Source organism: Crinia signifera, chromosome 4 (assembly GCF_055691185.1).
Source record: "Crinia signifera chromosome 4, ASM5569118v1, whole genome shotgun sequence".
NCBI classification, from domain to species: domain Eukaryota; kingdom Metazoa; phylum Chordata; class Amphibia; order Anura; family Myobatrachidae; genus Crinia; species Crinia signifera.
The window spans coordinates 233,205,083-233,260,451 of NC_139220.1; the positions used below are offsets into that span (position 1 = coordinate 233,205,083).

The 55,369-nt window shown below is 43.9% G+C and overlaps 1 protein-coding gene across 6 annotated transcripts; it reads left to right on the forward strand.

Annotated features, from left to right (window-relative positions):
- Window positions 1–10,856: 10,856 nt before the first annotated feature.
- On the forward strand, window positions 10,857–55,131 carry GABPB1 (GA binding protein transcription factor subunit beta 1). 6 transcript variants are annotated; one of them, XM_083183988.1, is made up of 12 exons: window positions 15,803–18,086; window positions 21,086–21,357; window positions 21,450–21,557; window positions 22,974–23,141; window positions 23,669–23,863; window positions 23,978–24,089; window positions 24,427–24,543; window positions 31,156–31,344; window positions 35,116–35,231; window positions 38,309–38,365; window positions 43,816–43,875; window positions 53,250–55,131. In XM_083183988.1, exons 3-12 carry the CDS (start codon window positions 21,450–21,452, stop codon window positions 53,400–53,402), a joined length of 1,275 nt encoding a protein of 424 aa, XP_083040114.1. In that variant the 5' UTR covers window positions 15,803–18,086; window positions 21,086–21,357; the 3' UTR covers window positions 53,403–55,131. The 6 variants fall into 6 exon arrangements, with proteins under 6 accessions (XP_083040112.1, XP_083040114.1, XP_083040110.1 ...); XM_083183986.1 differs by lacking the exons at window positions 15,803–18,086; window positions 21,086–21,357 and adding an exon at window positions 10,857–11,150; XM_083183984.1 differs by lacking the exon at window positions 21,086–21,357.
- Window positions 55,132–55,369: the final 238 nt, after the last annotated feature.

Below are 55,369 nucleotides of genomic sequence, written 5' to 3' on the forward strand. Positions count from 1 at the left end.
TGCTTAAGTTGGATACCAATTATATTGCTTATTTATAGAATATTTACGCATGCAGCTTTAAAACATTGTGGTAAAATCAATGTTGTAACAATTTGTATGCAGCAGTATCTACGTTCAATCAGCTGTCATTTTTCAAACACAGCCTGTAATGTGACCGTTAGGAGCTGGTTGGCTGGTAGTTTATCACTCTCCTTTTTATCACTTTTTGAAGCTGTCAGAACATTCTGACAGTCGGAATCCTGGCCTGTTTTCGCCAGGCACGAGCTTCTCGAAAGGCGAATCAACGTCCCGCCTGTTGAGTGGCGAAAACAGCCGTGGATAGTCTAGAAACGGCCGTGAATTCAACAATCTACAGCCATTATGCATTCAACACTGTCGGAAATGTCAGTATTTCATAGGCGGCGAGTGCTATTTCCCCTGACGGAAATAGCGCCCGGGATTGAATACTCTCCTGTGCCTGTGTTGTAAGAACAAATACACCAGTTAAAACAAGTGCAGTAAGTCATTTACAATATACTAAATAATTTTACACAGACTTTGTACAGAGTGCCTCTGTAGTAGGATTACCACCTAGTACAGGAACGCCAGCCCTCCAGGTGCCGGTCATAATTACAGGACTGTTTGGAGTAATCCTGCTACTCTGTAGCAACTGTGTGCTAAGCAAGTCTCCCTGCAAAGAATATGTGCTAAATAATGGGACAAGAAAAATAATTGTATTAAACACTTTCTTTCCAGGAATAAAAGTGAATTTACTTACTCATATACATGGTGCGGTAGACTAATACCCCTTTCAGACAGAAAAAAACACCCGGGAATTTCCCTGGTCCAGGAGGGTAGACCCGGGTTTTTTTTCTGTCTGTAAGGGTCAACCCGGGTCTAAAATGCCAGGACTTCAACCCAGGAATTTACCTGGGTTTTTCCCGGGTCTGTTTTCCAAAAACCCGGGTCGCCGGCTGTCTGAAAGGAAACGACCCGGGTTTTTGGGATTATTACACATTGTTAGGCACTGATTGGCTCTCCTGGTGGGGTGCTGGCTGATTGGTTGTGAGGATGGGCCTCTCTGTTTGGCTGGGAGGGCATGGCAATGGGGCTGGCCTCTGAGGTCATTAGGGAGCTGAAGAAAGGACAGCATGGCCCACTGGTAGAAGCAAGAAGTGAGAGCTGCTGGCAGTGAAAGGGGAGGAGGATATCGGCAGATGACTGGGACAGTCAAAGATGCCACAGTGTACTCAAACATTGCAAATATACTGACAGCCATGTGAGGTAACATGTACCTTCCAGTATATAAAAACAATAAAACATGTTTACAACATATCCTTGTGTCATGCCATGGTTAATGCAATGCAGTGAGCAGTCACCACCCACTTTTTATGACCTCATCTCTGTGTGCCTTTAAAACTGTCCTTTTCTTATGACACACAGAGTTTTGCAGGAAAAATCCAGCTTCTGTGTGAATGGGGTCGACACGGGAAATACCCGGGTTTTTGCTCCTGTGTGAAAGGGGATCAGCACCTTTTTGTATCCGGGAAATACCTGGGTTTTTGGGATTTTTCTGACTGAAAGGGGTATTACTATAGCTTCCTAGCAATCATTCTATAGGTGCGTACATACGTACAGATTTTTCGGTCTAATCTATCTGGTGGGAACAAAAACCTGGAAATGTATGGGAGAAAATGACAATAAAAAATTTCCACCCAAATGCAGGAAAACAGAAAAAAATGTTTTGATAAATTTGTTATACTGTATCAGAATGATTAACCCCTTCCCGCCCGCGGATGTACCGGTACGTCACGGCAGCGGGGTAGTTCGCGCACCTTGCCGTACCGGTACGTCCCCGCCGTGTCATGTCGCCTTGTCAAGTGACAAGGCGACATAGTATAGATGGCTGCTGTCATCAACAGCAGCCGATCGTGTCAGTGCGCCGGCGGACCAATCAGAGTGGTCCCGCCCCGCCGATCGCTGTGATTGGTCAGTCAGTCCTGACTAAACCAATCACAGCCTTTCTATTGAAAAAGGGATGTTTTGCTTCTCTTCCCGGGCTCTAACCCTCTCACTCGTGTTAGAGCCTTGGAAGGAGAAGCTGTGTCAGAGCTGTGTTAGAGTTTAGGCTGTTTAGGCTGTGTAAAATTGCACTGATCACCACAATACCCCTGCCTATATCACCCTCCCTGTGGTCATCTGTGCTGGGATCACCCTCCCTGTGGTCATCTGTGCTGTGATCACCCTCCCTGCGGTCATCTGTGCTGTGATCACCCTCCCTGTGGTCATCTGTGCTGGGATCACCCTCCCTGTGGTCATCTGTGCTGTGATCACCCTCCCTGTAGTCACCACCTAATTTTGTGTGTTGTGATCCGTATAATTTTTCTGTACCTTATCCGTACACCATAATTTTTCTGTGCGTTATTCGTACCCCATAATTTTTCGGTGCATTTGTACCCCATAATTTTTTCTGTGCGTTATTCGTACCCCATAATTTTCCGGTGCATTTGTACCCCATAATTTTTTCTGTGCGTTACTCGTACCCCATAATTTTTCGGTGCATTTGTACCCCATAATTTTTTCTGTGCGTTATTCGTACCCCATAATTTTTCGGTGCATTTGTACCCCATAATTTTTTCTGTGCGTTACTCGTACCCCATAATTTTTTGGTGCATTTGTACCCCATAATTTTTTCTGTGCGTTATTCGTACCCCATAATTTTTCGGTGCATTTTTACCCCATAATTTTTTCTGTGCGTTACTCGTACCCCATAATTTTTCGGTGCATTTGTACCCCATAATTTTTTCTGTGCGTTATTCGTACCCCATAATTTTTCGGTGCATTTGTACCCCATAATTTTTTCTGTGCGTTACTCGTACCCCATAATTTTTCGGTGCATTTGTACCCCATAATTTTTTCTGTGCGTTATTCGTACCCCATAATTTTTCGGTGCATTTGTACCCCATAATTTTTTCTGTGCGTTACTCGTACCCCATAATTTTTCGGTGCATTTGTACCCCATAATTTTTTCTGTGCGTTACTTGTACACCATAATTTTTCAGTGCATTTGTACCCCATAATTTTTTCTGTGCGTTACTTGTACACCATAATTTTTGCAGTGCATTTGCACATTGTCAGTGCTACAAAACCCCACACGTGTTGAAGCACCTCATAAATACATACACCAATAAAACTATGGCCCAACGAACATATACTGCCGAGGAGGCATACGCGTTTCTGGCCTCTGAAACTGAGTCTGCTAGCGAGGATGAGACAAATTTCCGTTTGTCATCCTCTTCATCATCTAGTGACTCTGATGAACCCCCGAGGAGGCAACGCAGGACTCCCACTGCAGTAGTCGAGTCCTCTGACCCCACATGGACAACCCCTGAAAACTACGTACCCCAGGTCCCTGAGTTCACAGGGAATCCAGGAATACAATTCAATTCAGCAGGGTTCAGAGAGCTGGACTTTTAAAAAAAAATTTTTAGTGATGATTTAGTTGATCTAATGGTCACCCAGACTAATGTTTATGCCCAACAATTTATTGAGCAAAACCCCACCTCTCATTATGCCCAGCCCCGCAAGTGGACCCCTGTACATAAAAATGAAATGGTTATACTCCAAGCTCTCCCAATTACAATACCCTCCTCCTTCTTCAAAGAATTACAAAGTATAGTAAGTAGATTTATCTGGATGAACCGTAGACCTAGAATCTCTCAAAGAGTTCTTTTTCAAAGTCGGGATAGGGGCGGTTTACAACTCCCCCACTTCCTCAGTTACTACCATTCCGTACACATAACCAGGATTGTGGAGATGTCTAGACCTGTACAATACAAACAATGGCCGGCTATCGAAGGTCACTCGGTGGGTGTTTCCCCCCGGGTCATTCCTTGGCTCCGGAGGATCCCTCGGGTACGGCACCCAACTCTGACCCCGACACTCTTGTGCTGGGGCAGGTACAGACGTCTCCACTATTTTAACCCAGGTACAACACTCCTTACTCCTCTAATCAATAATCCTGAATTCCCCCCGGGTCTCAACTTGCGTAACCTACCTAGTCGCTTCTCTGTGGACATATCATACCTGGGTCAGTTAGTGGATAGATCTGGTTTACGTACCTTTGAGGACTTACATAAGGATGCTGGTCTTCCGACGGGGCTTTTCTGGTTCTACCTCCAAATTAGACATTATGTATCCTCCCTTCCTAAACGAAACCACTGCTGGGAGCCGACCCCCTTTGAGACTATACTGCTCTCTCAGGAGCCTCCAAAGCACTTGATTTCTAAATTTTATCAAATATGCCTGAGTAACCTCCCTGATCAAACGCCTGCATATACAGTAGCTTGGCACAAAGAGCTTGGTCGGGACCTGTCGGAGGACCAGTGGAATCAAATATTTAAATATGCCTTTGCATCCTCCTCATCAATCCAAACACTTGAAACCCAGTACAAGATTCTATCGCGTTGGTATAGATGCCCATCCACACTACACAAAATGAATAACGCTATACCGGATCTCTGCTGGAGATGCAATCAGCACCCGGGTAACCCCCTACACATATGGTGGTCTTGCCCAATTATCCAAGAATACTGGAGTCAGATACATAAAATCTCAGAAAAAATTACTAACTCCGCTCTCCCCTTTGATCCGGAATTTTGGCTGCTCAATCTAATGGATATGCCCATATCCCGGTTTAAGAAATCTTTAATCAGACACCTAATGAACGCAGCTAGGGCGGTCATACCTTGCCACTGGAGAACCAATTTGGCCCCTCCAATTGCGCACTGGTTTCGCAGAATTGATCTATACATGTCCATGGAGGACCTGACTTCCTTCCTGAAAGAGACTCCCCAGACTTTCACTGCTACATGGTTAGGCTGGCTCACCTATAAAGAATCCCCAGACTATTCTCATTATAATACACCGGGCCAGGTTGTTGAGTTGTAGTGGTCCCCGGGCAAAACCCTTACCCCCCCTCCCCCATCTTACCCCCCCCCCATCCTCCTGATCCCCTCCACCCCTCTCTTCTTTACCATCTTTTCACTATACTTCAGCTTCTTTCAAAGATGGTACCTCTATTTTCCTCTTAAACGACGATCAGTCACATTATGCCAATGTTCTGTTTTATAAATATACCCACATCATATTCAGATACACAAAGACTGCACATAAGTCCGGTAAAAGTCTTTATTATTTTCTTACTCGACTGTACATCACATTGTTTCGTATCAATGATGTATTGTGACTTTCTTCAATAAAAATTGATTGCATAAAAAAAAAAAAAAAAAAAATGAAATGGTTATATTTTGGGGCCTTGTACTGTGCATGGGGCTAGTGAAGAAGCCCACGATTAGGTCCTACTGGAGCACAGACATCTTATACAATACACCAATGTTCCGTGTGGCTATGTCAAGGACCCGCTTAGAAGCGATCCTTAGGTTTCTCCATTATAGGGATAATGCACAGTGCCCACCCCGGGATGACCCCAATTATGACCGGTTATATAAACTTAGACCCCTAATAGACCATTTTAGTACCAAGTTTGCCCAGGCATACATGCCCGAGAAGCACATTTCAATAGATGAGTCCCTGGTACATTTCAAAGGGAGGCTCCAATTCCGCCAGTACCTGCCAAGTAAGAGGGCAAGGTATGGCGTGAAGATGTACAAGCTGTGTGAGAGTACATCAGGGTACACACACAAATTTAGGATATATGAAGGTAGAGACACAAAAATAGACCCCCCACAATGCCCCCCCTTACTCGGAATTAGTGGGAAGATAGTGTGGGATTTGGTGCACCCACTGCTGGACCAGGGATACCACCTGTACCTGGATAATTTCTATACCAGCGTCCCACTATTCAAAAGCCTCGCTTCCAGAAGTACTGTGGCATGCGGCACTGCACGTAAAAATAATAGAAGCCTCCCTAGGTCGCTGCTTGGGCAAACACTTAGAAGGGGCGAGAGCAGGGCATTATGCAGCGACAATGTACTGTGTGTCAAGTATAGGGACAAGAGAGATGTCCTTATCTTGACAACAGTGCATGGCCATAGCAGCACCCCTGTCCCAGTGCGGGGCACAAGTACCGAAACCCCAAAACCCAACTGCATTGTGGATTATAATAGGTACATGGGGGGGGTCGACCTGTCAGATCAAGTGCTGAAGCCTTACAGTGCCATGAGAAAAACAAGGTTCTGGTATAAAAAATTAGCTGTACACATAGTACAAATGGCGCTGTACAACGCATTTGTACTACACCAATGTGCAGGCCAAAGGGGGACATTCCTGGAGTACCAAGAGGCAGTAATAAAGGCCCTTATTTTTGGCAACCAGGAACAGGGGGGCCCAAGTACTTCTGGAAGCGAGGCCTCGCGAATTGTACCAGGGCAACATTTTCCGAGTGAAGTCCCCCACACTGGAAAGAAAGGAAGGTCCCAGAAACGATGTAGAGTATGCTACAAAAAGGGGATAAGAAAGGACACAACTTACCAATGTGAAACCTGCCCCACACAACCCGGCTTGTGTATCCAAGATTGTTTTAAGATATATCACACTTCCCTTGAATTTTAATGTACTCCACACAGCTTGTACAAAGAGCCGCATGCCATTACCTTCCCTTCTGAGTCTTGCCATGTGTCCAAACAGAAATTTACAAACACATATATGCTATTGCCATACTCAGGAGAAAAAGCACCCCATAATATGTTACACAATTTGACAAAACACCAGTGGGGTCAAATTGCTCACTACGGCCGTAAGTGAGTTCCATGAGGGGGGCTAGTAACAAAAAGGTATCACTTGCTTGGGATTTCCACTGCACAGGTACAATATGGGCTCTGCAAATGCAAGATGGCGCCCGAAAACCATTCCAGCAAACTCTGTGATAAAATGGCACTCCTTCCCTTCTGAAGCCTGCTGTCTGCCCAAATAGCGTTTTACAACCATATATGGGGTATTGCCATACTCAGGAGAAATTGTGTAACAAATTTTGGGGTGTTTTTTCTACTATTGCCCTTTGTGGAAGTATAAAATTATGGGGTGAATCTACAAATTAATGGAAAAAATGACATTTTTCATTTTCACGTATCGATGCCTAACAATTTGACAAAACACCAGTGGGGTCAAAGTACTCACTATACCCATAGATGAGTTCCTTGAGGGGTGTAGTTTACAAAATGGTATCACTTGTTGGGGTTTTTGACTGCTCTGATACAACAGGGGTTCTGCAAATGCAACATGGCGCATGAAAACCATTCCAGCAAAATCTGCGCCAAAAATGCCAAATGGTGCACCTTCCCTTCTGAAGCCTGCTGTCTGCCCAAATAGCGTTTTACAACCATATATGGGGTATTGCCATACTCAGGAGAAATTGTGTAACAAATTTTGGGGTGCTTTTTCTACTATTGCCCTTTGTGGAAGTATAAAATTATGGGGTGAATCTACAAATTAATGGAAAAAATGACATTTTTCATTTTCACGTATCGATGCCTAACAATTTGACAAAACACCAGTGGGGTCAAAGTACTCACTATACCCATAGATGAGTTCCTTGAGGGGTGTAGTTTAAAAAATGGTATCACTTGTTGGGGTTTTTGACTGCTCTGATACAACAGGGGTTCTGCAAATGCAACATGGCGCATGAAAACCATTCCAGCAAAATCTGCGCCAAAAATGCCAAATGGTGCACCTTCCCTTCTGAAGCCTGCTGTCTGCCCAAATAGCGTTTTACAACCATATATGGGGTATTGCCATACTCAGGAGAAATTGTGTAACAAATTTTGGGGTGCTTTTTCTACTATTGCCCTTTGTGGAAGTATAAAATTATGGAGTGAATCTACAAATTAATGGAAAAAATGACATTTTTCATTTTCACGTATCGATGCCTAACAATTTGACAAAACACCAGTGGGGTCAAAGTACTGACTATACCCATAGATGAATTCCCTGAGGGTTGTAGTTTGCAAAATGGGGTCACTTGTGGGGGGGTTCCACTGTATTGGTGCTTCGGGGGTCTTGCTAATGCGACATAGCACCCACCATTCATTCCACCAGAATCTGTGCTGCAAAATCCAAATATCACTCCTTCCCTTCTGAGTCCTGCCATGCACCCAAATGGTATTTTTGGTCACATATGAGGCATTGCCGTACTCGGGAGAAATTGCGGCACAGATTTTGGGGTGCTTTGTCTCCTTCATTCCTTGTGAAAATGAAAAATTTTGAGCCAGAACTGCATTTTTGTGTAAAAAAATGTAATTTTGCATTTTCACAGCCCAGTTGTACCAAAATTGGTGAAACCCCTGGGGGTTTGAAATGTACACTATACCCCTAGATAAATTCCCTGAGGGGTGTAGTTTGCAAAATGGGGTCACTTGTGGGGGAGGTTCCTAACTTTTAGCATCTTATGGTGCCTAGAAACCTACATGGTGCATAAAAAATAATCTCATAAAAAGGAGGCTCCAAAATCAAGTAGGTGCTCCTTCTATTATGAAGCCTCTGGTTTGGTCAACGTGCACACTAGGGCCACATATAGGATATTTATGAAAACAAAAGAATTGGGGGAATCAATTTTTAGTCACATTTCTCTAGTAAAATCTACTGTGTTCCTTAGAAAAATGTATTAAAATTGAAAATCTGCTAAAAAAATGAAATTTTGAAATTTCACCTACACTTTGTTTTAATTCCTGTGAAACACCTAAAGGGTTAACATACTTCCAAAATGCTGTTTTGAATACTGTGAGGGGTGCAGTTTTTGAAATGGCATCATTTATGGGGGTGTCTCACATACAAGTCCCTCAAAGTCACATCAGAACTGAACTGGTCCCTAAAAAAATCAGTGTTTGAAATTTTCTTGAAAATTTGAGAATTTGCTATTTATATTTTAAGCCTCCTAGTGTCCAAAAAAATTAAAAGGAGGTTGAAATAATGATGGCAACATAAAGTAGACATATGGGGTGAAATGTAATAGGATGAGAGATTCAGAAAGTGAGAGATTTGGTAAGAAATCTCCAGTTTTTTTAAAGTGGCAATCATTTACACAGCAAAACCAGTGTGATTTTGCTGTGTAAATGATTGCCACTTTAAAAAAACTGGAGATTTCTTACCAAATCTCTCACTTTCTGAATCTCTCATCCTATTACATTTCACCCATGGTCTTTGTTAGTTATTAACTATTTTGAGTGGTATGATTATTTGTCTCACAAGCAGAAAATTTAACATTTTGCAAAATTTTCAATTTTTTTTCCAAATTTTGGTATTTTTCACAAAAAAACACAGACTGTATCGACCAAAATTTGCCACTAACTTAAAGTACAATGTGTCACGAGAAAACAATCTCAAAATCAGTTGGATAAGTAAAAGCATTAGAAAGTTATTCCCACATAAATTGACACGTCTGCTTTGAAAAATAGGGCTGCGTCCTTTGGGCCCAAATAGGCCGCGTCCTTAAGGGGTTAAACAATTTGTCTGACTGATCACTGTTTTCAAGCGTTTGGGAACAATTTTTTGATTGTCATTTGCTCCCATACATTTCCAGGTTTTTGTTCCCTCCAGATAGACAGAAAAATCTGTACGTGTGTACGCACCTTAACACTTTTTAGAATGAAGAAAAGAAATGATAGCGAGTATCTGAATGGTTTCTATTGGCAACACTTTTTATTATTAGAAGCTTTATTAAAATATCCCCAAGTGCTAAAAGTGTTGTTATTCTCAAGGCTTTAATGGCTGCAGAGGAGATTTGCGACAACAGGCAGTGCTCACTATGGAAGGACTTTTTTTTTTTTTAACTCCTTTTTTTATTTTGGTCAGCCTTAAGTCTTCCAATGACGGCTTTGAAACTCACTCTAAAAAACAAAAATAAATGTTAGTTATTCACTAATATCATTTATTTATTAACAGTTTCTTATATGGCGCACACAGATTCCGCAGCGCTTTACAGAGTATAGTTGAGCATTCACATCAGTCCCTGCCCCAGTGGAGCTTACAATCTATATTCCCTACTGCACATATACACGCACACACAGAAATTCTAGGGTTCATTTGTTAGGAGCCAATTAGCCTACATATTTTTGGATTGTGGGAGGAAACTGGAGTACCCGGAGGAAACCCAGGCAAGTACGGGGAGAATATACAAACTCCGCACAGTTAGGGCCATGGTGGAAATCAAACCCATGACCTCAGTGCTATGAGGCAGTAATGCTAACCATTACACCATCCGTACTGCCCATTGATAGCATTGATGCAACAGGTTTTATATATACTAGAGATGAAGCATTCGCGAGCGAAGTGGATCTTTTTGGACGGATCCCTTAAGAGCGAGTGAGCCGCCGATCCCAAAAAAGTGACCCGTCATTCTTTTACTTTCCTGATTTTTGTGGTGGCTGCGTAGCAAGTCAAGTACAGGGGAAATCTCATATCACACTCCCTGCACAGCCGCCGGACCACACAGTCCGGCGATTTGTAAACTGCGGCAGCCGTCTCATCCCTGGTTTATGGCAATAAAACAAACTATGCTTCATTATCATCTATTTACCCCTTTTTTCAAAGTGAGTCAATGATCTGTCTATAAGATATGGATCTTGAGCACTCGATCCCAGCTCTTTTTAGTGACCCGTTTTTCTCAGCTCTATATATACACACAGAGAGATAGCTACAGATGTAACTAGACACACACACAGCCAGTCGGCCAGGAAAAGAGAGACCGAGTGCACCACACACAGTTCTCCTTCCATCCCATAACTCTACTATGCCTAAGTAAAACACTCCTACTGCGCATGCGGATAGCCATCAGCCGGCGCCTCCTTAGTCCTTACAACTGTATCCTTCCGCGGCTCCCCGTTTCTCCGCAATTTGTAAAATTGCGCCGGTGACTGGTTGCTGAGTAAACGCAGCGCTCGCCCGGTGCCACCTTTGGTAACAGTGCTCTGAATAAAGTGTAACAGCACCAACTGGTTCCCCCTAACACACCAATTCCGCATCCGCGACGTGTGCGGTGGTGATGCGCCCCCTACCCATAGTGCACATCCGCGCACAACGCGAGGGACTTTACTTCGGGGATTTTCGGCGCCGATGAGACGGCAATTGAAGTAAACCGGCTCGGTCCACTCGCAGGCCCCCCAGCTGGAAGCTGAGCAGCCGGGACCTGGGCGGGCGGCAAAGCCACGGCGGGCACGGTAGGCACAGTGGGCGCATTTCTGTCAGGTTACCGAATCTTTTCCAGGTCAGTGTTGGGTGTCGGGCCCTACCGGATGTGGAAGTTGATCTCTTCTGTGGTAAAAAATAATTCAACTTCCCCCGGAACCCAGATCATCCGAGCGATTTCCTGTTTATTGCGTTAAAGTCGGCAGGTTTCCGGGGACACGGTGCTGTGCCGGGCTCCGGGGAACGTGTGGCGGGAAGGGCCGAGCCGTGTGGTCGGTGGCGAGAATGGCGGCCTCCCCTCACCCGTGGTGCACGCTCGCTCATCGGGCGGGAAACTCCCTGGCCTGGTCCCCTGCCAGCGCACAACGGCTCCGTCCTCCTACCGTACACCACATAGACATAACCCCGGTCACTGCTCGGTAGCGGGGGGTTCTCTGCACGTACATACCCAGTGCCCCCCCTCCCCCGCACCGGCTGCTGCTGGCTAGTGCGCTGCAGTGTACATGTCGCACACACAGTATAGTGTATATACATGCGGATACTCTCTATAGGTTATTTTAGTGGACTGAGATTTTTACCTGGACATAAGGCAAATAGATTACAACTCACTGGCAGTGGAGTGTGCATGTAGGGACGTCCTTTTGTATCATCTGCCTACATTGAGGTCATACCCTGGGCCCTGAAGGATGGGCTTCTCTCTCTCTTTTTTTTTTAAATTATATAGATACATGCTGCTTTTGATTTATGTTTATATAACTTTATCTAATGGTCTTATGTAGTGTGGCTTGAATTCTTACATTTCTGGTAGTGAGTCTGTGCTATACATGCTTGAAACAAGTCTTGCATTAGGCCCATATTCAACTCTTTGTTTTTTACTGCCCGCTTTGTTGTAGAATACAGTGCACCAACATCGCCAGTTTTTATGTGCATCTCTATGGGACATTTGCCATTTTGGTAGTTGTGGTTTCAACCACACTGTTATGGTGTGTACACACGGTAGGATATGACGTGCTATGCGAGTCCCGATACGATCAGATCGTATTGGGACTCGCATAGCATGGCATGCAGGCAGTGCCACAATTTTGACTATGTAGTGCAGATCTGTACTATATAGTCAATGCAGCCTAGACTATCTGTCTTGCGATACGTGAATGCGCATCGAGATCGCAAGCAGATCGTAATGGTTAAAACCCTTACGATATGCTTGCAATCTGCATGCGATGCCGACAGGATGTTGACTGTATCATCAACATCAGAAGGCATATCTTACCGTGTGTACACATCATTAGTGTTCATTCGGTACTTGTGTATTATCACGGCGCCCGATGTTATATAAATCGCATACGATTTGCGGGTGATTCGATCCGCTTACAATTTTGCAGCCGATTTCCTGTGATTTCCTACCTATCCAAGTCAGCCCGAAGCATGGCGAGCAGAGGCAATACTTGTCCACCCGACCTGTTCATACCCCCACTATCCACATCGGCGTGGAGTTGATTTTATAAAGTGTGGCGAGCGGATGCGGAATACACATCAAGTAATCCGTGTCCCATTGCTGCGCTCGCCACGCTTTGGGATCGTTTTCCGCGTCCCCGCGCAGGGCTCGCTGCACTCGCCACGCAATGTAAAATCAACTCCACGTGGATAGTGGGGGTATGAACAGGTTGGGAGGACGCGTACCGCGTCGAATCCCGCTAAATCGCATCCGGTTTTTGCATGTGATTTGTGGCAGATTTCGTGGGCGCTGTGATAATACACAAGTACCGTTCATTCTAGCACCCGCTATCTTTGAAAACCCACGCAGTTCCTCTTCCTTGCCCGGGGTGTTGCTGTCTGCTGTGATATTTCTAGCACAGGTCTGGTTTGCATATCAGTGCTGATCTACAGACCACACTGTGTTAGAAGCACTACAGCAGACAGCGACACCCCAGGCAGGGAAGAGGAACTGCATGGGTTTTCAAAGATAGTGGGTGTTAGAATGAAACACTACACTGTGTATATCCCCTGCAATTGAGTAGTGTCTTGGTTATTCATGTAAAACTGGCACCCTCAGTTTCAGAAGTGTGCTGGATTATGGGTAGTATGCCCCCCCCGCAGCCATTTTACCCCACATCCGTAATGCAGCAGGGGTTGTATGCAGATTGTATGTACACAATCGCGCAATGCGTGGTCCTGCAGGTTGAATGGTTGGTCCCCTGATCAAATGTGCTGCATGTCTGATCAGTTGTGATTAGGACCAGATTGCATGTGCTTTTAAGCACATGCACTCAGTCGTTCGATGGGTCCGCTGCCTTCCCCCGCACTCCTCAGCCACCTCTAGTGTCTGGCGAGGAGCAAATCACTGTGTTCCCCGCACTTCCGGGTAATGCTGCATCACTGTTCTCCCTGTCACACACTAGGGATCAAATATGACCTCTAGTGTCTGTCTCCTCCGAGACCCTTTGGCAGTGAGCACTAGCCCGTGGTTGTATACAGCAGCTGGATTGTATGACAGATTGTGTGTACATTGTGTGTCCAAAAATGTGTCTGAATACTACTGTGCAGTGGATCAGGCATTGCCAAAAACCATCATAAAGTTTTGGTAGACCTGGCAATCCCAGGGCACTTCCTTTTGCCAGAATGGAGGCCTCTTTTAATCCTGTATGACCTTAATAAGCCATAAAAATTACACATGTATTGGGGAAACACCCGCTGAGCATTGTTATGGTAACAGTGACATGTTACTGTGTATAAATGAGGGTTGGCTAGTGGTTACCCACGGGCTATAGACTAGATGGGTGCTGAAGGCTTATTGGATATTCTTACTAAAATGATATACGTTTTTTTGTTTGGGTCCTGCACTGGATACTCCACTATTTATTGACTATTACCATCAATCTTATATTATTTAGAGTGGAGTGAGTAATTAAAGAGTGTCCAAATCCTGTTATGTTAGATTATTCAGAGGGCTCTCTTTAGAGGGAAGAAAACCCCTAGATTTAATCACTTTATAGGTTGGAGGGGCTCCCCAGAGTCAGAGATAAGTATACGTTACACTGGAGAAAAAGAAGACTCTTTGTGGGGGCGCACTCTTAGTGTATGTACATACAGTGGGGCAAAAAAGTATTTAGTCAGCCACCAATTGTGCAAGTTCTCCCACTTAAAAAGATGAGAGGCCTGTAATTTTCATCATAGGTATACCTCAACTATGAGAGACAAAATGAGGAAAAAAAATCCAGAAAATGACATTGTCTGATTTTTAAAGAATTTATTTGCAAATTATGGTGGAAAATAAGTATTTGGTCAATAACAAAAGTTCATCTCAGTACTTTGTTATATACCCTTTGTTGGCAATGACAGAGGTCAAACGTTTTCTGTAAGTCTTCACAAGGTTTTCACAAACTGTTGCTGGTATTTTGGCCCATTCCTCCATGCAGATCTCCTCTAGAGCAGTGAGGTTTTGGGGCTGTCGCTGGGCAACACAGACTTTCAACTCCCTCCAAAGATTTTCTATGGGGTTGAGATCTGGAGACTGGCTCGGCCACTCCAGGACCTTGAAATGCTTCTTACGAAGCAACTCCTTTGTTACCCGGGCAGTGTGTTTGGGATCGTTGTCATGCTGAAAGACCCAGCCACGTTTCATCTTCAATGCCCTTGCTGATGGAAGGAGGTTTTCACTCAAAATCTGACGATACATGGCCCCATTCATTCTTTCCTTTACACGGAGCAGTTGTCCTGGTCCCTTTGCAGAAAAACAGCCCCAAAGCATGATGTTTCCACCCCCATGCTTTACAGTAGGTATGGTGTTCTTTGGATGCAACTCAGCATTCTTTCTCCTCCAAACACGACGAGTAGAGTTGTTACCAAAAAGTTCGATTTTGGTTTCATCTGACCATATGACATTCTCCCAATCCTCTTCTGGATCATCCAAATGCTCTCTAGCAAACTTCAGACGGGCCTGCACATGTACTGCCTTTAGCAGGGGGACACGTCTGGCACTGCAGGATTTGAGTCCCTGGCGGCGTAGTGTGTTACTGATGGTAGCCTTTGTTACTTTGGTCCCAGCTCTCAGCAGGTCATTCACTAGGTCCCCCCGTGTGGTTCTGGGATTTTTGATCACCGTTCTTGTAATCATTTTGACCCCACGGGGTGAGATCTTGCGGGGAGCCCCAGATCGGGAGACTATCAGTGGTCTTGTATGCCTTCCATTTCCTAATAATTGCTCCCACAGTTGATTTCTTCACACCAAGCTGCTTACCTATTGCAGATTCAGTCTTCCCAGCCTGGTGCAGGTCTACAATTTTGTTTCTGGTGTCCTTTGACAGCTCTTTGCTCTTGGCCATAGTGGAGTTTGGAGTGTGACTGTTTGAAGTGTTGGACAGGTGTCTTTTATATAGATAAAGAGTTCAAACAGGTGTCATTAATACAGGTAACGAGTGGAGGACAGAGGAGCCTCTTACAGAAGAAGTTACAGGTCTGTGAGAGCAAGAAATCTTGCTTGTTTGTTTTTGACCAAATACTTATTTTCCACCATAATTTGCAAATAAATTCTTTAAAAATCAGACAATGTCATTTTCTGGATTTTTTTTCCTCATTTTGTCTCTCATAGTTGAGGTATACCTATGATGAAAATTACAGGCCTCTCTCATCTTTTTAAGTGGGAGAACTTGCACAATTGGTGGCTGACTAAATACTTTTTTGCCCAACTGTAAGTACATGCATGTATGAATACCTATTACCAGAGAATGTGGTGAGTGGTAATCAAAATGGTGATATTACTTAAAATTTAGCTTTTAATACTATAATTTTAATGGTAGGTAATTAACACAAAAAATATACAGTTAAATTACACATAATTCAAATCCACAAATAAAGTTAAAATATGCACCGCAACTCAGTTACGCCACTGTTTGTGAATAAAGGCTCGTCAATGGGTAGCCTTATGCGTCCTTGCGTTTAATTTTGATATCGGCTATATAGATTGGGAATTCCTATAAAAGGCAGTCACCGTATTTACTATTGTTACAGACCACAGATTAATGCCAGTTTATATTTCAAGTCTAAATGTGTGTATCAGTAATTGGCGGCTGTCAGAATGTGAGAAAAAAGACTTTGGGTCAAATAGAGAGCTAAAGTTGGAGAGTGGTCAAAGTTTGCTAGTGTCTATATCTCACCCAAAACCCACCTTCTTACCATCATGCGTTTAGAGAGTGGTAGGTGGGGGAGTCGGGGAGAGACTCCGCAAATGAAAAAAGTATAGTGGCCACAGTACCTTCTGCTGCTCATTTGGTCGGATCGCCCATCCAATGTTACTCTGTTGAGTATTGCAGTGTAAGGATCCAGCCGACTTTAGGAGTGAGAGAGGATTAGTTTTTCCTTTGATAGGGACAAGAGGTTATTCTAGAGGAAAGAGGTAAAGTGGGAAAGATCATTTTAGATCGCAGGTGTCTATATCTCACCCAATTTCTACTTTCCAACCATCATAGGTTAGAGGATGGTGGATGAGAGAATCAGGGAGAGACTCCGTTGATGAAAGAAGTAAAACAGATGGCCAAAGTACCTTCTGCTGCTCGTTTTGATCTGGCTGTGTAGTCACTGTTGCCCAGTTGGGTATTGCAGTGCAGCTCTGAGCATCTACCACTATCTGTATGTAAACTTTGCGCTATGTTGGCACATGTCTTGTCCAGGAGATGTCTATTAGCCTAAAATTGTATGAAGTTTACACCCACCTAGACTCTGGTAGTAGGGTGTGCATTATATAAAAAAATAGCACCCCTCAATATGCAGTGATATTTAGGAGAATACCAGGATAATATGCTCTGTTACTGTAAATGAGCTGATCAGGAGAGGGCTCCAGTAGTTAATTACATCAGAATTACATCACGCCCTAGACTGATCATTATACAGCTATTGTGGTCATCTTTATACATCTGAACTGACCAGAAGAGGGCGCCAACAGATTATATATTTCTGTTAAACAGGAATTGAAGCCTGTTACCAACTACAATACATTGTAACGTCCTGTGATCACTGAGCCCTGTGTCAGAGGTTAAACAGGCCGCAATATCAGTCTTTATTATAGAATACCATCAGTAGCAAACTCATTTTCCTTCAGGGCTACATAGAATGGACATTTCTCTTTCACAGACATCTGTGTAAATTTTAAAACACAATTATCTCTTTTTTTCTTCAAAAACACTATATGTATGTGTTGTATGTGATTTTAACCTCTATAAAATTTCAGCTGTTTATGTGAGTTCCCCTACTTTGATATAGGGAATGTTTAAATAAAAACCATTAAAAGTTATATTTAAAAAAAAAAAAAAATCAATAGAATAAATTATTTTGGGGTCTTTTTTCACCCTGTATGAATCAGGGATTTACCAATCTACAAGGTTGTGCGAACACTCACTACACTACTCACGGAGTAGAACCCTATGTGAACCCCTATGAAGGTGAAAGCACTTTTCAGTGAATTCGGGCCACCGTAAAGTGTGCCAGGTGTCGTGATGATTCACACCTGGCGAATCATCCGTGCACATCGGGGTTAATCGGATCGACCCCAGTGTCTCGTAGGTATATATGCCCCTCCATAATGCATCAAATGGATCCAAATCTCCCAAATTTTTTCTGGAGATGCAACCAGTCCCCGGGTACCCCAGTACACATCTGGTGGTCATGTCCAGTGCTCTCTGAGTACTGCTGTCAAATTTGCATTATTTCTGAGAAAATTATAAATTTCTCGCTCCCTTTCACCCCAAAATTTTGATTACTTAGTCTAACAGACATGCCCATCTTACAATTCATAAAATCTCTAACCAAGCACTTACTGAATGCAGCCAGAGAGATTATACAGTACCTTGCCACTGGAGATCTACTGCACCCTCTCCCAATGGTGCCGGAGAATCGACTTCTATATGTCCATGGAAGACCTCACATCTTTTCTGAGCTACTCCTCCCATGCTTTTAATGCCACATGGTATGGCATGGTATGTAACGACATTTTAAATTTTTCTTATTTAGCAAATGAGCGCAATCCTATTTACCTTCTGCTTAAACGTTGTGTACTGCCTATTTGAAAACCTTTGTGTGTATTAGAAGAACACTATTGTTATACTATATTGATGTTGTTCTGCACCTTTAATTTAATAAAAATTGATTGCAAAAAAAAAAGAAAAACCAGGTTGATTTTGCCATGTAAATGATTGCCACTTTAAAAAAATAAGAAAACTCTCCCAAAAACTCTCACTGTCTGATTCTCACACCATATTACATTTGGCCCACTGTGAGTATGTATAGCAGCAGGGGCATAACTAGAACTTTGTGGGCTCCATACCAAAGTCTTGAAAGGCCCTAGCCTTTGTCCCTACAATGCCAAGATATCTAGATGGGTGACATGCCTTATGGCACTACATAACAGGATATCCTTGACCGTAGAGCATGCCAGTGCCCACACCAGCACAGCTCCTTGCAAGGAAGTGAGACCCGCAGCATGGCTGGATGCATGTAATCCCCGGGACATCTCTGCACTGTGAGTCATTCCACCTCCTTCCCCCCTCAGCATCATGGCATCCCAAATATGGAGGAATTCACTCAATCATCACCTCAGTCAGTGGACAGGATACACTCCCCATCCTCAACAGAGCGCAGCTCCCCCATTGCCCATTTTCAGATTATCTGCCAGAAGAGGTTGTGATGGCTGATTCACTTAATATATTTAAGTAAGGGTTGGACCAATGTTTAGCGGAGAAAGGGATACAACCATGAATTCTAATGCATAGTGGGAGGTCCATTATGGTAAATATCAGCCAAGGGTTCAGGGAATGCTTAAGAAAGGATACTATAGTATAATTTTATAAATAGGTTAAACTTGATGAACTTAAGTGAGGTATCCAATCACCGGCGACCATCTCCTGAGGGGAAGATGGTCGCCGGTCCCTATTCAATGCTGTCTTCCCCGACAGCATTGAACAGGGGAGCTCGGCAGAAGGAGCCCGACTTCACAAGCAGTCGGGCTCGTTCTGCCGAGAACGGCCAGGAAGTGACGAGCTGCCGTCTGCAGCTCGCCTCCTCCCAGCAGCAACTTGCAGCCACGCCCCCTCTCATCCCACTGCAGGCAGGACATTGAATCCCGCCTGCATGTTCTTGGTCGAGCAGACCGAGAACGGAACAGGGTCATGGCTGTCAAGCAAGCTCAACAGCCGTGACCCCCAGATTGAATACCCCCCTTAGTCTTTTTCAACCTCACAAACTGTGTTACTACGATATTGAGTGTACACACTAGAAGATATAGGGGGAAATATGGTAAGATGGGAATTAAATTTCACATGTGATGTTGCTATGGGCAACCAATCAGAATCTACTTATTTATTTAGCGCCCTCTAGAAGATGATAGACAGGATCTGGTTGCCCATAGCAACATCACATGTGAAGTCTAATTCCCATCTTAGTAAATTTCCTCCATGGTGAACGATATCACTAAGAAAGGACTTTCACTGTATCCTCTAGTGCAGGCATGTCCAAAGTCAGGCCCGGGGGCCAATTGCGGACCGTGCTGTCATTTCAAGCGGCCTCCAGCTGGAAGCGGGCAGAGCATCAGATGTGGGAAGCACAGGACACTAAAGGTGGGGCCCCGGCGAGTGTGCCTTTACCTTGCTGTCTGCTGCAGTGAGAAGGTGCCAGCCGCCACAGTCAGATGTGTTTGGCGTCCTACCCCTACTGCTGCAATTGTATATCACCCTACTCCACAATCACAGTGACAGCAGTGTTTGGGGAGGGGGGAAGCTTGCTCCCATAACATGCAGAGGAGGGCAGCAGCGGGAGCCCAAGCATCTCCTATCCTTGCAGTGCCTGCTTTGCCTCTCCATACTCTGGCTCACACAAGAGGCTAGGAAACATACAGAGAAGGGAGGGGGCAGAGTGGGGGACATACAGTGAAGGAGGGTCAGGCTGGGGGACATACAGTGAATGGAGGCAGTGATGGCCATTCAGAGAAGGGAGCAGGGGCAGGCTGGGGGACATACAGTGAATGAAGGCAGAGTGGGGTACATAGTGAATGGGGGTCATACAGTGAAGGAGGGTCAGGCTTGGAAACATACAATGAATGGAGGCACTGATGGACATTAAGAGAAGGGGGCAGGCTGGGGGACAGAGTGAATGGGTGCAGAGTGGGGAACATACAGTGAATGTGGGACATACAGTGATGGGGGGGCAATCTAGGGAATATACAGTGAACGGGCAGGCATGGGGGCAGAGTGGGGGACCATTCTGATGTGATTCATGATTCAAAGAATGTCAGGGTGAATACACGCAGTGATGTCCCTGGGGCCCGCTAAACATGCAAGTCGTTCGGCTAGATAGCTAATTTGACTAGCATGTTCAGTAGACCTAAATCATTGTCAACGACGTACTGAAGCACACATCGTTAACGATATTGAGTATAAACACTAGAGCAGCAGTTCCCAACCTGGGGTATGCTCCGAACTGGTTGGGAGTACTTGAAAATAATATTGGTTATGGCGGAACATGTCTCCTGTTGCTGTGGAGATGAACTGCATTGCGTCATATCCGGTTTGGTCTGCAGTGTCATCAGCATTTTCTTGTGCTTTTGCATGACCAGCAATTCACTGGGAGCTACACGCATTCCCCTCAGATGGGTAAACCTGCGCTGTCCTCAACCGAATAAATGGTGGCCGACCAGTGGGAGCAGACTATAACATCAGCGTTCATTTGCCCCATGCTGACAAATGTGTGGCATAAGCACTGGTGTTAATGGGAACCCTGGAGACAGCACACAGCCAGCGGACCCAATGTCTGACCTCACTCTACTCTTCTGCTACTAGGCTTAAAATAGGAACCTCTGCACTAGAGTATATATTAAACAATATTGCTATTGAGCATGGTGATTTATTAAGACATTGTATATCTGTCACCAGAAGATTTTAGGAAAACTGAAAATTTTTGGTTCTCTGGTACTCTTTCAAAATAGGTTGGCCAGCATGGAAACAGAAAATGGCCAGATTGACCACTCTGGAGATCCAACATACTTAAACTGCAACATGAGAACCAGTATCCGGATAATAGGTTGAAATGTATTCGGTTAATGGACAATTTGTCGATATCATATGGCAGACAGGCAATAGGTGGACTCAAAAGTATACCGTACAAAAGTTTGACAGAATTGGTCAACAAAAGTTTTTTATTTTTTATATTTCATCCTTTACCATAACCGTGGAGTACAATTGAGAATAGCCATGAAAGGTACACTAATTTTAAATGCGTTGGCTCTGTAAAGTATAATACAATTGTTACTGAAAACTCATTAATGTCTTACTTTTTTTTTTTTTTTTTAGATGTCCTTAGTTGATCTGGGAAAGAAACTTTTAGATGCTGCTCGAGCTGGTCAAGATGATGAAGTCCGCATTTTAATGGCAAATGGAGCTCCTTTTACAACAGACTGGGTAATTTTTGTTGAGGGTGTGTCTTTGATGTTTTAATTACATTAACAAAATCCTTTCATACATTCGCAAACAATGGTAAGCATGATATTTTTCTATTTACTATCAGGCAAATTCTGAGTGCCAGCATACAGAGGCTAATTTAGAGTTGCACTGAAGTCTGGTTTGTGGACAAAATTCACTAGTGGGTTACACTCTCAGTTGTTCTCTCTTCACAATGAATTGACAGAACTTGGTGTCAATGGGTGATTGCACATTAAGCGAGCCTGTGGGAACATAATTACAGGTTACACAAGCTTGCAGAGATCCATCTGTTTACATGGTTCTTTCGCACAAAGGCCCCAGCACAGAGGAGACAGTAGTACTACAGGTAGACAGTTAGACTGTTCTCCTAAGCAGAGAGGAGAACAGAGTACACAGCAGCACTGAGGGAGACAGCCCCAGCGAATAAAATAATTACAGCACACCAGAGGTAGACCGCACAGAGGAGACAGTAGTACTACAAGTACACAGTTAGACTACACAGCAGCACTGAGAGACAGCCCCAGCGAATAAAAAAATATAACGTTCAAGGTCAAGCTCAAGTTTAAGCCCGAGCAGCACCAACACACCCTCTCCAAACCCACTACTAGACTGGAGTGAAGATGGCGGGCGCAGCAGCCGCTATTTAAAGCCTTGCAAAATCCGGCGCCGTGAGATGATGTTCTGACCACGCGGACGGACCCGAGTCAGGTGGGAATCTCTGAGCGATGCTTGGAATGATGACGTCCGTGGGGGCTCGGATCTCTGGAATCCGAGTCTGCACATCTCTAAAATTTTGTAGTTTTTTTTCTCAACAGTTAAACAGTTTTTTCAATAATAAAACAGAGATATTCTTATATATTTAATATAGCAAGGATCCTATAAAAACAAGTGATTCTTGCCAATTCATAAAATCAAGCATGTGTTTTGATATTAATATGTGTGTGTGTGTGTGTGTGTGTGTGTGTGTATTTTATGCCATAGTTACAACAGCAATCTTCTATCACTGTGTACATAACCCATACACCTAACCTTCACATAAACCACACATTAATTGGGCTATGATGTAGGAATACAGCATGTCTTATTATTGACAGCATATAACACACATTTCTAACCAACAAACAGGGTTGTAATGTCTTCATGCAAATTAAGACCCACTTAATTGTTTATAACACTGGAGTGCTTATATTTCCATGGAGACCCAGATGGAATAGTTGAGCCCAAGCCATTTGTATTGCTGAAACCCAGGGCCTGATTCAGAGTTGTCCGCAAACCGATGGTTTACCTACAAATTACATGATTGTCATGATGCATTGTTTAGGGGATGGAATGGGGGCAGGGACTAAATATACCAAGGGTATTGGTAAATATCATATGCATGTTTTATGTTTACAGCTTGGGACATCTCCACTCCATCTAGCAGCTCAGTATGGTCATTATTCCACCACTGAAGTATTACTCAGAGCAGGCGTGAGTAGAGATGCACGGACAAAAGTAGACAGAACTCCCTTGCACATGGCAGCCTCAGAGGGACATGCAAGCATTGTAGAGGTTTTACTCAAGGTGAGAAGCTTGTCTGTTTTGGGATACTTTTCTGTTAAGTTTACATTTCTATTTGCATAGATATTGCGGTTGCTAACCTATCCTATAATAAATGTGTGTATGTTAGGGATGTTCTCTGTCCCAGATTTACAAGGAACGTACCAGAATTGGGGTGTACATCCTGACATCCCAAACACTTGAACAGCTACAGGGGATGGAGGTGCAGGACACCAAAATTTGAGACATGAAGTCGCAATTGAAGTCCGCTTCAATTGCGGCTGGTTGTGGTGCAAACTGAATCATGAGAGGATGGTCCGGACTCATGTCCACCTGCTGTGTGTGACTGTGAGGAGACTCTGGATGCATGAGCAGCTGAAGTGGCAGCCATTCCCCCCCCCCCCCCATCGTCACGAGCAGCTCAACTCCTCTTGTTCAGCGGCGTAATGAAACGACGTGTGTATAAAATCTATAACGTAGACCCATATAAAATGGTTGCTCTTTTCTCTGCTTGATATTTGTTTTGCAGTAACAGTTTTGTTTCCTTGTAGCATGGTGCTGACATTAATGCCAAAGACATGTTGAAGATGACTGCTCTCCACTGGGCAACTGAACACAATCATCAAGAAGTTGTTGAACTTTTGATAAAATATGGAGCAGATGTACATACTCAAAGCAAGTTCTGCAAAACTGCATTTGATATCTCTATAGATAACGGGAATGAGGATCTTGCAGAAATACTCCAGGTAGTTTTAATTCCTTAGAACTACACCTGTGTTGTGTAAAGGTGCTTGTGAATTGCGCCACCATTTCTTATTGCAAGGCAGAAAAGCTTTAACTTTTTTTCTTTTTCGTCTCAGCTTGCAATGCAAAACCAAATTAATACAAATCCAGAAAGCCCAGACACTGTAACAATACATACAGCTACTCCACAATTCTTCATTGGACCTGGAGGTGTAGTAAACCTGACAGGTGAGACTGCAAAGAGGTAAAGGTGTAATACAACCAGGAAGACCTTGCTTCTTTACACTTTGTTTCTCCTAGAAATGAATATGGTGACAATGCGCAATATTGTCATTTTTACATTCAATTGTGTTCTGAATTGAAATCATTTTATAGATATTTTCTTTCCTATATAGAGCCTCATACACAATAATGTTGTGTTGTAGCATAATCAATGACATGTAAGTGTGATGACTCTTTTTTTTTTTTTCCTTTTAAGTATAGGTTTTTATATGAGATGAAATTCAAACCAAGAACGCATGCTTGAGTTAACCCAGAAATCCTGTAACAAAAATGTGTTTTCTAGATGACAATGGGATATCTTCTACAGTGCAGTTTGGCAATTCTTCGACCTCGGTTTTGGCTACACTGGCGGCATTAGCTGAAGCCTCTGCTCCGTTGTCCAATTCCTCTGAAACCCCAGGTTTGTATGTCTTTCCATGATTTCAAGATGACATTTTTTAAAGCATGCAGACTGTTTATGAACAATTTGGTACAAGATGAGGTACAATTTTTTTGTACACAATATGTACTTGTCTCTACATCTCCTTGTTCTGCAACTTTTTCTCTTCCATGGGACTGATTACATGCATCTTTTATCTGGTATTGGTGACAAATATAGAGGAGTTGAGTTTATTGCAACGGTGCTATACATCTAGTATTGCTACAGAGGTCCTCGCTTAACAGTGATAGTCTAGACTGCTAGAAAGACATGCATATGGGCTCCAATTTTACAGAGTCCCTGTACATCTTAATTACCAGTAATGCTGTTTTTTTTTGAGGGTTTGGATGTTGGTTGCTTAGATTATAAAATCTGTTTGCCTCCATAAGGTTAGAGGAATGACCTAAGGGTTCTAGTTTTGCTAATTCCTGGCAGCACAAATGAGAAAAACCTGGATCCTTTAACTCAGGCATTCCCAACCACGGTCCTCAAGGCACACTAACAGTGCAGGTTTTAGTGATATCCAGGCTTGAGCACCGACAACTGAGTGATTCTGATTAAACCATCTGTGCTGAAGCCTGGATATCACTATAACCTGCACTGTTGGTGTACCTTGAGGACCTTGGTTGGAAATGCCTGCTTTAACTCCTAGAAGCATTATCCGGTAGAAATTAGTTATGTCAGCAAGGCTGGGGTGACACTTGACCATGGGGATTGCTGATTAGGGCTGGAGTTGGCACTTTAACTTTAAAATGTAAGCTTCTTCCCTCTGCAACCCCAGAATCCCCCAGTCTTCTTTAGGTGTCTAATAGCGCAGGGCACATTTTGAGTGGCTGCTATGAAGTTTATTTTAACTTTTTTTGTAAACTTTGTTTTAATTCTTAGACAGGTGTCTTTATGCTGCTTGTAGCAGAACACATTGTGAGGGCAGGAATGGTTTTCTGCTTGCTGGACTGCAGCTGTGGCAGGGAAGGAGGTGCAGTAATGGCAGGGACCCCTTACCGCTTTCTGAACTCAGTAGAGACCACCAGGACCTGGGGACAGTACGCACCCTCATCCTTTTAAAGGGTGCAGGAAGCATCAGTTATTGGGTTTACTGGGCTGTCTCCCTTACAGGAAGTGAGCTACCCAGCAGCATACCGAGTGCATTCCTCACACAGGTGGCCAAAATAGCACTTTAAGAAATGCACTCATGGAATGGGGGTTGAGGTGGGGCAGTATGAATGGTTTAATGGATAGCATTCCTGCCTCACAGCACTGAGGTCATGGGTTCGATCCCCACCATGGCTCTAACTGTGCAGAGTTTGTATATTCTCCCCGTACTTGCGTGGGTTTCCTCCGGGTACTCCGGTTTCCTCCCACAATCCAAAAATCTACTGGTAGGCTAATTTGCTCACAACAATATTTAACACTAGAATGCCTGTGTGTGCATGTACATGTAGTAGGAAATATATTGATTGTAAGCTCCACTGGGGCAGGGACTGATGTGAATGTTCAAATATTCTCTGTAAAGCTCTGCGGAATATGTGTGCACTATTTTAGAAACTGTTAATAAATAATAAATAGGTGGGAGAAAGAGTGAGAGTATAGACCTTGCAATGGCTGATCTCTACTGAATGAGCTGCAGCAGTTAGTACAGACCAGTCTGCTGCATAGGAGTCTCTCGGAAACCCTGTTGCCTACTTTCTACTGATTGCATGGGTCCTTCAGCTGGTGAATGTCTAACCCTTAGCGGCTGTTAGCCTCTCAGGAAGGCGAGGTGACGTCTGTATTTATTTATGGTAGCTGGGAAATTTGTTCCACCTGCATCCACTATACATATCAAGCCCCGTGATGATTATGACGGACAAAGCCAAACCCGTCAAAGCAAAAAGCATTACTATGGCTTTGTTGTGTCACTCCAACCTAGTGTAATCCTAAATTACCAGACGGACAGGCAAACTCTGGGGCATTGTGGGCAGAAGGTCAGATGAGGTCTAGTGTCACGCAGGCATAGGGGACTGCCACCTCTAATACAATTATTGCCCAGGTTACTGGTAGGAAAAGCACTTTTCTTGCATTTGCTGTCCCTAAACTGCGTGGTTGTGGTTCCAAGCAGTTTTCTCCTCCTTTTTAAGGTGAAGCATTCCCTAAAAAAAGAGCGTGGTATTAGACAGGCTTATCGGTGCTCCGTTTCCACTCTTTTCTCTCTTCATAGTCCATGCTATGCTACGGGCCTGGAAACAGGTTTTATTATGAAATTACCAGAGAGTATGGAATATCTACATCTTGTGGTGTGAACAGTGAAGGGTCCATATTTCCAAGTTTAACCTTTCTTGTTTCTTTGCCTTCCCTCAGGGTGGTTTGGAGATCAGTTATAGCTATGTTCTTCAAAAGTACAGATATCAGCCCTGACTATTTATTTCCAGACTTGTTTGGCCCTTCTAGAGATTTCAACCTTTCTACACTGTGTGGTACATATTTGTGTGCTGGTAGTACCGTTGGATCTGAACCTGAATCCTATTGGCTCTCAAACAGGCTTCATTTAAGCCTTTAGTATCAGTGGATCTTCAGTGTGTTACTTGGAAGCTGGTCTTCTTTATGGCCATTGTCTCAGCTTGGCATGTTTCCAAATTGTTTTTTTTTTTTCTTGCAAGCCAGCTTTTTTCATGTTCCATGATGATAGAGCGGAACTCCATATGGTTCCAACAAAAGGTTGTTTCAGCCTTCCACTAAAACCAGGATATATTTTTTTCCTGTTTTTACTGCTGGGACAGGGATTTTCCAGTACTCCTAAAGTAGTCGGAACACTGTATATCTACTTGGACAAAACTTCTGTCCCCTGCACAGATTCTCTGTTTGTCCTTTTTGCCGCACATATCGTGGGTTGGCCGACTAAAAATCAGACCATTGCACATTGGATCCGTGCAATGGTCTAGTGCAGACTGACCAGCATCAGACTGACTATCTGCGGATTCCACCAAGGTGGTGGTGACCTCCTATTTTTGAATCCTTTTCTCTGGAGAAGGCTATGGGACACTGAGTTTCCGCCCTCACACTCCTCATGCAAAGTTTCAATTCTTGGCTGTCTTTTCCCTACTTTTTTTTTAGCATCCTGGGATGGTGGTGGGGGGGGGGGGGGGGTGTAGCTTATGTTTTAGTGTTACAGTGCCAGCTCCAGCCGCAACCTGCTATACCCTATGTCCAGTGGCCCTTGCTAGATTCAGAGAAAAGTATTCAACAGTACGTGACCAAAAATCCTCAGAGTTCACTTACTAGCAGCTGCTATTAGTGATTCGCTGCGAGGGCATGAGCTATGATTGGCTCACGAGCCACCACCATGTATGAAATGGCCAGTATCAGCCCAGCAGCAAAAGCGGCAGAGGCTGGGCCAGGGCATTAAGCAACTACTAACCTACACTACAGGAGGCATTTTATGTTTCCGTGGCACTACAGGAGGCATTATATGCAATTGCCATAGGGGGGCTGCAAAATGTATAGTACCACCACTGCACGTATAGCGTTACCCAGAAATGCTGGGAACACTGGTGCCACCCAGAGAAGATGAAGAAAAAAACCCTGACAAAGAGCATCAGAACAAGTAGGTAATTTAAAAGCAATTAGAAGCCTTACTGTGAGGCATCATTTGTAAGGGGAATTATTGTGTGTGGAACATGTATAACGGCATTACAGTGTGTGCCATATTGTGTAAGGTTCATTACGTTGTGTGGCATAACGTGTTAGGGGCATCAATCAGGATTTATTTTCTTTCCTATGTCTGGGCATGTAGGTTGCAAAACTGGTATATAAGGTAAATGTCCCTTGCCGCAAGGCCACACCTCCTTTTTAGAACGTGTTCCCCAAATTGGCTAGAAACTGCGCTGTTGTTTTAAAAAAATGGGATGGGCAGAAACTAATTTGGCAGGGGGGGGGGGGCACAACATGTTTAGTTACGCAACTGGCCTGACTAATCCTCTTATCCAGTTCTGGACCTAATAGCCATTACCTGAGAAATGCAGAGAGTCCAGTACTTAATTAGCTTCTGCATCTGTTCCAATGGCCTTAAGCTAAACAGTTCAGCACGTCTAGACACTGAGTTTGAAATTCCCATTCCAACAAGCCCTATATCCAGTGCTCTGTTCCCCAAATATTTGGTAACCCACACTAATGTGTTCTGCGAATGTCAGCCACTATATCCTGGGTTTACCAGACTGTTCCAGCAACTCCTCTACCATTCCGTGAACCCATGCCAAGACAAAGATCAATCTAAGAGAAGCTTCCAGCTGCAATGTAAACTCCAAATGTCCTTAAGGGATTTGATCCTTGTTCACCTCTCAGGATGCGCAGACAGCAGGGAGAGCTCAGCTATGGCTAACAGCTGACCTTCCATCTAGCAGCCTCTGCATTCGGTATCCATGCCTGATTGTCCTATAGGCAATTTGGATTGTCATTTTCAATAGGTCTCACTACCCAGTAAGGTATGATTGCAGAGTAGTGAACATATGTGGGGCCTGATATAGACCGGCTCGCTAGGCAGCATACAGTATATTCACTGCCTCACATGTGGGTAAGCGCTGACGATCGTCCGGCCCCCTGCCACAAGAATCCCCTTGGTGGCATGCGAGGGGATGTATACGCAAATGTGTTTGGATGTTTTGCACACCATCAAATGATTTTTCTGCGGTTTGCAGTCGGAACGGACTGTTGTCTTGGACGCTGATCACTGAATTGGGGGCGGGTGCTAACGTCATGTGACGTCAGCCATCCACCCCGAGCAGGGAACGCCATGTCTGCGATCCCATAAATTGCTAGGATGAGTGTGATGCAAATGCGCGCATGCGCAGACCCGCACCATCAGAACGGGCCAGAATTTGGCCCCTTTATTTGGAATAGGAGAGTCACATCTTTCAAACCTGGATCCCTTTGGTAGTTATCTCCTGGTGATCACTTTATCGTAACAACATAAACACCAACAGAAAGTTATAATACTAGACGCTGACATGATGACACAGCATTTTTACAGTGTTGGAGCCCTAACAGTATAGCTTAGCCCTAAATCTAACAGGCACATGTACTGTTAACATTGAAACAGTCCTCACAATAAAAAAAAATAATGACAGTTTCAACCCCGGTGCAGTATGTGACTGGTGGACTGTATATTGGTGGTCAAAAGATCGACGAGGCGGACTAAACAGAGTCCCAACAGTTGCTTGGTAATTATGCCCCCCACACGCAGCCTAACCCATCTCCACTGACGTCTGGATTTCGGTGCTGTGTTGTGTCCGATATTTCAGCTGTCGGTATCCCGATCTTCAGCATCTTAACTGCAACCCTTATACGCAATGTCCATTTTCTCTGTTGACATGTCAACATTCTGAATGTTGACGTTCAGATCATGACGACATATTTTAATTCTGGCAACCTATAGCTTGTACTATAGTAAATGGATGTATTGGGATTACCATAAATTAGGGGCCTCAAGAAGTTTCTTGGGACGTCAGACCATTACAGTTAATGGGATTACAAAGTGATTTGTACGGCTGGACCTAGAACTAAAGCTATTTTATTTGTATTATTTTGTTTCATTCATTTGAAATCTGCTTAGAAATTGGTGCTATATATCATTTTATAGATATGTTTAATGTCGCATAATTTAGTTATTCCATGCTCAGAGATATAAGGAGGTCTGTCTTTGAAAATAATGGAGTAATTAATTGTAGAGATGAAAGCTTGAATCATAGTAGAAATATGTCTGATCTCCTGCTCTAGGCAGTCGTGACGTAAAAGCAGGGGCTTTAAATTTAGTCTATAGCTACAAAATCTTCCACTATGCCAGCAAAATGACAGAAATCAAAGAACACACTGGTGATGTTGAGTAGCTTGTCTTTGTGACAGATAATTGCAGCACAAATTGACTGTTGGCTTTCAGTTACACTTAAAGAAGACTACCCATGTTCCACTCTGAAATTGACTAAAAGGGAACGGATATATTTTAGCCAAACACTTGTTGCGGAGTCTTCTGATATGCTTGCCTTGCTATTTAATATTCTGCTTTTTCCAAACTTCCATGTTGTACATGTGCAACAATCAATTTTTATTTTTTTAATTATTTATTTTAGATAAACTGCATAACTTGTAGAGAGGTAGAATGTGTAAACTTGTAGATTTTGTAGTGGATGAGATGGAAGCAAATATATAGTTTGTGTAACGCTGCTGACTCTATATATCCTAAATTATATTGTTTTATGCAGCATTGACTTCTATTAGGCAAAGGGGGTATCCAGTTAGCCGCGATCATGATACGGCTTTAAAAAAATAACAAAAAAAATTGTGTGAAAATGCATAGGTCTTGCGAGAAGCCACAGCACTATGAATTTTCACGTGACTTAACGCTGCAGAAATGGACACTTATTGTGGCTTTGGTTTCGCATGCCCCAGGCATGTAAAACCAATTCCCGATAAGCGCCGGCAGCAGGAGATAATTGCCGTCTATTAAGGCTAATTAGATTACCTCTGGCTAAACCATTAGCTGCGGTTCTTTAAAAAAAACTATTAAAGTAGCACTCAAAACTATTGTCCATAGATGCTTACTTTTTGTATTTATATTGTATTTAGTGGTGGCTACAGAAGAAGTGGTAACTGCTGAGTCGGTGGATGGTGCAATTCAACAAGTTGTTAGCTCTGGTGGACAACAGGTCATCACAATAGTCACAGATGGCATCCATCTTGGTAACCTTCAGTCTGGTATTCCATCAAGTGGAATGGGTCAGCCAATTATTGTCACTATGCCAGATGGTCAACAAGGTAAGTGATCATTGTATTATTATTATTATTATTATTATTATAATTATCCTTTTTTATATGGATCCACTTGAATTCCACAGCATCTAACAAAGTACATATGAGCAATAGCAACTTACAGTACAAGACAATGCATCAGTGGTCATGCTGAATACGCATCAGGGTGCCAGAAACCAAGGGTTAGGAATGGGTCAGAGCTTTGTAGGGCACATGTAGTAGATGATAGGCTAAAGCTCGGTACACCCTAGCCTAGATGATATTTAATTCCATTTTATGGATTGGAGCAACATATGGGGTACAACGTCTTGCGAGTACATGCTATGTTGCTGAAAGTGCGTTTTATCGGCAACATCCTCTGTGCATGCAAGCCCGAAGGAAGACATTGCAAGCGAGGGCAGCATGGCTGCCACCAGTGCTCTGTCGCTTCCGGCATCGGCAAGGGTGTATGCCCTACATGCTGGACCTACATCTGGGTCCCATCTCTACTGATTTCTTGTTGACTAATGTGTACCCAGCTTAAGTAAGACAAGGAAAATAACATAAGGGAATAGTCCAGCTCATGAGTTTATATTCTAAAAGGGAGGGGTAAATAGGCAGAAGTGTGACAGATGGGGTAGACCAGGGGTGGCCAACCGGTCAGAGGTAAAGAGCCGAAAAATATCAGTTGTCAAGCCAAAGAGCCGAAGGCGTGCGCGCCAAAAAAGGGGCGTGATCGGGGGAGTGGTCAGGGGCGTGGTCATATGACACAAGGAGAGTGGCCACATGACAAAACTTTATGCCCCCAGTGCCAGATATGCCCACCACAGTGCCAAACATCATATGCCCCCCACAGTGCCAAACATCATATGCCCCCCACAGTGCCAAACATCATATGCCCCCCACAGTGCCAAACATCACATGCCCCTCAAAGTGCCAAACATCACATGCCCCGCAAAGTGCCAAACATCATATGCCCCCCACAGTGCCAAACATCATATGACCCCACAGTTAGGAAGCTGGGCCCTCCAGCACAGGTGTTGCCCACAGTGCAACACCTATGCTGGAGGGCCCAGCTTCCTAACTAAAGGGCCCACCTAGAGGGCCAGGAGGGCCCAACAAATAAATGAGCCACGGGCCAAGAGGGCCCGACTAATGCACACACAGGCCAGAAGGGCCTGAATTTGCCCACGGGCCTAGTGCCCGACACCCGGTGGTCTAGGGTGGATGGAGGGTAGGAGGCCAAAGGCCCCTACCTGGTGTTGGGAGAGGCCGCTGGGGGAAGCTTCGTCAGCTCTTTTCCTTACCACCCCCGCTGGCCTCTCCGGGAGCCATCTTCTTTTTTCTTGCAGAAGGCGCCGGAGATCTTCTGTCTTGATCCCGGCGTCTTCTGGCCTCTTCAGCGGCGCCGGAACTCTTCTCCCCGCCGCCGTCTTCTGCGCCATCCTCCGGCGGCTTCTCGCGTCTTCAGGAGCACTCCTGCGCTCTGCCGGCGTGGAGAAGACTTTTCGCCCTCCCGCTGGCGTCTGATGTCAAGACGCCGGGGGCAGGGCGGAAACGGCGCGGCGAGCGCTGATGGCTCGCCGCGGTCGTTTCCTATTGGCCGCCGATGCGGCGTTTTGAATTTGGCAGCCGAATTGGCGCCAAATTCCAAACCCCGCTTTGCAGACGGGAGGCTGGAGCCGCAGTTTACAACTCGGCGAGCCGCATGCGGCTCGCGAGCCGCGGGTTGGCCACCGCTGGGGTAGACAGTGAGTGAGTAGCAAATTGAGAGTTAGGATGAGAGATGGCTTGGCTTAATGAAAAAGGGGATCATGAGAGCCCATTTGAAGTTTTATAAAGAGGTAGAGAGTTTGTTGAAGAGAGGAGAGATCTTCAGAGATGGGGAGCAGCACATGCAGGTAGGAGGAACTCCTCAGTAAACAGGTGACGTGGCATGTTTTTGTGGAGTGGAGAGGGTGGGTGGAAGTGTAAAGGTGCACTATGGAGCTAGAGGAGATAGTTGAGCTGTAAATAAATAATGATAATGTGGGAGGTGAAGTTGTGATGTAGGTTGGAAATATGATCAGCTCAGTGTTAGACATGTTAAGTTTAAGAAAGCACTGTTACATCCAGGAAGAGACAGTTGGAGATATGAGTGAGAAGAATGGAGTAAAGGTTATGGGAGGAAAGAGACCCTTCAGCATAGAGATGATATTGGAGGTCAAAAGAATGATCGCTAGGAGGACAGCCAGGAGAGGGCAGTATTACACAGACCAAGGGAGGGAAGAATTTGCCGTAGAAAAGGGTGGTGTATATTGTTAAAAACAATATATAGGTCAAGGTTAATAATTGCAGAGTAGTGGCCCTTTGGATTTAGCAGCAGTCATTTCTGATTCGTAAGGACAGTTTCAGTGGAATGGAGATAATGAAAACCAGGGTGTGAGAGGAAAGAAAGGCGGTTGTAGACAATATATGGAGTATGGAAGTAAAAGGCAGGAGATTGATGGGTTTGTAGTTGGAAAGAGTATTCTGATCAAGTTTAGATTTTTTAAGGAAGGGAATGCATGAAGGCAGACAGGATGGTGCCTGATTAGAGGTGAAGATTGAGGAGGTTGGCAAGATGAGAACAGGCAGAAGGAGAAAGGTGTGGGAGGAAGTAAGGTCAGTTGAAGAGATGGAAAGGAGTAGAGACGGGATAAGGGCCATGACTTCATCTCCAGATACAGGGGGAAAAGAAGTCAGAGCTGGTAAGATGGATGTGTTGTCTATAGTACATTTACCTAGAGTGTTAATTTTAGATATAAAAAGTCCTTGATGGAGAAGACATATAGGTGGTCCTGCTACCATAATATATTTAATTAAGCACATCTGCACATTGCAATCCAACTCCGATTCTCACCTATTCTAAGATAAATTCCAGAAACAGTTGCTGCAGGCCTGCGTATCAGTCACTACTCCCCACAAGTGCTCATTTTGCAAATAAATCCCTAATGAGACCACTATCACAAATCCATTGCAGCACATGAGCAGTGAGACTTAGACACTTATCCAATAACAATCGCTCTACTGCATACAACTTCATCATTGCTTCCATCTCTGAATCAGGCCCTTAATGCTCAACTGTTCAGGTTCCTATAATACAGTGAACTACAACTTGCTACTAGGGTTCAGTGCAGGGCCATCTTAACGATTAGGCACACAGTGCAGCTTACCCAGGGCCCCAGAGTCCTAGGAGTAGGGGTGTGTAGTGGTCACAATCAGTGTGGAGTGGCAGAATTCACTACCTACCTCCCAGCCTACAGCCAGACAGCCATCCACAAATCAGAATTGTGACAGCCAGTCACTGTATACAATATTGTAGGGAGATGGCAAAGGACTGCAGGAGGGGCATATTATGATTTTTTTTTTTTTATTGGTTCCCATGAATGGGTGGTTAAGGGCCTCAGTGCATTTTTTTGCCCAGGGCCTGTTAAAACCGACCTGGTTCAGTGCTGGATATGAAAAACAGGGATATCTCTATGACCAGGTCACTGAGGAGGTAGACTCAGTCCAATAGTCAGCAAGTATTTTAGTTTAGCGCCAGAAAGACACACGGTAAGATATCCTATTATAAGGCATAATCACCAGCTGTAGCTTTGCATATTCAATTGCTGTCCCATATAGAACAGCTTTATGTATTTGGAAGCATTACATTAACTTTTAGCCAATTATAATGACTTTTGATGTATAAAATATAGACAATTTGTGAAACATCTGAGATGTATGAAGTAATGTGAGCCAGGGCATGCATAATACATATTTTTTTCATTCTTACAGTATTAACTGTACCAGCAACTGACATGGCAGAGGAAACTGTGATCAGTGAAGAGCCCCCTGCTAAAAGACAATGCATTGAGATCATTGAAAATCGCATGGACTCATCAGAAATTGAGGTAATTTTTGCCACGTTATTTAAGTTCAAAACCTTTTTATCTTTGTAGCTATGCACTGGAAAATCACTCTGACTCTGGGGTCTATGCAATTCATTACATTTGTTGGATCAAACTCTATCCACAAGGCATGCTAACAGTCCATAGTGTATGGATATTTATGCACACAGGTGAATTTAATTAGTACCTCCATCATAAATAAAAATGACAGAGGCACAAAATAAGTCACCAATGCTCAAAAATGGGACATCCTTAGACACTGGAATATTAGTGTGCCTTGAGGGACGAGTTTGAGAGAAAGTGTAAATTTTGTTTAAGTTGTTAATTTGTATTAATGTTAAACTTTTGCATTTGAAAACTGTGGTCTTCGATGTTCAGAAATTTGTGGAGGGGTGGAGTTGGTTAAATACAGCATCCCAGGCTTGCCGATTCTGATCATTTTTGGGTCAGCATCAGTGAATGTAGGATTTTGACGATCAACTGACCCAGGCCTCGGCAGTGCGGTTCATTAGCACCATCCGATGTGTTTGTCAGTATTTATTTATTTATTTATTAACAGTTTCTTATATAGCGCATACATATTCCGCAGCGCTTTACAGAGAATATTTGAACATTTATATCAGTCCCTGCCTCTGTGGAGCTTACAGTCTATATTCCCTACCACATATACACGCACACAGATATTCTAGGGTTCATTTGTTGGGAGCCAATTAGCCTACCAGTATATTTTTGGATTGTGAGAGGAAACCCACGCAAGTACCTGGAGGCAACCAACGCAAGTACGGGAAGAATATACAAACTCTGCACAGTTAGGGCCATGGTGGGAATCTAACCCATGACCTCAGCGGTGTGAGGCAGGAATGCTAACCATTACACCATCCGTACTGCCAGGATGGCATTTATGCAGTTATTTTTATTTTATGTATTCCTATTGTGCTTGAAATACATTGTATTTCATGGCATTGTATTTAACAAAGGTATTTTGAGTACTTGTTTTCATTATCCACTTTTATGGTTCTGATGCTTGACAATATGTTCCTCTCTATTGTACAGTATGTGGAAGGAAGATACCTTATGAATATACAATTTCTATGATTTACTTCATCTCTGTTTACCATTTACATGATGTGAAAGTGCCTTCAACTATTACAGGTGTGCGGTACTTACAAATTAACAGCACTTTTGGGTGTCACTTTCCAGCGCTTCCACCATCTCTTTATTGGAGTCTTCTGTTATACCTGTCTTCAGCCTTGTTACTATTTTGTTGCCATAGTGGCCTCAAATGTGTTTTTTTCCAGTACAATAGACTGGTGATTTCACATGAGGACACTTGTATTTCCCTCTGGCAAAAATGGTGTAAATTTTCCCAGTGATGAATATTTAATTCAAGTAACTCACAAAGCACCAACAATCTAATTGTACTTGTTACATTAAGCAATGTGCACTTTCTCATAAAAGCCTTCAGAGTATGTCATAAACCTGTTACTCTCCGCCTACTAATTAGTGTAGTCCCATGTTCCTGTTTTGAACCAGGCTAGTTGCAATATCTGGACCACAAAAGGTGGGTTCTCCAATAAGCAACACATTACAGAGCATTTTACCTTTACTTTGGCATATAGGGCCTTTTTTCGTCCTGTCTCTGTTGGAAATCCAGTGTGGAAACCATTGCATATCACTATATAATGTGAATATGTGTTAATCAGAATGACTGACTAACTTGCAAACTGTTCGGCAGCACCCCAAGCTCGATAATGATCCTTAGGTACTGAAATATTGTCTGCAGACGGGTAAATAAATGACTTGTGTGCTTTTTTGTTATTGATTTTTGTTTTTCTCCTTCATACAGTGTAACTAGCCATACACTAATGTTCCGATCATAGTAGTATACTAGCCCTCTCTGTTCATTATTATTCCTATGTTGTGTTACCTTGGCCATTTAATTCCATATATAGAATAAATTCATATCTAGCTGCACAGTGTCAGACCAGCAATAATAGCAATGTTATACTGGCTGGTGACTCCACTGATATGTGCACGTGTGAGACAGACACATTTTAAATGTTCAGGGATTTGGCCATAGACTATCACTCGCTAACCAAAACCTGAGAAAGAAAATAGATAAAAACACAAGTACTATGCCATTGTCTATTATAAGCATGAGTAGATTGAAATACACAGTATACATGTGTATTTTTATTTTACGATCAAATGTATTCATTATATCAGGGGTTCCCAAACTTTTTTGAAACAAGGCACCCCGAAGCATCAGAAATGATTTTGTGGCACCACTAGGCTAAATGTTTCACATTGAGAAAGTCAGAAACAAATATTAAGTTAAATAAATTGTGTTTATATCTCATCCTTAGGATCAGTTATGTGGTAATGGACAACATTTACGTCTGTTTGTCCATAATTTAACTATTATATTGGACATAAATAACTTGAATTGGTCCTGGACCATCAACCCAGGGCACCCCTGCAAGTCCCCCAGGGTGTCACGGCACACAGTTTGGGAACCACTGCGTTATATACAGTTTATGGTTTTGGCCTATGTTATTGTCCAGTTTTGGTGCGGTCATGAATGTGAGCAGCTGCTGTTCTGATAAAACAAGCTTGAGGGGGTAAGTCTTTGCCACTCAACTGCTGTAATGAATCAGCTGTAAGGTGTAGTTTACTGGTGGTAGCTCAAAAGAAAGGTATACAGTATCAGGACAGGAGCTGAGACTGCTGCTGCTGGAAGAACAGATTAATGCTGATAAACGGTTATGCAGGTTCTGAACTGGTTTCGGAGGGATACAGAACCGCTCAGACAGAAATCGTTTGAAAGTTGGAGCCGTTTAGAGATCTACTCTGCACTTTGTGTTCTAGATCTTCATCTACGAGTCTGTATACTTCTGTCTCCATATACAATGTAATGCCTTGTTGATCATTGTAATTAAGAAAGTAGGAATTACTAGTTCTTAACAAGAGACCACAACACCGTTTTTTATTGGGTTTTAATATAAACATTGCATCCTACTATTTTAGTTAAATACATTTTTTAATATTGTTTTTCATTTAACTTTTGTTTGATCTACTAGATTCCAGAAACTTCTGGGTCAGAAATCTACATTGTGAATACTCAGGAGTTCTCTCAGGTACTTTTATATATTTTAATTATTTATTTTTATATTTCTGAGAGAATCTTTAAATAAGTTATCCCAGTTTTGTTTATGGCATATGATGATTTAGTTTTTCAGTTTATACATGCATTAAGCTTTATATGATAGTGCCTTGTTTGTGACCTTTTTATGCATAATGTCCTTAGCCACTTTTATGTGGGCCATATTTGTTTATTAGTTTGTCAACCTATATGCAGTCACACAATATTTTTTCTCTACCGTCCAATGGGATACTGGGTTCACTACTATGGGGATTGAGACCTCCGCAGGAGAGACAGGCACATAAAAGACTTTCAGTGTGGGTGCACTGGCTCCTCCCCTCAATCTCCCTCCACTAGTCAGTTTTAAAAAATGTGCCTCTGGGAGAGGCAGTGCTTCTGGATGCTCCAGAGTTTTTCGACAGTTTTATTTAAGTTTATTATTTTGGGGCGCTGTGTTGACCACACAGCTGTCCTGCTTCGTGGGTGTCAGGGGAAGGGTCAGTCCCCGGCCTCTTTAGGTGCAGAGCTGACCCTGCTGCAGGACATTTGGTTCTGTGTGGGGCTTGTCACCGCACAGCACTGCGCCGTGGCGAGCAAGCCCCCCAGCCGCCGCACACCCCTGACAGGTCAGAAGACTACAGTGGTGAGTACAGGCTGGGGGTCCCACAAGGGGACTCCGCAGCCATTTGTTGTGCGGCATGATGATGGACAGTAATGGCGGCCCTCAGGTAGGGACCGCGTGACCCCCACATCAGTGACACTGGCACAGGGGTGCTGCCGCTGGACCACCAGGGACACCCTGGTTTTAAGAAACCGCCATTATGTGCCAGTATAAAATTAGATGAAGCGCCAGCTCCGTGTACAGGGGGGCGGGGCTTCACTCAGAGCGGGACCAGGCTCTGCTGGGCGCGCGCTGTCACTTCCTGCTTCTTCATGCTGCAGACTCCATTACAGAAAGGCTCCTCACTGGCGTGGTGGATCCGGGTCCTTGCAGCACGGCAGACAGCAAGTTAATTAGTGATTTAGCGCTGCTGCGCTATCTGGCTTGTTTTGTATAGACACTGTGTTGTTCAAATCACTGGGTAGCGTTACCAGCTCACCCAGATCTGTGAGTTAAGGTTAAGGGTGCTCTTGGTTCCCCAATTGCTCTGTTTTCCCCACTGATTAGTTACAAGGCACACATACTACAAGTCACATAGTCTGTTTCCATACCAGTGGCGAGGTGTGTGCGTGTGAGTGGCTGTGTGGTGGTGAGTTGTACTGCTGTGTTATATCAGAGGTACAGCCTCATCATGGTAAAGAAGCTTACCTGCATGGTGTGCACCAAATTTGTGCCCAAGTCACAGTCTCAAGGTCACTTGTGAACCTTGTATGTCACCACAACCCTGTGGTGCAGACACCCAGGTCAGTGGGGTGCCCCCACAGCTTGCGGGGATATCACAGGCTGATGATCAGGAGCCTGCGTGGGCCTCCAGCATGAAGACATTGCTAGATTCTGTAGCTTCACAGCTTTCCACTAACACTCAGCAGACGCAGAGGGTTCAGAGGGAATTGTCCATGTTATCTGCCAGGGTTGATATTCTTCATACCCTTCACATTCCTCCTCCTCCCGCACAGCCTCAGAAGAGGCCGGCTGCTGCAATGGCCCCAGACACAGATGATGATGATGAGGACATATTGGAGGAAGGAGAGGAGCAGGTTCAGCAGGAACCAGTCCCTGAGCTAGCAGCACATGGTCCTGAACCACTAATCAAGGCCATTAGGGATGTTTTAGATCTCCCGGTGGAGGCATCCACAGAAGGGGATCCTTTCTTCATGACTCAGAGGAAACAGCCGGTGTACTGCCCTGAGCAGGCAGAATTAGAAACGGTTTTCAGGGGAGCATGGCAGAACCCTGATAAAAGGTTCACTCTGTCTAAAAGGTTTACAAATGCTTATCCCTTTGAACCTCTGGGCAGAAAGAAGTGGGAGGAGCCACCGGTGGTGGACTCCTCTGTCTCCCGCATTTCAAAGAAAGTGTTGCTGCCAGTCCCGGGTGTATCCACCCTTAAGGACGGGGCGGACAGAAGGCTTGAAGCTACCCTCAAGTCGATGTACACAGCTAGTGGGGCCTCTCAACGCCCAGTACTAGCCAGCTGTTGGATGGCTAAGGCCATTCATACCTGGTCAACCCAGATCCAGGAGGGGTTGTTGGGTGACATGACTGTGGCTCAGATTGGTGACAATCTGCGTCACATTCAGGACACCGCAAGGATCCTTTGTGAGGCGCAGAAGGAATTGGGCGCAATAAACGCGTGCAATTCGGCCATGGCGGTGTCAGCCAGACGGGCTTTGTGGCTACGTCAGTGGACTGCGGATGTGGACTTAAAAAAGAGCGTGGAGGGTATTCCCTTTACAGGCGAATGGCTCTTTGGAAGTGAACTAGACGGCTGGATTTCTAAGGCCACGGCAGGGAAATCCACCTTCCTCCCATCAGCACCCACAGTGACAAAGCGCACCTTCACAGGTAACTCCCAGCAGTCCTTTCGTGGGAACAGGTTTCGCCCCAAGGCAAGGGGTGCCTCCAATGCCAACAGAGGCACGAGAGGAAAGTTTAGGAAACCAAACACCTCAGGTACCCAGGAACGTACCAATGCCGCGGCTACCTCTAAGCCTGCAGCATGACGGGTTTCTCCCGCCACGAGAAACTCTCGAGGTGGGAGAGCGATTGTTGCACTTCAGTCATGTGGGGGACGCCTCCTGCCTAGATTCCTGGACCAGGAGTCTAATTTCACTAGGCTACAGGCTGGAATTCGACAAGCCCCCTCCCAGAAGGTATTTCAAGTCGGCCTTTCCGGCTAGATTCATCCAATCTGTTGGCAGGCCGACAGTTCCAGATCCAGGACTGGGTTCTGGTAACCACAGACGCCAGCCTGAGGGGCTGGGGGGCTGTGACACAGGCAGTCCACCTCCAGGGTCGGTGGTCCCCACTGGAGTCCAGCCTACATATCAACAAGCTGGAGTTGAGGGCGGTCTACTATGCCCTGTTACAGGCAGCTCCATTGTTACGGGGCAAGGCGGTCCAGGTCCAGTCGGACAATGCCACCACTGTGGCTTACATCAATCGACAGGGTGGTACGAAAAGCATGCCTTGCATGAGGGAAGCGACAAAGATCCTCTCTTGGGCAGAACAGAATGTCCAGGCCCTGTCAGCGATCTTCATCCCGGGAGTCGACAACTGGGAGGCGGACTTCCTGAGTCGTCACGACCTTCACCCGGGAGAGTGGGGTCTTCACCCTCAAGTGTTCAACACCATCGTGGATCTGTGGGGACTCCCTCAAATCGACCTAATGGCTTCACGATTGAACCACAAGGTAGAGATGTATTGTGCACGAACCAGAGATCCAGGGGCGATAGCAGTGGACGCTCTCACTTGGACCTGGGATTTCCAACTAGTGTATCTGTTCCCACCGCTCCCATTGTTGGCGCGGGTGCTAAATCGGCTTCGGCATCAGGAGACGGAAGCCATCCTGGTGGCACCGGATTGGCCACGAAGGGCCTGGTACGGGGACATTCAGGCCATGCTAGTGGAAGACCCGTGGCGTCTGCCTCTAAGAAAAGACCTGCTCCTCCAGGGCCCGTTCGTCTTTCAGGACTTACAGCGGCTACGTTTAACGGCCTGGAGGTTGAGCGGCAGATCTTAGTCCACAAAGGTCTACATCCTTCTGTTGTTACTACCATGATAAGAGCCAGGAAGCCGGTGACTGCTTCTCATTATCATGTCATATGGCGAAGATATATTGCCTGGTGCGAAAGGAATGCCTTACCTCCGGCTATTTTTCGACTAAACAGCCTGCTGCGTTTCCTTCAGGCTGGGTTGGAGAAGGGACTCCGATTGGGATCCTTAAAGGTCCAGATCTCGGCGCTGTCGGTGTTTTTCCAGAAAAAGATTGCGGCCTTGCCAGAAGTACAAACCTTCCTACAAGGGGTTCTGAGGATTCAGCCTCCCTTTGTGCCACCCACTGCACCGTGGGATTTGGAGGTGGTCTTTACCTTTCTAAAATCTGCTTGGTTTGTTCCATTAGAGGAGTCTGAGTTGCGACACCTCACTTGGAAAACGGTTGTACTGCTGGCCTTGGCTTCGGCCAGGAGGGTGTCCGAGCTTGGGGCCTTGTCATGTAGGAGTCCTTACCTAGTGTTCCACGAGGATAGGGCTGAGCTCAGGACTAGACCACATTTTCTTCCAAAGGTTGTGTCTGGGTTCCACTTAAACCAACCTATTGTGGTCCCTTCAAGCGCGACACATCCGTAAATACCTGATTCCTTGGATGTGGTCCTCACCCTAAAGGGGTATGTAAAGCGCACAGCTAGGATCCGAAAGACGGACAGCCTCTTTGTGCTTTATGATGCGCAGAAGAAGGGGTCACCTGCTTCTACTCGGACCATAGCCAGATGGATACGATGTACTATCCAACAGGCCTATGCAACAGCTGGTTTATCCCTTCCTTTTTCAGTAAAGGCTCATTCAACCAGACCTGTAGGAACTTCTTGGGCGGCTGCTCGAGGGGTCTCGGCCATGCAACTTTGTAGGGCCGCTACTTGGTCAGGTCAACACACCTTTGTAAAGTTTTACAAATTTGACACCCTGGCCAGGGAGGATTCCCAGTTCGGGAATGCGGTTCTACAGCAGACTCCGCACGTTCCCACCCGTTCTGGTAGCTTTGGGACCTCCCCATAGTAGTGAACCCAGTATCCCATTGGACGGTAGAGAAAATAGGATTTTGGGTACCTACCGGTAAATCCTTTTCTCGTAGTCCATATGGGATACTGGGAGCCCGCCTCAGTGCGGCTATTCTGCTGTAAGATTCTGCTTCTTACTATGTTAAGGCTTGTTGCCTTGTTGTCTATAGGACTGTTATATATATTTTTTCTAGTTAAAGGTGTCCTCTGAAGATGTTAGGATTCACCTTTTCTATGTTTGTTGTTTTGGGTGTGCTGGATGAATCTCACCACAGTAAATTATCACATACTCCTCACATACTCTCCTTCGGCACAGTTTTTCATTAACTGACTAGTGGAGGGAGATTGAGGGGAGGAGCCAGTGCACCCACACTGAAAGTCTTTTATGTGCCTGTCTCTCCTGCGGAGGTCTCAATCCCCATAGTAGTGAACCCAGTATCCCATATGGACTACGAGAAAAGGATTTACCGGTAGGTACCCAAAATCCTATTTTTTATGTGTCTGTTGATTGTGGATGTATCTGCAAAACTGTTTGTTGTTCAGTTTGAAAAAAATTGAAAAATCCAAGTTTACGATCAATAAAATTTGTCTTGGTTAAGGAAGTGGTTTGTGGCCATTCCACAGTCACAGTGACAAACCTAATTCACATAAATAGAATGTATATATTGTGACAAGGATCACATACATGGGGATTCAAATGAAGTATTTGATCTTTATTTTGTAAAGCAGGTCACAGCATACCAGAACAATTCCACAGGCAAGCGCATTACAGGCAGCAGCATACAGGTAATCACAGCATAGAACAAAATCTTGCAAATGCTCCAGTGGTCCCTACCATAGCCTACACCCCAGCCTATCGCTTGGGCAGCTAATCCACCATCAAGAGCATTTATCCTTTGCCCAGGAAACATATCAGGAGATCACAGGTGCTGCTGATTACCCAACATTTCTTCTGCTACTGCTCCAAAATCTGTCCTGAATCCTCCACATACTCTCATGTGGAGATATGCTGTCTCTGCCACACTCAACCACACTGGTGAAGCTAGTACATTTTCAGGCGAGCTCTCTGCCTGGTCTACCTCTACTTGTGTCTTCCGCCCAGGTACACAGCCCTCCACCACTTTTCAGACATTGCCCACCTCATCTTCTTCCTCCTCCCCTAGCTTCACCATAAGTTTGCTTGTAGGATCGGGACCTAAAAACCTCCTGGAAAAGGCATCGGCATTGAGGTGCTGCTTCCCCGTATGATGCCGCACCTCAAACTTAAATGGCTGTAAGGCCAAAAACCAACAGGTCACCTTGTTTGTATGCATCCATTGTAAGGTTGCATGGTTTGTGACCAACAAAACTCTTGTCCCAATAAAACATATCTCAAGGACTCAACTGCCCACTTAATGGCTAAGCACTCCTGCTCTGCACTGTCTGGGCAATAATTTATGACTAAAGTAGTGCATGGGCTTCTCCTCTCCACCTACCTCTTGGGAAAGGACTGCTCCTAATCCTGTCCCAGAGTGGTTCCGGTTGAAACCACTAGGTCTACCCCAAAAGGTTGACAGGGTCAAAGGATGACCTGTAAAAAGGTAGACACATGAAAAAGTAGACATGAGTTTTTCATGATTATTTTTTTTTTATCCGGCTTGTTCTTACTTCACCATCAATGTTGGCATAGAAGCATTGCGAGCACAGCAAGGGAACGCGTTACAGTAATTGAGTTGTCACCATTGATAGCAAAATAATTTTTTTTTTTGAAATTCATGTCTACCTTTTCATGTGTCTACATTTTTCATGTTGAGATTTTGACCCTGTCTACCTATTGCCTGTCTATTGTATATCGACATTTTGAACCTGTCCACATATTGCGTGTCTACCTTTTTGGGTAGACCTACTGTCTATCTAATAATCCCCAACCATCCCAGATGCATCCATCTGTAATTCAAATTGTTTTTTAAAGTCACAACATCATGTTGGACGATCTATGTCTTTCCCGGAATGGCAAAAAACACATCTTGGTAGCGCTTTACTAAGTTCACCACTTCCTGTTTCTGTCCAGGAGTAAGCATGACTTCATTGGGTACCTGACATTCTGTAACATTTTTAAGGTACCAAAGAGGGTTGACTGGCACTTTCCTTCCAAGGTTTTAACAGGTTTAAATGGTAGATTTGTACCTCGCTCCTTCTACCCTCCTGTTGGACCTTGTAATTGACTGGTCCCACTGCCTCTATGATCTCATAAGGGCCCCGCCATTGTGCATATATCTTACTTTCTGTGGTGGGTACTTTGTGTCCCGTGTTAAAGGACTGGTTGACTGAGGTAATGTCATACCTTTTGTTTCTGATGTTGTTTGACTATATAGACTGACGGCTGTATAATTTGGACACTGCAGCCCACCTGCAGTGAATATGGCTTTGTCCATTAGAGAGTGATTGTGCCTTTCTGAGTGAATCGGAATAACCCCTATATAGTGCAGCTTGTAGCTTAACATAAAGATAAAAACAGGACTGCGATAAAATAGAAAACAAATTTCATGAGAATTATAAATAATGCACAATAATTAAAAAACAAGTAAATTAGAACAATGACCAGTATTAAGATGATGTTCGTGACACTGATAATAAGATTAGTAGGCCAGTCAGAGGCAATTTTGCTGTTTTGAGGTCAGATCCTTATATTGATGCTTATGATGGATGAATTAGTGAGCTATTATCCATTAGTAGGTGTTAGAAAGTTAAAAAGACATCATGATAATGGATGGTTGTTAATGCAGACAATTGATATTAGTATAGTTACCACTCCTGTTGTAATCGATAGTGGTTGCTGGCCTCAGCCATGTATCATTTAATGTGCACAGGTGGCCACTCAGATGGTGATTTTATAGGTGTAGCTTAAACTGTGTGAAGTATCCCTCCCTCTGTCCTGTAGTGGGCTATGGAGGAAAGTGTCCAGGTACAATTGACATATAAATCAGTAAGGTTTAGAACAGTACAGTGCACTGATCCTGCTTGCACACAGCTAGGTTAGCTGGCACGCGCTTCGCAGAACAGCTTCGTCAGCCTCACAGCCCCACAGCCTTATCAGAAAGGCAGACATCACACTATGCCAGTTATACATCCTGTCATCTAGGCTAAGGGGCCTATTCAGGATTGCTTGTAGCGATCTGAATTCGGCCCCAGCCCCAATGGTTGGGGGTTGCGCATGGCAAACCCCAGCACCAAATGGCTTTGATGAGTTAGAAATTCACAAGGCTTTTCATTGCGGGTAAGGAGGGCTGCGGGTGGAAACATGGCACCATGGGAATGCCCAGTATTTTATGGGCCTCCCCATGAAAACGCTGGGCAATCCCATGGTAATGCAGACAGGCCGATGCCAGGCGGGTGGCTGACATCACAGGACGCCAGAGCATGCCCCATATTCAAGGATTTGCAGAGGAAATAAAAGTCTATTCAGACTGACTTTTATTTCTTAAAAAAATAGGATTTTTAGACCAATATATCCTGCGCTAGAAAGCAGCTGAAAGACTATACCACAGACTATTGAAGAACCACTTCAATCTCATAAACATACAATACCAAAAGGGGATTCTGGGAAGTCCTAAAGCGCTATTCTGGATGATTTTCACTTTCTCATTCAAATATGGTTTGACCCAGATATAAAGAGAAAAAATATAAATAGTGTAACACCGTTAACACATAATATTGCAAAAAATTTTCAGAGTGTGATTTTTCAAACTCGAACCGAGAGATATTGTATAATGATTATTATAGACTCAAGCATTTGATTGAGGGCAATAATGCTCCACTCCTCGATTACTCTCCTCCTTGCTTTTCCCACATATAGAGGTGACACTCAAAGGAATGAGAGAGAAATTATGGTGCAATACGTTTCTTTTAATAAAATACAGGATAAAAGAACAACAGAGATAGGGTCATTGGACTCTCACCATCAGTTTTTGTCCACGGTAAATTGCAGACAAAAAAAAGCATAGATATTGTCCCACAGGCGTCCCTGGATGCAGTGATGAAAAAGAGAGTCCTTTGATATCCTCCTCTGTGTCCACAAGCCGTCCGGTTTCGATACAACAGTATCTTTCTCAAGGCATGTGGAATCAGTGTGATCATACTGATATTTATACCCCCTTACGGAGGTTACAAAGATAGGCCTATTTCCAGACATGGATTACCTAACAACTAAAACATCCTATCCAATACAATATATTAAAAAGGTTCCCCACGGTCCGGATATACTCCGGGATTTCCAAAGTGCTATTAAAGCTCAGGTGCATCTTGTTTAAAAAAGTCTGTGCGTCCAATTCGCTTCCGGTATCGGAAGTGCTGGGAGCGTAAGTGACGTGTGCATGTCACCTTCCTTTAGGCTTCCGGCTTTGAGCTTATAGCCGGATATGGCGTGTGCGGTTCAGCTCCGTGTTGACTTCCTCATTTCATGATTGTCGGAGGAAACAGAAATGATGTTTGCGGTTCATCTGATGTTGTTTGTGTTTCACTTATTCCGCAACTTCCTAACAGAGATCTTTTTAGATCGTTTTAAAGTGCTTTCGTGCTGATTTTTCCTCCAGAAATGAGAAAAAAGAGGGTACATATTAAAAACAGATATAAAGGACAAGTATAAAAGACAATATTATAAAATCAGGTTAAAAAGCATTGTCTTTATAAAAAACATTTAGTTTCAAAGTCTTTGTTAAGACCGCTCGGCATAAGAGTTTTGGGTGACATTCTATGGGATGAGATTTTTTCGCACTTTCAAAATCGCCCATTATCGCACTTTTTTAATATCGCATTTTTGCCGCGAATTCGCATATTTAATCAGGTGCGAAATCTGGAATGAAAAGTGCGATTAGGCATGAAAATGTGCGAATTTTAGGCATGAAAATGTGCGAATTTTAGGCATGAAAATGTGCGAATTTAAGGAAATGTGCAATTTTTTTTTTGTTCATAAGAAAAAAAAAATTGGCGTGGGGTCCCCCGTCCTGAGCATAACCAGCCCGGGCTCATTGAGCCGGGGCTGGTTCCAAAAATACGGGGGACAAAAAGCATAGGGGTCCCCCGTATTTCTGAAACCAGCCCCGGACTCTTGGACCGGTCCTGGTTCCAAAAATACGGGGGACAAAAAATCTGGGGGTCCCCCGTATTTTGAAACCAGCACCGGGCTCCAACAGCCCTCGGTGTCATGAACCAGCCGGGGGACACTTTTTATATAAGGTCCCCCGGCCGAAACATGAGCACCGTGGCTGGTCAGCCTTGGACTTGGAGAACCACAAGTCCCAGCATGCGGGGCATTAATGGGCCCGCTGGGACTTGTAGTCCACCTGTAAAAAGAATGTTAAAAAAAAAACACACACACACAGAGAAGTAAAACTTTATTACACACACATTCACACACCTCACTTTTACAACCACATACTTACCGATCCAGGTCCAGCGCTGTCCTCTTCACACCCGGCTCCCCCCGCACTGACAGCGGGGACAACCGGCTGTCTCCGATGCCGCTAACAGCCTCTGTAGCGCTGTCCCAGCGCTACAGAGGCTGTGAGCGTCTTTGGCTTATGCGTCTCCATGGAGACGCATAGCTCAGCCAATCAGGGCTGAGCTATGTGTCTCCATGGAGACGCATCGGCCAATCACGCTCTCAGCCTCTGTAGCGCTGGGACAGCACTACAGAGGCTGTTAGCGGCATCGGAGACAGCCGGTTGTCCCCGCTGTCAGTGCGGGGGGAGCCGGGTGTGAAGAGGACAGCGCTGGACCTGGATCGGTAAGTATGTGGTTGTAAAAGAGAGGTGTGTGAATGTGTGTGTGTAATAAAGTTTTACTTCTCTGTGTGTGTGTTTTTTAACATTCTTTTTACAGGTGGACTACAAGTCCCAGCGGGCCCATTAATGCCCCGCATGCTGGGACTTGTGGTTCTCCAAGTCCCAGCATGCGGGGGAGGTCTGCTGGCACTTGTAGTTCTCCTGTATCAAGCAATGTTATGTATGGAAGATTTAACCCCATCAGGCCGGCGTCCACTGGCCAGGGACGCCGGTGACAGCCCCGGGCTTCAGCCCTGGACGGGTGAAGCCTGGGGGGGGGCGACCCCTTTATGGGGGGGTCCCCACTCCTCCAGGTACCCCGTCCAAGGCTGACCAGCCACGGTGCTCATGTTTCGGCCGGGGGACCTTATATAAAAAGTGTCCCCCGGCTGTGGCATGACACCGAGGGCTGTTGGAGCCCGGTGCTGGTTTCAAAATACGGGGGACCCCCAGATTTTTTGTCCCCCGTATTTTTGGAACCAGGACCGGTCCAAGATTCCGGGGCTGGTTTCAGAAATACGGGGGACCCCTATGCTTTTTGTCCCCCGTATTTTTGGAACCAGCCCCGGCTCAATAAGCCCGGGGCTGGTTATGCTCAGGAGGGGGGACCCCACGCTATTTTTTTTGTCAAAAAACACTTTTCCACATTTTTTAACACAGGGCCATGCACAGATCTCTATGATCTGTGCAGGGTTCTGGCCAAATCGCATATCAGAACCTGGTCTGATTTTTTTGAGATTTTTAAACACATTTTTCAAATTCGCATCTCATTAAATATGCAAATTGTATACTTTTCAATGTGAAAACATCTGGATGCGAGTTCTGGCGAAAACTGAAAATCGCACTTTTAAAAAGTGCGATTTCGCGGCAAAACCGCACTTTTTGCCGATTTTCGCATCTCATTAAATATGCGAATTAGGGAAAAAGTGCGAAAACGGCCGTTTTTGCGATAAAAGTCAGATTATCTTATCCCATAGAATGTCACCCTTATAGTTAAAAATTAGTGACATCTCACATTTAGCTAACTTCTTAACAAAATCGCCTCCTCTTAAATTCGGAATAACTTTTTGTAAAACGTAAACGTTTTTTATTTCTTTTGGATTGCATTGGTGGCAAATGCGAAGCAAGTGCATGTGTATCCAGGCCTTTACGTATATTCCTGAGGTGCTCTCCTAATCTAACTTTAAAAGGTCGAGTTGTTCTTCCAATATAAAACTTTGAGCATGTGCATTCAATTACATATATAACGTTAAAAGTGTGACAGGTTAAAAAATCGCTTATTTTGAATGGGTTCTCATTAATTTTCACTGTCTCAATCTTCATTCCAAAGTTGTTTGCAGTATTCTTACAACCTAAACAATCCCCACACCTATAGAAACCTTTTGAAGAAACAGATGATTTTTTGGGGGAGATAGGGCACATGCTCCGTACTAATTTATTTTTCAAATTTGGGGCTCTCCTGAAGATAAGATTTGGTTCTTTCGGGATTTCTTTCCCTATTACAGGGTCCCTGTAATAGGGAAAGAAATCCCGAAAGAACCAAATCTTATCTTATCTGTAATTGAATGCACATGCTCAAAGTTTTATATTGGAAGAACAACTCGACCTTTTAAAGTTAGATTAGGAGAGCACCTCAGGAATATACGTAAAGGCCTGGATACACATGCACTTGCTTCGCATTTTAAATCTTGCCACCAATGCAATCCAAAAGAAATAAAAAACTTTTACGTATTACAAAAAGTTATTCCAAATTTAAGAGGAGGCGATTTTGTTAAGAAGTTAGCTAAATGTGAGATGTCACTAATTTTTAACTATAAAACTCTTATGCCGAACGGTCTTAACAAAGACTTTGAAACTAAATGGTTTTTATAAAGACAATGCTTTTTAACCTGATTTTATAATATTGTCTTTTATACTTGTCCTTTATATCTGTTTTTAATATGTACCCTCTTTTTTCTCATTTCTGGAGGAAAAATCAGCACGAAAGCACTTTAAAACGATCTTAAAAGATCTCTGTTAGGAAGTTGCGGAATAAGTGAAACGCAAACAACATCAGATGAACCGCAAACATCATTTCCGTTTCCTCCGACAATCATGAAATGAGGAAGTCAACACCGAGCTGAACTGCACACGCCATATCCGGCTATAAGCTCAAAGCCGGAAGCCTAAAGGACGGTGACACGCACACGTCACTTCCGCTCCCCGCACTTCTGATACCGGAAGCGAATTGGACGCACAGACTTTTTTAAACAAGATGCACCTGAGCTTTAATAGCACTTTGGAAATCCCGGAGTATATCCGGACCGTGGGGAACCTTTTTAATATATTGTATTGGATAGGATGTTTTAGTTGTTAGGTAATCCATGTCTGGAAATAGGCCTATCTTTGTAACCTCCGTAAGGGGGTATAAATATCAGTATGATCACACTGATTCCACATGCCTTGAGAAAGATGCTGTTGTATCGAAACCTGTCGGCTTGTGGACACAGAGGAGGAGATCAAAGGACTCTCTTTTTCATCGCTGCATCCAGGGACGCCTGTGGGACAATATCTATGCTTTTTTTGTCTGCAATTTACTGTGGACAAAAACTGATGGTTAGAGTCCAATGACCCTATCTCTGTTGTTCTTTTATCCTGTATTTTATTAAAAGAAACGTATTGCACCATAATTTCTCTCTCATCCCTTTTGAGTGTCACCTCTATATGTGGGAAAAGCAAGGAGAGTAATCGAGGAGTGGAGCATTATTGCCCTCAATCAAATGCTTGAGTCTACAATAATCAGTAGACAATATCTCTCGGAACGAGTTTGAAAAATCACACTCTGAAATTTTTTTGCAATATTATGTGTTAACGGTGTTACACTATATATATTTTTTCTCTTTATTTCTGACTTTTATTTCTAGCTGTGTTTCAGGGCTTGCTAAGCAGCGAATGACCACTGCTTAGTGAGCCTTGCTGAATCAAGCCCTAAATGTGAAGATCTGTGATTCAGTCTATAATACTGCACATATTTGTTATACAGCTATATTACACTCATTGAATATAATTCATTTCATTAACATCCAACCTGACAATATCTGGCACTCTATCTCTGTCAATCACCACAGCCCCTCCAATGCTATTATTATATATATCAATAAAGAGGGAATTATTAACTTCTGATGTTTATCACCTTTTCAGGGATTATGGACCTTAATTTGATCCACATGCAACGCTGCGAAATGCGCAGGCGCAAGAAATCTTTCTCCCGTGCAAACGCACAGGGGATCGATTAAATTAGAATAATCCCCTATATGTGGAAGGAGATCCTGCTTCTATGATATTCATAACACTAACTGAATACATAAACTGTGTGGCACAATAATAAATGTGTAAGTGATATATACTTCCTTCCCACTCAAGAACATAGATACCCTCACAAACAGACCAGGTGTAATCTGCAATTACATCTGATTTACTGCTAACCTTCTGGTATCAATCATCACTATGGGGATATTGTTGCTATAAAACATACCCTTTTTGTAACGCTCGCAATGATTTAATTATATAAATGTAACCTATTTGCAAATGTGCTAATACTAATGCAAATGGGCTAATACTGTTAATTCACAGTGATACAATCTCAACCCCCTCAGTTTATAATTAAACATTGTGAAGTTGTACTTTATGAAGGATAAAATGCCAGGATGTACTTCCAAGTTTATTTAATGATTTATGAACAATATAATAGTAGGCCCAGGGCCAGTGCTACCACTAGGCAGCTTTAGGCAGCTGCCTAGGGCGGCGGCCACTGGAGGGCGCCTCTTCAGCCCAACATTTGAATCAAATATAGTTGTGGCAGCAGGTGCTGGGAATAGCTCTCTCTAGTTTCCCAGCACCATTCTAAAAACCGTCCCTGGTCCCTGATGCTGGCGATGGCTGCCTAGCACTGCTACCGCTGGTGGTAAGACACTGGTCCCAGCTGCCGCCCGCCCCTCACCATTGGCATCAGCGGGGAACAGTGCCTCCGTGGCAGCAGCGCTAGGCAGTCAGCGGCTGCAGCAGGGACTAGGGACGGGTCTCCCCACCAGCCGCAGAAGAAGGAACCAGCGCAGCCGCAGTGGTGAGTGGCACTTCCTATTCCCCCCGCCACCCCCCCTTCCCAGGGTAATGACACGGCGGGCGAGCACCGCAGCGTCGTCGTCCCGGAGCGCCGCAATCACCAGCACCCCCCCCCCCCCCTCTTCTGTACAGCGGCCGGGGGGCGGGTGAGCACCGGAGCGTCCCCCTCCCGCCTGGGGCACTGAGTAGGCCCATTCACAAATCACAGGTTTAGTACTCCCGCTGTGCCAAGCCACTGAAATACTTATTTCTTTCCAGGAAAGAGAATCTCTTCAGAAGCAACTCGATGAAGCCAACCGAGAAGCCCAGAAGTACCGACAGCAACTGATGAAGAAAGAACAAGAGGCAGAGGCATACCGGCAGAAGTTAGAAGCCATGACCAGATTGCAGACTAATAAAGAAGTGGTTTAAAACGCTAGCTGGACAGACATATATATTTTTTTTATATTTTTATTCAAGAAGACGGCTCAGGAACTGTTCTGTTCACTACTATATGCCACAGGTGGGACATGCAGAAAATGTGAGCATTGCCAGAGAACAGATCTCCAGAAAGAACATGTATCATGCAAGTGCTGGTCTTACAAAGGTCAATCCTTGTTGAAAAGTATTTAAGATTAAATACTGTACATATTTTTTTTCTTATTTTTTTGTTTTGGTTTCTTTTTCTTTTTTACAGTTAGCAAATAAGTTGATACTGATTTTTGGAAAGATGCAGAGATCATTGTCAACAAATTTGATGAAATTTGATGTATAAGAAAGGGGTGCCGGAACGTACCTCTTCATTGTGACAGTCTGCAAAAACTTCTCATATCTGCAATGCTTTCTTTAAACGGATCAACGAGGCCTTTGAGGTTACCATTTCCTAGTGGAAATCTTTGTACAGCTTTTCATTTGTCCTGTATTAGTTTAAACTTCCTTTTTTTCTACTCAGCAAAAAGTTTTATATGTTAAACTTCGGAAACATCCAGGTAGATTTACATGTATATGAAGCGAATATTTTTTAAAAGAAGAGACTTTTGTACATATGCTGCATGCATTTTTTTTTTGTATTTTGTATGCCCATTTCTGCACATATCAGGCTTTGGTATCTTCCAGGAACATACAATTTTACATATATATATATATATATATATATATATATATATATATATATATATATTTGGCAGCAGTAATGTTTGTTATTTATGCCACACTCTACAAGACCCAACTGCGAAATTTGAGTGTTCTTTATATAAAAACAGAACTTGTGAAATGCAAACTTCTGCTGTGCTTCTGTATATGTTAGGCACATAACATACGTAAGATTTTTTTTTTATTATTATTCACTTAATGAGTTAAGTTTATCGTCCAGGCGCATATATTCTATGCACACACATTACAGACAAGATTTATTTTATTAATGATGCAAATTTTCAGACTTCATTCCAAGAAATCGGAGTGTGAATCTGATGAGTGATGTATAACTGTTATTACACCGAGAACTGTAGTTTGTAAAATATAATTGTTACCTTTCTGTTAGACTTCTGTATGCAATCATTGTTTTTCCTTCCTTTCCCAAACTTCCAATTTCTTACATTTTTTTTTCTTCATGAAAATATTGTGATGAAGTACAAAAGAATCACTACGTAGAAGGATTTTAATTATACATGCAATTATTTCTTTCTGCAGTTAGTTTATTAATACAGCATATTATGCAGAAGAAATGAAGATACTGGAACCACAATGTCAGATTTGCAGGATTTAGCACCCATGCCTATCGAGAAATTGATAAAGTTTGTGCCTCAATGGTTTTACTGGTTCCTAATGTTTAAATATTAGACCACGATGTGACAGCCAATATGGGCGTAGACAGCAGATACACTGCAGTGAATATTCAAATGTTTACACAGTGTGGCAAGTCTGTTGGGTAGAATTTACATTTCTCTTCATAGGCATAATCAGACCAAATATATTAAATAAATGTAATTTTCCTCAGGAACTCCAGCAGTGTGCCACCATTTTTACATGGTATTAATAATCAGTCTGGGTTTTTTGGGTTTTTTTTATATATAAAATTAATTTTCAGAAATAAGCTGTTCAATTGTTGATAGATCAGTTGTCACCATGTCTAAGTTTATTATTAAAGATCTTAAGTATAAGGGATGCTGCAGTCTTGGCTGATGTGACTGTTTTGTTATAGATATATAGAAAGAAAGAAATCTATTTTAGATATATTTATTAGTAATAAGATATATACAACTCCTGAGAGTGCAGTCTGATGTGCGTTTTTTTTTTGTTGAGTCCCAAGGCATGTGTATATCAGGGCGTTACTTCACATGCAGGAGTGTTATTTCTAGCTTACAAAATGGCCACTGTTGTGAAGAAATCATTTTACTTGG

What these genes read in the sequence shown, in the direction of transcription:
- GABPB1 (XM_083183984.1), top strand. Translation starts at nt 17,931, where the DNA reads ATGCAGCCAGAGAGATTATACAGTACCTTGCCACTGGAGATCTACTGC. An exon ending in CTCCTTTTACAACAGACTGG is followed by an intron (nt 21,558 to 22,973) that starts GTAATTTTTGTT and finishes TTATGTTTACAG; the next exon opens with CTTGGGACATCTCCACTCCA. An exon ending in TATGCCAGATGGTCAACAAG is followed by an intron (nt 31,345 to 35,115) that starts GTAAGTGATCAT and finishes TCATTCTTACAG; the next exon opens with TATTAACTGTACCAGCAACT.